The sequence below is a fragment of the Macrosteles quadrilineatus genome, unplaced genomic scaffold (genome assembly GCF_028750875.1).
Source record: "Macrosteles quadrilineatus isolate MER2022 unplaced genomic scaffold, UCM_ALF_1.0 Scaffold_5__1_contigs__length_97177068, whole genome shotgun sequence".
NCBI lineage: Eukaryota > Metazoa > Arthropoda > Insecta > Hemiptera > Cicadellidae > Macrosteles > Macrosteles quadrilineatus.
This window is the reverse complement of record NW_026542598.1, coordinates 52,616,144-52,686,943: the sequence shown is the minus strand read 5'-3', so window position 1 is coordinate 52,686,943 and position 70,800 is coordinate 52,616,144. Positions and strand designations below refer to the sequence as shown.

The 70,800-nt window shown below is 31.3% G+C and overlaps 1 protein-coding gene across 1 annotated transcript; it reads left to right on the top strand.

The window, feature by feature from the left end:
• Nucleotides 1-11,676: 11,676 nt before the first annotated feature.
• Nucleotides 11,677-37,982, top strand: LOC128994368 (frequenin-1). Its single transcript, XM_054418897.1, has 7 exons — nt 11,677-11,759; nt 27,242-27,266; nt 27,672-27,720; nt 28,560-28,649; nt 29,779-29,857; nt 31,265-31,353; nt 34,807-37,982. The coding sequence occupies exons 1-7, from the start codon at nt 11,696-11,698 to the stop codon at nt 35,005-35,007; spliced, it is 597 nt and encodes a 198-aa protein (XP_054274872.1). The 5' UTR covers nt 11,677-11,695; the 3' UTR covers nt 35,008-37,982.
• The last annotated feature ends 32,818 nt before the right edge of the window (nt 37,983-70,800 follow it).

Genomic DNA, 70,800 nt, shown 5'->3' with positions numbered 1-70,800 from the left:
ATAGATCCATTGAACTATTATGTGTTATTGTACTTTGTGCTGATTAATATGTGTTGGTAAATTAGCATGGCACAACACACAATCCCACATCTTGCTAATTGTAGTTGGTAGTTTAGGTGGTCAAAGTAGAAGTAGGGAGCATTGACTTTCTACAATCATGATGAGATAACCAGCCAGAGCCTCAGACTGCAATAAAAAATAGATGAAAATGCAAACTCTAAAGGCCCCGACCGTGTTTCATACTTCCAGGCTGGAACAACCTTTACTCGGAATATTGTATATAAATTGTTTGTATACATAAGACTCTTGTAGTGAATGTACTCTTCGATGAAAAGACAAAATAAAGATGAAAAACTACTTTATGCAAAGAAGAGAAAGTGATTGTGAAGGGTAGCTATAAACAATCGTATTTTAGTGAGCAATGAAAGTTGCTATAATTATTGGGATTGTTTTGGGATAAGTTTATAGATATGCATTGTGTTTACAGGAATTAATCATAGTGGGGATGCCATTTACATCGAGACATATTGATTTTGTTAAAGTGATAAAATGAAGACCATGATAGTGGTGGATAAAGATTTTAATTGTTGAGCAATCGATGTGAGAAGGAGTTTCTTGTTAAACAATAACCTGGAAAACCAATACAACATAATGCATTGTCATCCCTCATTGGTATTGTACCTTACAAGCTCTTTTGTTCTTTACTCATTTTCAAAAACATATAAATTACAAAATAAGCCATTTGTTGTTTATTTTACTGTTATGTATTGTAAGTTTATATATTGAAATAAATGGTTAAATAAATGTAAGTTGAAAAATGAGCCTTATTTTGTCACTAGTTTATTTACATTGATTTGAATCACATTTTTGAACTAACAGATGATTAAATTATTAATTGCATAACATTTGAAACATAGAGATACAACATTTATATTATTAACTGGAAACTATAGATCTATATTATTGTATGAACATAATTTCTGTATTTCATATATGTAAAAGCAATGAGACCATGCTAAATTACAGAATTCAATAACAAAGGAAGTTGATATTGTGCTATATACCTGAGGGTGTAAATATAGAGGTGGGTATTTCCATAGAGACCTAATGATGAATCAGAATGTGAAAGTTCTATGGTAGAAATATCAAGAAAGCAAGAGTGATCATCAGAGGTAACATGGTCATTAGGGAATTCATAGAGAGGGGTCAGTCAGGTTGAACTAGTATATTGCAATGATTCATCCAATATAGAAACAATAGTTACAAATAACCAGAACCAATCACTGAATATTGTAGTTAGTCTTCCTATCCTACTGTTAAAATATGAAACTCATTTTTACATGAGTTAGTGAGTTCATGCCCGGCAACATGAGTGTAATAATGGTTCCAAATGTATTTATCTTATTTTATGGTAGATTTCATTGTGTATGCTTACTTTATGGTAAAACTCTTTGAGATCATTTAATATTTAACACACTTAGAGATTAGTGAATAAATCATCAAAGTGTGATATAAATATGCTGGGTGAAACGTATTAAAACTTGCTATTATGTGTTATTGTACTTTGTGTTGATTAATATGTGTTTGGTAAATTAGCATGGCACAACACACAATCCCACATATTGCTAATCGTAGTTGGTAGTTTAGGTGGTCAAAGTAGAAGTAGGGAGCATTGACTTTCTACAATCATTATCAATTAATTTTATCAATTAAAGGATTGTCAAATGTCTCGGTTTTGCTAACTATGACCTGGTGTCCCGAAAAGGGCTCTTAAGACCATAAGATGACTATACATAAAGTTTGGACTATTGAATGTGATGTGAATTTATGCATACTTCATCATACAAATGTTACACTATAGTATTTTTACAAGTTCTGACTGTGACTGTGATGTGAATTTGTGTGTATTTCATCACATAAATTTCACACTATTTTCACACATTTCACACCACTATTATGATGTGTTGTGCCTGCATGGGTGTGTTGAGCCATGGATATCATAAACCACAAAGCTATAAGGACGTATGCTAGAACTGATCTAACCTCTGCCAAACCCTGAATACGAGCCTGGAGGCACAGACTTCGGACCAAGGATCAATTGTAAATAGACAAACCTGCATGATAGGATATAGAACACTGAAAAATGCAAATGTTAGAAACTTTAGTCTTTTACTTATTTAGTCTTACCATCCTCTGTTTTGGAGGAAACTGCCTTACAACCAACATGATGAAGATTGTATTAATACTCATGATCTTGGTCATTATAAAATTGATCAAACATAAATCTGTATTTGCCATTATTCATAGACCTTTCCTTGTCTATTATGAAAAAGCCATCAAACACTGGTGGTAAAGACTTCTATATTGATTAAAAGTCATTATTAATATGATTGTTAAATATAAGGTTTTAAATTTATATTGCCTTGTTTGGATAATATTAGAAAATGTACGTTATCGCATAAATGTTTGTGTACTTTCTAAGTAAAAGCAGTTAATATTTTTATGTTGACCCATTGAGAGAAATTGTATACTATTTGTACTATAAAAGGTCTATTCATGCATATCAGTCCAGTAAAAGTTCTGTTATAATCCAGTCATAGGTCAGTCTCAATTGCATCCATAGTTTCTCAGTCAACCTGTCAGTCATTTGGTTACAGTCTGTTTTTTAACTCTTCATTAACCGATGTTATATAACATTTTTTATTTGAAACACAATATTCTATAACATTTTCATTGGCCAGTTTTTGTTGATTGTTATAAACTGTACTTGATATACAAACACATACGTTGTCATCAGTCAGGCGTCCAAACAATTAAAAAATATCGTTGAGAAGAAATCGGTTGTTGTATTTAACAACATAAAGGTCGATTCACAAACGGTATGTAATAGTTTAATCACGTCTCAGTGTATACAGCAACTGACTGTGACTGTGATGTGAATTTGATTAGTTGTGTGTAATGTGTGAAAATAGTGTGAAATTTTTTAAATTGCTTCCAGTTTATATGTTGTCATTAAGCAAGCGTTTAAAAATCCAACAATATCGTTGAGAAGAAACCAGCTGTTTTATTTGACGACATAAAAATCAATTCACACATAACACGTCACAGTTCAATCACATCAGTTACGACACAGTGTATACACCAACTGACTGTGACTGTGATGTGAATTTGTGTGTACTTCGTCACACAAATTTTACACAAATTTCACATATATTTTCACACATTTCACACAACTATTATGATATTTGTGTGAAATGTGTGAAAATATATGTGAAATTTGTGTAAAATTTGTGTGACGAAGTACACACAAATTCACATCACAGTCACAGTCAGTTGGTGTATACACTGTGTCGTAACTGATGTGATTGAACTGTGACGTGTTATGTGTGAATTGATTTTTATGTCGTCAAATAAAACAGCTGGTTTCTTCTCAACGATATTGTTGGATTTTTAAACGCTTGCTTAATGACAACATATAAACTGGAAGCAATTTAAAAAATTTCACACTATTTTCACACATTACACACAACTAATCAAATTCACATCACAGTCACAGTCAGTTGCTGTATACACTGAGACGTGATTAAACTATTACATACCGTTTGTGAATCGACCTTTATGTTGTTAAATACAACAACCGATTTCTTCTCAACGATATTTTTTAATTGTTTGGACGCCTGACTGATGACAACGTATGTGTTTGTATATCAAGTACAGTTTATAACCAATCAACAAAAACTGGCCAATGAAAATGTTATAGAATATTGTGTTTCAAATAAAAAATGTTATATAACATCGGTTAATGAAGAGTTAAAAAACAGACTGTAACCAAATGACTGACAGGTTGACTGAGAAACTATGGATGCAATTGAGACTGACCTATGACTGGATTATAACAGAACTTTTACTGGACTGATATGCATGAATAGACCTTTTATAGTACAAATAGTATACAATTTCTCTCAATGGGTCAACATAAAAATATTAACTGCTTTTACTTAGAAAGTACACAAACATTTATGCGATAACGTACATTTTCTAATATTATCCAAACAAGGCAATATAAATTTAAAACCTTATATTTAACAATCATATTAATAATGACTTTTAATCAATATAGAAGTCTTTACCACCAGTGTTTGATGGCTTTTTCATAATAGACAAGGAAAGGTCTATGAATAATGGCAAATACAGATTTATGTTTGATCAATTTTATAATGACCAAGATCATGAGTATTAATACAATCTTCATCATGTTGGTTGTAAGGCAGTTTCCTCCAAAACAGAGGATGGTAAGACTAAATAAGTAAAAGACTAAAGTTTCTAACATTTGCATTTTTCAGTGTTCTATATCCTATCATGCAGGTTTGTCTATTTACAATTGATCCTTGGTCCGAAGTCTGTGCCTCCAGGCTCGTATTCAGGGTTTGGCAGAGGTTAGATCAGTTCTAGCATACGTCCTTATAGCTTTGTGGTTTATGATATCCATGGCTCAACACACCCATGCAGGCACAACACATCATAATAGTGGTGTGAAATGTGTGAAAATAGTGTGAAATTTATGTGATGAAATACACACAAATTCACATCACAGTCACAGTCAGAACTTGTAAAAATACTATAGTGTAACATTTGTATGATGAAGTATGCATAAATTCACATCACATTCAATAGTCCAAACTTTATGTATAGTCATCTTATGGTCTTAAGAGCCCTTTTCGGGACACCAGGTCATAGTTAGCAAAACCGAGACATTTGACAATCCTTTAATTGATAAAATTAATTGATAATGATTGTAGAAAGTCAATGCTCCCTACTTCTACTTTGACCACCTAAACTACCAACTACGATTAGCAATATGTGGGATTGTGTGTTGTGCCATGCTAATTTACCAAACACATATTAATCAACACAAAGTACAATAACACATAATAGCAAGTTTTAATACGTTTCACCCAGCATATTTATATCACACTTTGATGATTTATTCACTAATCTCTAAGTGTGTTAAATATTAAATGATCTCAAAGAGTTTTACCATAAAGTAAGCATACACAATGAAATCTACCATAAAATAAGATAAATACATTTGGAACCATTATTACACTCATGTTGCCGGGCATGAACTCACTAACTCATGTAAAAATGAGTTTCATATTTTAACAGTAGGATAGGAAGACTAACTACAATATTCAGTGATTGGTTCTGGTTATTTGTAACTATTGTTTCTATATTGGATGAATCATTGCAATATACTAGTTCAACCTGACTGACCCCTCTCTATGAATTCCCTAATGACCATGTTACCTCTGATGATCACTCTTGCTTTCTTGATATTTCTACCATAGAACTTTCACATTCTGATTCATCATTAGGTCTCTATGGAAATACCCACCTCTATATTTACACCCTCAGGTATATAGCACAATATCAACTTCCTTTGTTATTGAATTCTGTAATTTAGCATGGTCTCATTGCTTTTACATATATGAAATACAGAAATTATGTTCATACAATAATATAGATCTATAGTTTCCAGTTAATAATATAAATGTTGTATCTCTATGTTTCAAATGTTATGCAATTAATAATTTAATCATCTGTTAGTTCAAAAATGTGATTCAAATCAATGTAAATAAACTAGTGACAAAATAAGGCTCATTTTTCAACTTACATTTATTTAACCATTTATTTCAATATATAAACTTACAATACATAACAGTAAAATAAACAACAAATGGCTTATTTTGTAATTTATATGTTTTTGAAAATGAGTAAAGAACAAAAGAGCTTGTAAGGTACAATACCAATGAGGGATGACAATGCATTATGTTGTATTGGTTTTCCAGGTTATTGTTTAACAAGAAACTCCTTCTCACATCGATTGCTCAACAATTAAAATCTTTATCCACCACTATCATGGTCTTCATTTTATCACTTTAACAAAATCAATATGTCTCGATGTAAATGGCATCCCCACTATGATTAATTCCTGTAAACACAATGCATATCTATAAACTTATCCAAAACAATCCCAATAATTATAGCAACTTTCATTGCTCACTAAAATACGATTGTTTATAGCTACCCTTCACAATCACTTTCTCTTCTTTGCATAAAGTAGTTTTTCATCTTTATTTTGTCTTTTCATCGAAGAGTACATTCACTACAAGAGTCTTATGTATACAAACAATTTATATACAATATTCCGAGTAAAGGTTGTTCCAGCCTGGAAGTATGAAACACGGTCGGGGCCTTTAGAGTTTGCATTTTCATCTATTTTTTATTGCAGTCTGAGGCTCTGGCTGGTTATCTCATCATGATTGTAGAAAGTCAATGCTCCCTACTTCTACTTTGACCACCTAAACTACCAACTACAATTAGCAAGATGTGGGATTGTGTGTTGTGCCATGCTAATTTACCAAACACATATTAATCAGCACAAAGTACAATAACACATAATAGTTCAATGGATCTATGCTGATATTGGTGATAGGGGTTGAGCTAATCACAACCCAAACTTCTGATCAAAGAGGCATCACATCCGACATTAACTTTAAGTCCTAAACTGAAGATTACAATTTACTTATGTTCAGAGGCAAAGTGGATACCATCTAGCATCTTAGGAATGAGCTGGTCACAACTAAAAAGAGAAACCAGTCTTTGCACCACACATAAACTGTACACAATTCACCACTTAGGACGAGAAGCAAGCCTGCAATTATACTGTGGAGCAGGACTGAGTTTAAATAATGATTCCAAGTTCTCACGTAAGGTAAAATATAATTTCGGCACGAAATATTTGCCTGATTCTTCGGTAATACATGTTTCAAGATGCTAAAATAGTTGAGTAAAAAACATATTTTTTTTTCAATTTTCAAAAATATTTAGTCCAAACTAGGAAAACTCCAATATTTTACCAGAGGTCCCAAGACTACATGTTTCTTGCCATTTAAGGCGATTCCAGCAACACGTTATATTTATAAATATTTCAAACCAACTGGTGCAAAACTCACATGATACAAAAATTAATGGGGATTGGAAATATTTTTGGAGATGGACATTTGCATAGAAATGTATAGAGAGTAAGCACGATTTTTAAAAAGTGGCTTAAAATCTCCCCATGTTATTCTCATAGGTAAAACACCAAAAACACCTCTTTGTTCTATTCTATCTATTGGCTTGAGATACATAAAACAGTAAATAAACATTTAGGCACACTACATTGGTTTCAACTTTTGATAAAAAACAATAATACAACATAAAAATCAAATACTATTTTAACATTATTTTAAATGAGTACAAATAAATCAAACAGTTATCATGAAAATGTTATAAGTCTATACTTAATTCCATTATTTTAAAAGTCCATTATAAATGATCTTAATTTGTGATTTAATCACCAGACATCCCTATAACTCAAAAGAATTATATTATTTTATATGAGTACAAATAAATCAAACCGTTTTCATTTGTATGCCAATGCATTGTAATATAATATCAGCATTAGTGAATAAAGGTCTGCTTTATTGTTTAAAAATATTTATATCTCAAAAAGGCTTGATATACAACAAAACGGCTAAAATTCCAGCCTACATACTACATGGCCTTCTACATAATAATACAGCATAAAAAGTTAAACAATTTAAAACCATTTACCAGTTTCTTTTGTATGTAAATGTGTTATAATATAATTTCAACAATAACAATAGTTTCAAACTCTAGGTATTACCAGCACGGCACTGTCGGGGGCATGACGATGTTCAAAGTGATGCGCCTCCTATCACTTACATGTTTGTCTAGCTTCTAAAAAAAATATTTATAGCATAAAATTTATATATTAAAATTCTACATAAACTACTGTTTAATACAATATAAATATAATTTAATTTATGCCACTGTATAATTATTAATTAAGGAAAATATAAAAAGGTTACTCAAAACAAACATGAAAAAGTAAGTAAGCGAGGATTTTTTTTATTTTTCGGTCAGAGAAAAACTTTCAGTGGAAGAAGTATAGATGATTAGATGTTCCTCAATTTTTGTTTCTAACATTTTTTCATAAGACTTTTAGTTTGTCATCGCTGGGGATCAGAAGTAACCTATGGGTCGGGAGCGCGTCCGAGTTCACGTGCCGAGAGCTGGGTTTTAAAAAAAGTGGTCAAAAAAAGCTCTTCATTTCCAGGCTTGTTTTTTCAGTATTAATAACATTTTTTAACCAAAAAATGCCCACATATAGCCTCTAAAACGCCAAAAAAAGGGTAAAACCATCATATTTTACCTATTTTGGGTGTTTTTTCGCCAAAAAATTTAAAAGTCCTGGATCCAAAAACGCCGAAAGTGAGGTCATATTGTGGGTTCACCACTACTGTCGCTGGCTCAATTCCAAGCATTATCGTTTCCAGACCCAGATGCCATTTGTCATAGGGCTATGAAGAGATGATGCCAGGGCTATGATGAAGTAATGATGCTATCTAACAAAAAGGTCGTCGTTAGATAGTAAAAATACCAGGGTTTGGACCGTTCCCTTTAAAAACGTGAAAAATGCCATGGTCGTAGAAATCACACAAAACACACAAATAAATTAATTAATACACAAAATAAAAGTAAAAATACTAAATCGGCTAACTAAACAGCTAAATATAACAATATAATTTATTTTTGTAAAAAAATACAACCGACTTCAAACGCTCTAAAAAGAATGAAATAATTTCAATAAAGTTAACTTTTGTATTAGGCAAGCTCACGTATTTTAAGTCGGCGCAACTCTATGATGATTTTTGATACAAAATTAAAAGAGGGTGTCCATATTGCAGGTGACTATCTATAACTAAAGGCGTTAATCTGCATGTCTTTTTCATAGTTATGCGTTAAGTGTTATTTCATTACCGTAATCAGAGATCGGCATTATAGGCTAGTAGTATTAACGAGTATCTTTAAAAAGATTATAACACATTTAAATGTTTCTAACTTGGACAAGTAACATTTTAATACTAAACTAGCTTCTTTTCCCTATCATAATATCAAACTAAATTATTTTCCTATTCATATAGAACATTTGTGTGTCTTATTTTCATAATGCATTCTCAAGTAAACATAAAATACAAGAAAATATTTCCTTTAATATATAAACAAAACAGTTCAGTATGTTTTTTATATATTTATGTTATCCAGCTACAATTTATTGATTTTCAAAATACACACACAATATTTAATTTCAATCATATTTGCAGTTTGAGCCGCGCCGACTTGAAATACGTGAGCTTGCCTAATACAAAAGTTAACTTTATTGAAATTATTTCATTCTTTTTAGAGCGTTTGAAGTCGGTTGTATTTTTTTACAAAAATAAATTATTTCATGATTTTTAGTGACTGTATAATTTTTTATATATTAATTACTTGAGGATTTTTGATAAGCAAAACTGTTTGAAACAATCAAAAGTTCCACAAAGCAATCATTGTTTTAAAACTGCTTGAGTCACCTGTTCAGGTTAGGCTACATAATCAATGGGTATGAAAATAAACATCTTTAGATATTCCTTAAGAAAGAAAGAGTTGTCCATTACATTAGGCCTAATGAAAAACTAATTGTCTTTTCTAGATACATTTAAATGTCAGACATCATCGTTTCCTGCAATCGGTGTACTTCTACATTATAAAAAGAAACACAGTAACGTCACAAGCCTTTTGGAACAATATGAAAGTTATTCCTCAGCTACCAGCACTAAAAAATCTCTCAAAAGTGGAAAATTGGTCGTTAACACCATAGTATCTTTCGTATAGTACCTTTGGAAAATATTATATGAAAGATTGGTTCAGCTAAAAGTGGTGTAAGTCATGTAGGGGGTTTTGTTTGCTCAAGATATAGCCTAGTCGAAATTGCAAATCATCTTCCTCTAGGACTTTCCGAAGCAGGCATAATAGTATTGATATGATATAGTAACTGGGTAGAGAATATCAATAAACATTCCACATCTGCAAATGCATGTTTAGCCTATTAATTAAAATATTTAATAATTTTAAGACAATTGACGATTATGCACTGTCACATTTAAGGTCGTGTAAGGAATAATTGCATTTGATTTATATTTAGACCTGATTTACGAATGCTTTGGTTTTCACAATACACCTTTATTTGTCAATATCATACTATTAACATCAATATCAAAAATTCACTGAAACATATATGTTTTTGTAAGTCAGAATATTCAATACTAAACACAGAATTACTGTATACACAAAACAGGTCAAACGTTAAAATACATTTTTTATAGTAACCAAAACAAAATGCATGGACAAAATGGCAAGAAATAGTTTATTGATCAATATGAAGCAACTGTTTTATGAAGAATTGTCTGTAGCTTCATTTAAATGGTTTCAACTAACAGCTGTAGTAGGAATGTTATTATTATTTATTGCCTTCTCTGCACAAATGTAAACAATCTGCACAAATGTAAACAAAATAAATGTTGAATATTTAAGGTTTTCAGAACTTTTCACCGAAACAAATATTATACTTAAACATAATATATAAGGTACCAAATAGAAACTCTCCTGGTTATTTTGGTGGTGGAACCACACTGATCGGTAAAAGAATCACAGAGAAATTGGTGAACATACATAGAAAAAAAAACATCGCCACAAACAAATTGAGAACCTCCTCCTTTTGTTGGTAGTGGGGAAGTCGGTTAAAAATCGCTTTTTAACTATATTTCAACAGTTTTACTATGTGTCCGAAAAACGTGTGTGTTTTTAAAATCAGTCGAAAATGCCGACTAATGTAAATTTTCTCTATGAAAGAAGTGTTTTGACAGTGTTTCATTGATTAATAACCAATAAGCGAATGGTGGTTAAAAATTGACAGCTTTTCGAATAGCTTCCTCCTGAATATTTTAAACTCAAGCTAAAGCCTGTAATATATATATTTTTAACTGAAAGAAAGGTTAGCAAGGGAAAACAAAACGTTAAAACAACAATGACAACAACGAGTAGTGACGTAGACAACACATTCGTTACTGGAGTACTTCAACTCGTGTCATTAAAATGTGCTTTTGTATTTATTTTAAGGAACTTGCTTCACAATGTATGAATACAGTTCAGGTTGAACGAGTTTAACCAAAGCAGAATGCTTTTTGATACCGGTTTGTCATGTGATAGTTGTTAAACGAATGTAGTTAAAAAGTTATACTATCTTTCATTGCGTAGTTGGTGCAGAATAAGTGTGTATTTTAACATCCAAGTAATTTTATTTGACAATTAGGTATATCTTACGTATATATAGGTATATCTCTAATAGAGCTAAAGATCTTCTTTCCAATCTGTACTAGTAGTCTATAATTATCACAACTCGGAAGGGAGTGCCCGAACAATTGTGTGGTTGTTTCTTTTAAAGTTGTTCCTAATACAAAGTATCAGTTCAATTTTCACCACACAAACCAACAGTAAATGGGTTATAGTTAATGATTAATTTTAGCCTTAATAGACCTTAAGGTCCAATATTAGGTCAGATTTTAAAATAAATGTATGTTACTTTTTTAATGTTTGCACTTAAAATGTTTAGTTAGGCCACCACGATCTCCCCACTAATTTAAATATGATATTGTAATTCAGTTATGTAATAGAGAAAACTATACTGTATGTGTTGATTGATTTGTATCACTGTTGTCCACAGTGTTATGGACCGGAGGTAGTCATCATGGGGAAGCGGAATTCCAAACTGAAGCAAGAAACCATCGACCGCCTTATGTCAGACACATATTGTGAGTATTGTTTATTATATTTTTCAGTCATACAGTAGTACAAAATTAAGCATAAGAAAGAGGTAAAATCAGGACCTGATATTGATATTTATTTACATTGACGTAAATACCTTTTTTGGTCATTTATACAATACTGTAACGTGGATTTTATACCAACTTGTAAAATAGTTATAAAACATTTAATTACAAAATCTTTCATGTTCAAACAATATATTTTTGTTGTGGCAAAATGTTTTGATTTAAAATGACTTAAAAACGCAGATTACACTTCGTTACCCCAGTTGGACTATTGGAAGAACTTCAATCCAATGGGCCCCGGGTTCAAATCACGTTAGTCACTAATGGCCTTGAACTATGTTATAATGCAGTGCTAAACCGTTGATTCTGAGCCTAATCTAAATCACAGCACATCTAAATCTGTCCATCAAGCAAACCAAAAAATGATGGTTCTCCCAGACGTATACGAGCAGCGAGAACTTCCACACAAAAGCACACATTAAATTATATTGTAGATCAAATTATTACGCTAAATAGCACGCACCACGCATCATACCTATAAAATCCTTAAAGTATAAGTAAATATAGAGCTTTTCCACAGCAAAATTCTAATGGATGAACTCTGTCAATATTTATATCCTGGGCGTAATGAAGGTACAACCTACACGGAGGCTCAGCAATGCAATTACAATGTTCACATAACAGCGTTGCATTACAGACATTGTCATGGACGTATTAGGAGTCGCTGGTGTTACATTATCATAGCACAGGTTATTGAAATAGGATAAGATTTTAAGGACTCGTCTAACTTTTCCTACCACAAAATGTAAACTACTAAGAACGAAACAAGGTGTTATGTTTTCATTGTTTTGACTTTTTAACTTATCGCCACTTTTTCCATCCGAGGTGATTGTTCACTACAATTTTTTTTCTATAAAACAGGTTGAAAATACATGAAAATTTTTTTTACACTTACAGTCTATTCTTAACAAATACAGTATAGCTTTACAGCACAAAAGAGGTGCAGAAACTACTTTCTATATTCAATTCCCTTAAATTATCTTGTTAGTTTTGAGTAGTAGTATACTCCTTCAATTTTTTTAGAATAAAACAATTTAAGTAACGTATATTTAGATTTAAATATTTGACGCTAAAAGATTGTTATTTAATATCATGTTTTTATATTATGTATTAGGATCGACCAGACATAACCTATCGATAAGTTGCTTTAGGCATTCTAAGAATGATAAATCTATATTGGTACATGTTTTATGTACAGGTACTATGTAGTAGAACTACTCAAATCCAAAAGTTTAACCAGAAGCCTAAAATACGCTTTTAAAGGATTATACCAGCCCGAACATTGGCCATAAACATAATAACTCTGTATTCGCGTCAGATATGAAAATTTGTGAGGGCCATAACTACCGCCCTCATGTAAACAACTCAATATCATTGCTTGAACTTTGTTACAGCTTACTTATTCGGGTGGTAACTATTATTAATTTGAAGTAATTTCATTTTAATACCATTTTGAAGTTAGTAAATGAAGTAATTTTTACACTGATGGACTGCTTGGCCCCAATTGCTGAAAGTCACTGATGTTAAGTATTTGAAATCAAATAAATCAAAAACCTTCATTTTTAAAAATCTTAAAACATTTTTAGCCAGTACAGTAAAGTTTAGGTTTATGAAGATAACAAGAAAATTGAAGCCCCAAAGCAGGCTGTTAAGAAAATCATCAAACCACCTTTAAGTTACTTAGAATGAAACACGAACCAAGTTTGTTACATTTTAAATTCAATTCGTCAATTTAAACAGAATAATTATTTTCCTTTTTATTTTTGGGAGAAAACTGTTTTCAGGAGGTTATGACAATCAATAACGCCAGAAGTAGGTTACGCCTTAATTTCCGTTTGGGCACCCATATATACATTTTATTTATATTTCCTGAGATTTGAATATTTTGTATTTGTTATTTGACTGTTACTTCTTAATTTAAAAACCAAATAAAACATTTAAATTTTATAAAAAAAGCTGTAAATCGATCTTGTAAAAAGAGTATTTATAGAATTGAGTCTTTAAAATCTTACAGTTGTATTCAAATTGTATCTTCTCTGTTTATTTTGCTTATTAAAAGAAAATTTGAAAATTAACCGTCCCCTCCAAGTAAACAAGTCAATTCCACACTATGCGTTTATATTTTATGTTTGGTTGTTTGTTTAGTTCACCGGCCTAACTGTCATTGTATATCATTTTAGTCGAAAGATTTCAAGAGTAGTCGTTTTTCGGACGAATTTCATAAGCATAAGTTAAACTATGATGATTGTTACTCTTTCAATCTTTACTTCTTTCTTTTCTTCTTAATACTTCATTGGCATTTACTTAGGGAGTGGTTACAACCATTGCTGACCTTTGCTGTCCAGATTTCCAAAAACTAGTTATTGCATTGTGATATAAATTTAAACACTATTACTTGTTACGTATACAATGTTTCAAGTGATTAATTTTAGTACCTTTTGTGTGATCGCTTCTTGTAATTAAAGTAATTAAACTGTTGGACTGGTATACTGTAAGAAAGGTATCAATATATTATTTTTAAGTTTATATATAGGTGAGTGGTTCTAGCTGAGTGGTTCTAGTGTTGACCTAGCAAACAAACGGTCGCAGGTTCGTCCCTGGAAAATGTTGGACTTAGTCAGCAAAAAACTACACAAGGAATATCATTTCATTATTCACTCATCTTCACTGATATTTGGGTTAATTCTCCTAAGATGCGTTTCTATCTCCATTGGTAATTGTATGGGTAGCCGAATGGATATAGTGCTCACCTTCGAATCTGAAGGTTGCTGGTTCGAATCAAAGCGAGACCGTTTCCAAACCCAGATGCCATGTGTCATTGGGCTATGAATTAATGATGCTATCTAACAAAAAAGTCGACGTTAGATAGTAACAAGACCAGGATAAGGACAGTTCCCTTTCAAAACTTAAAAAATGGCACTGGCGTTAAAACACAACGAAAAAAATAATAATTTGTTTCATTCACTTTAACTCGTGTTTACTTGAATATAATATTATCAACGTAAAGTGAAAATGAACGATAGTCATTTGTTTTCTGTTGTTAAATTATGATAAATATCGATATGTAATGTTTATGGTAACGTAAGAATGTGTAATCTTTGAAGGAACAGACACGCTATGTTTCGTGCATTGTCGTCCGATGGATCATTGATCATATTTGTGTTTCCTATGATTTGTAATTTATGAAATTTTGTATCCATAACATAACTCACATAGAATAACATTTTTGTTTGATAACTTGGTCTTATAGTAGTATTATCCCTTTACTTTACCATCGTATATAACTGAACGGTATATTTTATACTACTATCAACTATCACCTACAAAGCCAAAAGAATAAATAGAGCTGTCAACGATTATGTAGTACATACTCAATAAGATAACCGTGTCACTTTTGACTATAAAACTGGCTGCAACAGGTTCATGTATATTCGATGACTACTCTAATATTCAAAGTTAAGGGTTTAACCATTTAACCCTGGGAAGCCAGTTCATCATAAACGACATGTTTTGTTGTTCAATATGCAATACTTTGCGTAGGAACATTTTATAATGCTTTTGAGTTTGCTTTCTTATAATTTTAATACAGATTGTGTTAAAGTTTGGACCGTTAGCAATGTAATGTAATTGTAAAAATTTTAAAATACCTCACTAGGTAATACATCTATGATAGGTAGATTGTTTTATAATTGTTATAAACAAAATAGCCGTAAATACATCTTAATCTCTTTCAAATCAAATCAAATCAAACATCATTTATTCCATGATAAACAAAAAATTACAAAACAGTATTCTTAATATTAATGGAATTTCCCCACATAGGCGAAGCCTGTGCGTGGGGAACGAGTTATTATCAGACTATCCATATTATAATCTAACATTGTTTTAATAATAATTGTTACTCTAACTACTAATTACACATTTACCAAAAAGGAAAAAAAACATTTTTACCAGGAAGCCACAGCAGATAACGAAAGTATTATGGAAATATCTGAAAAAAGTAAAGATGGAGACAAATCTAATAATAATAAATAAATGATAAAAAACTAGAAAAAAGGGTATTTAAGGGTACTGTATTTAATAATACTGTGAAAAGCACTGGGACTTGGAAACCATTCATACAACTTCTACCCACACTCACGCACAAACAACACACACTCACATACACACAAAACGCATGCAACGACTCACTAAAATAGTTTTACAATAGCTGAAACCTTTACAAAACTAAAATAAGGGACTTTTACCTTTGAGCATAAATTTTGGCTTTTAGAAAATTATATGATTCCTTCAAGCTTTATCAAATTACCTAAAATGTGAAGTGACATACACGCCAAAGCTGTAACTCGCATTAAACATTGCATACCAACTTTACACTGCAGACACAGTCGACCTGTTATTAGGTTGGTGCAGGTGGCTTTACATTGCGACGTATCAGCAAATTGTGTCCAATAGATACAAGACGAATATAAATAAATGTTATTCCTATACATCCTTATATTTTTTAAATTTTTGTTTCCACAAGAAAATATCATAGGCCCATGATGTAATTCACCAACATATCTCATAATTAATTGCTTATATTTCACAGTCACTTGATGGTAAAAATACAAGTTAACAGTAAATTATGAATTAGTTTAGGTTAAGTATATACACAAAATTAAAACAAAAATACTATCATCCTTAATTTATTATCTTAATCACGAATCTAAAAATGACCAACAAATAAAAAGTATAATCTAAGCTATATCAGTCACGCAATCTATCGTGCTGAGTTTTACGATTGAACATTGATCATGTTTATCTTTGGATCGTACTATTGCATGTATGTTTTCATAACAAACCTACTAACATCTCATATGCAATCAATTTAAATTTCCTGTATATCTTAATTTTAATAAACTACAATAATGCAGAAACAATCCCCAAATTATATGTCGTCAAAATATACCCAGTATCCAATAATACTAAAGATTTGGTAATGGGTATCAAAATATACCCTATAGGATTTGTATTAGACTAGTCATATCCTGGAGACAAAGCATATTTCATCCGAGGCCCCAAATGGGGTATGATGTTAATTGATCGTATTCTTTTACAAGGTTCTTTAAATAGGATGACTGTCAAATTTGTGGGCTTTAACAGGAAATTAATTTAGAGCTGCACTCTGTTTCCACGAGTGTTTAAAGTTGGTTTTACAATATTTCGCTTACATTTCTTTTTAGTTTTTATTGGTGCTTTGTCAATTTTAAATAGTTAAATATATTTCTTAGTGCTAAGGTAATCATAGTGTTTGTTTAGATGACTGGTATGTTATTTTTCTTTTGTTTCGAAATGTGAGAATTCGCTCTTGACCAAACCGACGCGAAATAAACAGCTCAGCTCGTAATGCTTGGTTATAAATAAATTTTATTGCACGAAGTTTTATAATTTTGAAGGACTTTTTAATTCTAGTAAAATATCAACATAGTTTAAACAAATCTTTTGTCAGCGTTAAGAACACGACTGGTTCATTGGTTAGAGCGCTAAATTTAATTCCTGGAGGCCTAGTGCTAACCTACTCCAAGCACATCTCTACATACAACACAAACATAATGGGTTTTCCAGGTGAAAGAACTTGTATTAGAGAAACCCCTTACTAAAGCAATACGAAAATTAAATTTCTATTGCAGAGAAAATCATTACGCTAAATAACTCGTGGCACAGACCTTTCCTATGTAATGCTTACGTATAAGTAATAGAACTTTTTAACAAAGGTAGTAGAATTCTAAAGGATAAACTCTGTCAATAATTATTCGGGTCTAATGTAGGTACAACCTACACAAGGGAGGAATAGCCTAATATACCGTGGCCCAGCAATGCAATTACAACGTTCAAATAGCTGCGTTGCATTGCAGACATTGCCGTGGACAGATTAGGTGTTGTATTACCATAGTAAAGATTATTAATATATATTTTAGGGATTGTTGACATCAAATTGCATCAATTAAAACCAAGCCAAATAATATTATGTTTGTTTGACTTTTAGCTAGGAGTCACTTGTTGCCAAACGTTTCACTTTTACTGTGAAATATTTATTGAGTACGCGTTAGTTACTTTCCTAGAACATTAGATTAATACTTTAATAAATTTCAATCAAATGGCGTCATTCAAAGTAGGTACTTTAAGCCAAATGGTATGAATGGAGATGAGTGTAGGATGAGTGGCGCGATCTTGTAGTCTTGTTAGTGACTAGGCCGACTTATTCCTTAGGCACAACTGTTAATTAATAGTACATTAAACTATTAGCAACTAAGGGACCTACAGTTTATAATGGAATCCGAATCACATTTTTGCTTTGGTATATACAAATTGGTCTAAATACCCCCGCCACAGAATAAAACCTGCAGACTAAGCGAATTTCCATTTGCCTGAATGGGTGTATAATTAAATCTATTTAAATAACATTAGGTTGAACGATTAACTAAGTTTGCTGCTACAGGGAGGCTAATAAAGTGTATAACATATTAATAGCTTAGTATAAAGAAATACTTTTGCCAAGTTTAATCAAAATATATCTATAAACAAGCAAACTACACCATTTTACAAAATTCTCTATGAATAACATGGGAATTTTGAATTGCAGTTTCTTTTATTTTCTCCATAACCAATAACTGCACAAAACACTTCATATACCGCAGAATGTACTTAATTATTTGTTTCTTTAAGCTCTTTAAACTGGTTTGGAGAAAAATTGGGAATTTTTGTGTTTCGATGGTCAAAAATGAGATAACCCAAATTTTACCCCATAACAACCCCCGTTCCCATCTCCTGGATCATACTGGTACACCAACTCATTCAAGTTTATCCCGCCTTACACCTTCAAACCAAATTTCATCAAAATCGAACAAAAGATTTACTCAAGTCATTGACTCAAGTCATTCACTCTCAAGTTCACGGACACATATATATTTATTTGTATACAAATATATAATTTTTTAACGTTTAGGGTTTTTGGCATCTGGGAACATCAAAATGAAAAAGTAAATCGGTCCCAGGGTCACTTCTTGCCATGAGACCTGCGGTAATAGCTACTTCCATATTTAGAAATTCGCTTAAACCAATTTTCATATTCAGTTAGTATAGGTTTACGATTATCAAAGTTAAACTGATATCAAACAATAAAAACAAGAACCTTTTATTTTGTATAACTATTGGTAAATAGCTGATCCATAAGAAATTAAAATTTTAATTATTAATAACTTGTATATAAAACTATAATATAAAATACGCATATTCAGGATTATACTAGTCTACATTGGCTGTAAACATAATAACTCTTTGTCCGTGTCAGATATGAAAATTTGTGATGGCCATAACAACCGCCCTCATGTAAACAACTTAATAATGCCTTGAACTTTACAACTTGCTTCTTCGGGTGGCAACAGTTATTATTTTGAATGGTTATTTCCCAGGGTATAATTTTAAAATATAATGGATTAGCCCCAATTGTTAAATGATAATGGTGTTCAATATTTGATATTTAAAAAAATATTAAAGCTTCATATTATCTTAAATATTTTAATGTCAATACCGACCCGTTTATGCATAAAACTTATTGTATGTTTTTTTTGAGACATTAAAATTCATTTTTGTGACTTATTGTTTGGAAGTTCTAATAAGAAACCACTAATTTCCTATAAGAAAATACGGTGCAAACCACTAATTCTGTCAAAAAATTGGTTAAGAAAACGTTTGCTTATATGTATAGTATACTGAATATATGTATACATGTATCTTATGGATGGACTCGTCTCACTCACACCGATCTCCGAGACACTATACAAGCTAGCAACACCCTTAAAGCTAGAATAAAAGGCTGGGTTACGATATGCAGTATACATGAAACAAAAGTGTTCTTAAACTATTTTTGACAGAATTTAATTCTATTTACAATGGTGTTACTTTTGCAACATGTAGTAGATATAAATATGATCACATGTTAGATAAAACCGGAATGGTAGAAGTTTCCATAAATAGTTAGCAAAAATGAAAGGTATGACTTTCAAAATAACAGCCATGCAACATGTCGTGATCTTCTTGTATATTGATCAAGAATCCCGAGTTAATATCATGCGATTTAGATTTGTGAATGTTCATCGTTTTTAACAAACAACCTTTTAACAAAAAAAATATAGTTTTTTTATTAGTTATCCTAATTCAAATTTTGAGAATACAAATAATTTATGTAGATATATTATTATAAATAGTTATAAATATTTAACACAATTTTTTAATACAAAATCAGGCTAGTAAAACAATTGTCAAAGGTAAGCATCCAAGTCAAATAACATAAAATTATGCACCCATATAACTTTACAAATTACAACATGTTACTGTCAAATAAATATAATCTAATGATGATTTTACATCTTATATGAAGGAGGCAGATTGAAACCCACAGGAGATAAGGGCAATCAATAGTGCTACAAGGAGATAAGGTGCTTATTTCGGTTGAAAAGGCATAAATATATTATTTATATCTCACGGATATTTTAATACTTTATATTTATTCATTAACTATTTGCTTCTTCTTTATTTGAAAACTAAATTAAACATTGCCATTTTATGTTTAAAGGGGTTTTATTATATTTTTTGGAAAGGGGGTTTTACAGAGTTGTTCCAGTTATATATACTGTAGGCAATAAAACGTATAATATTCTGTGTTTTGTTTGTTTCTTACAAGACCATTTGAATGTAAACTGGCCCCTACCGTGTAAACAAGTCAATTCCACATAATGCGTTTTTATTTTATGTGTTATTGTTTGTTTTGCTTGTCAGCCACACTATAATTAACCTTCTATTTTAGTCGAGGTATTTCAATACTAATAATTTATTAGACTTATTAGCGTATTAGAGTTATTCCATTATCATAAAATACACTTCTTTGCTTGACATACCAACATTCTTTGTGTATTTTCACGCCATTGGAATTTTTTAACGTCGTTATGTATGATATAAATGAGACTACTATAACCACAGGCTACTTATACAATGTTTTGAAGACAAATGGCCTCACCACTTTGTCGTTCACCATGAAAATTAACTTATATATTTTGTTTTAAACCAGAGATCATCTAGGAGAATACAGGATAGCGTGGCATGTACTTTCACATTTTATTCTACAAACGGAATATTTTTTATCACTCCAGGGGCTAAAAATATTGGATTAACCACGTAGATATAAGATAAAGTAAGATTTGATTTGGGGTTTAATACGAGGTTTAATACGAGGGTTTAAAACTCGTACCATTGAGTTTTAAGACTTGAGTTGATTTCGAGACTGAACTATAAAATTATGAGGTACAAGCTTAATGTGGTATTGCTCTCTCTTACCAACAATATGAATTTGCATCAATACTGCTTATCGATTCTGAATATATTTTCAATTATAATTGGATTCTCGTAAGTAAGGGAATGTAAAGAAATGTTTGAGTATTAGTGAAAACCAAGTTAAACGTAAATACAGAATTGACTAAGGAAAGCCACCAGCCTAGAGGTAAACATTATTTCTGTTGGTTTTACAAACAAATCTTTTTCTTCAATAAAAGTAAGATTTGTGCAGTAAAGAGGAGTTATACATCAAATATAATTTACTTTCCTATAAATCCACTGTTTAAAGTTAAATAAGTGACTATAAATGAGATTATACAAATTTTAATTACTATTCATTTTAATACTATTTAACTCTATGGTACTGGATATGGTTTACTGTTTTTATAAGAAATGAAATATTACCTTATACATGCAAGAGGAGTACAAGTGTGTATTTTTTCTTGCACAATCTTATGTATAATTTTGGTTTCCATAAGAAGTATTGCATTAGTCTATAGTTTTTAAGTAGGTAACTCTTCAAACATTTCTCATTGTTGAATTGCATTCATTTCACAGTCACTTTTCTACAGTTTGTAGTGAATTGCATCTTTTACCCAAAAATGATTGTTGGCTTCAAAATTACATGTTGACTTAACAGTGCACATGAAAGTTAACATTAGATTAATAATTAAGTTAACACAATATAGAAACGAAAAGCTATAATCCTGTTAATACATTATGCCAATCACGTACCCAGATGTAACCAACTAATAAAAAGTTTAATCTAAGCTTTTACACGCGACCTATCGTGCTGAGATTCACGATTTAACATTGATCATGTTTATATTTCCTTTGGAACGTATAAGTGCATGCTTGTTTTCATAACAAACCTATAAATATCAAATATTCAATCTATTTAACATTTGTTGGGGATGTTTATCCTCACTAAAGCTCCAATGGTGCAGAAACGATCACTAAGTAATATTTGGTTATGATTTACCCAGGTGTCATGTGTGTTGTGTTTCCCTAAGTAATATTAAGTAAAATTAGTAATATTTTTATTAGACCATTAATTTTATTAAAGCACTTGCTTTATTTAACGGTAAAACCGTTACAATAATGTACAACAAGAGTTTTAATGCAGAATTCATAAGGTAAAACTAGCATATTATTAAATATATAGTCCCCGTTACAATCCATTGATTAAAACAGAGCGGACAAGTAGCCTACGTTTAATCCCTTACGTAAGTTTATACGCGAAACAGTTGAAACTCGGGTCAGGCTTAGCAAGTTGTAATGAAGCTATCAGTCAAGTGGCTTACTAAACTGTGCTTTACTGCGGGAAATTAGCTTAGTGAGTCGCCATTAAAGCAAATGTGATGTGATTCCTTTTATAGTTTGGTAATTGACGGGTTATACATATCTCTATGGTTGTACCACTTTGATGAAACTTGAAAAATATCAGATTTCAGTTCGAAGTACTTATACACTATACAGGTTTGATAATAAGCCTCTAATACATACTTTGCTAACCTTTAAATCCACACAGGTTCTTGTGTCTCGACTAATCACCAAAGATCTGCGAGAAATTAATACAATTAGTAAAGTGTAGTGAGATGTAGCCATACATCTGATTCATCAGCCTTACTGGACAATAATTTTACGAAAGGGTTCCTGTTTTTAACGAACCGTTGTTTTCAAACGAGTAATGGGATGAAATAAGACAACAGAGTGAAATAATTATGCCCTTGCTCATTAGTGAGTAAGCTGCAGGCCTGGAGGATATCCTTAGGTTATTTTACTGGTAACGTTATCTCTGACAAAGCTTATTTTTATAATTGTCTGTTATGCCAACTTACCTGATTGGTTTAATAACTAGTTTTAGCTTTTTTAGCTTTTTTTGGTAACTGATATAAGATCAAAGGAGTTTATTTTATTCTGTAGATAAAACATGTTTCACAAGTTTTGCGCAAACTATGTTTTGTTATTATTACATGCACAAATATGTTAATGAAACTGTAAAAGATGTATTATTGTTGCTTGAATTTCTCCACCTATATTGTTGTAGCTAGCAACCAGAGTTAAATTATAATTTGGTTTCCCGAGTGTAAACACAATTATGTGTGATTCATGAAGTTATTATGTTTGCTGAACCCGTATTACAGTTGTAATTGTGCTAGAAAGCGCTGCTACATGATTGAATTATTTCTGCAAATAATTTTCCAGAACATAGCCTATCAGCCTTCTAAAGGTTCAAGAAAATATTTTATCCGTGGGGTTTTGTACACAAACATTACAATAATTAAAAAAAAAGTTATATTTAAGTATAAGTTATACTATTTGACATAGTAGACCACAAGGTTTTGGGGTTAATCATGTATAATTTCTGACAAACGAAATACTGGTCGACGAAGTACTAATACTAGCCTTTATTAACATTACCCAACGTTATATTTTTATGTAGACAATTGGCGTAGGTATTTTTTTGGATATGTTTTTTTCGATGAAATTTGGTATGTAGGTTCTAATCCATGGTATCTCCAGGCGTTTTTTTTTCATTTTTTTGAAATTTTGATTTTTAATAGGGATTTTCCCATAAAACCCCATAAAAACCGGAAAAATCGGATTTTCTCGATAATGGCCAAAACGATTTTGATAAAAATTTAGTATGTTGTAGCCCTTTAAAGTCTGAACAAAATGGTACAAATTCCATTTCTGTAAAAATTGCTGTTCAAAAGTTATGTTATTTTCCCTTAAAACCCCATAAAATAACGGAAAAATAGTATTTTCTCAAAAACGACCCGAACGATTTTGATAAAAATTTTTTATGTTTATAGTCCTTTATATTCTGAACAAAATTGTACAAATCCCATTTCTGTAAAAATTATAGTTCAAAAGTTATTGTAAATTATGTTATTTTCCCATAAAAACCCTATAAAATAACGGAAAAATCAGATTTTCACAAAAGTGGCCCGAACGATTTTGATAAAAATTTAGTATGTAGTCCTTTAAATTCTGAACAAAATTGTACAAATCCCATTTCCGTATATTTACTCTCACCGCTTACACATGATAAAGGTTGTTGGCAAACTTATGGGAGAAAGAATGTGTCAGAATACTGATACCCTTTATTTGGATATGTTTTTAGTGCTAACCTTCAAGTCTGTAAGTTACTCATGTATAATTTCTGACAAACGAAATACTGGTCGACGAAGTACTAGCCTTTATTAACATTACCCAACGTTATACAGGGTGATTTTTAAATGAGTTCCCCCCCTACTTTTTTCTACATTTCTTAAAATATCAACTCCGGACCACGTCAGATCATTGTAGAGTAGTAAGTACTTCATTTTGACTGGGTATACATTTTTGGCCGCCATCTTGGATCCGCCATATTGGATACAAAGTTTTTTTTTCAAATGTATAGGTAGGGTTGGGACCCATCGTTTTAAACTACTTTTTTATGCTGAATACGATGCTGCAATTCGATTTAAAAAATCTTGACCCATTCTAAAGTTATAAGAACTTTTTATAACATTATTTTTAGCCCATTTTAACATTGTGCATTTATAAACTAAGAACATAATCGCAAGATAGTGCTAGATAAAGATAAGTATACACCACATAATATACATAAATCTTTATCTAGCACTATTTTGCGATTATGTTCTTAGTTTCTAAATGCACAATGTTAAAATGGGCTAAAAATTATCTTGTAAAAAGTTCTCATAACTTTAGAATGGGTAAAGATTTTTTAAAACGGATTGCAGCATCGTATTAAAAAAATAGTTTAAAAAGATGGGTCACAACCCTATCTTTACATTTGAAAAAAAAAAACTTTGTATCCAATATGGCTGATCCAAGATGGCGGCCAAAAACTTATACCCAGTCAAAATGAAGTACTTACTACTCTACAATGATCTGACGTGGTCCGGAGTTGATATCTTAAGAAATGTAGAAAAAAGTAGGGGGGAAACTAATTTAAAAATCACCCTGTATGTTTATGTAGACAATTGGTTTGGGTATTTTTTTGGATATGTTTTTTAGTGCTAACCTTCAAGTCTGTATGTTAATGGTTTGTTCTGAAGCTGTCCATGCTGGACCCAGAGGCCGTTTGTCATTGGGCTATCATAATGCTTCTATTAATAAAAAATCTAAAAAAAATTAGAAAAAACCAAATTTTCTCGAAACAAAATTCAATAACACAGAAGAACACCAAGGGGGATACAGAGATAAATACAAAATGTTTAGTTATCCACAAATAATCTTAAAATGCCCATCAATGAGAGAGTAAATCAAGCTATGGTGTGGAAATGACTAGGCTTGCTGTGGGGTTTCTACAAATTCACTTTTATTTCAGAGACTAACTTAACAAGCAATTTAATAGTGCACGTTTCTATTACCCGTATTCAATTGTATTTATAAAATTCCATTTACGTAATACGGATGCAAAATATAACATTACATTTTCTAAATATGACATCTTGTCGTGCAAAGACTAGTTTCCAACTAAGTATTTAGGCAATGGTTCTTTAGATAAGTTGTATAAGAGACTTTGGCCGAGAAAGAGTGACGGTTGCCTCTTGGAAGCCAATTTCCCGCGCACGCGATATTATCTGCGACAGATAACCGTAGAAGGGGAAAATATAAACGAGGGAAAATATCTGACAAGGAAAAGTCCACTAATAGTTAAAATACATCATCTGTTATGCATTCTGAATGTACTCACTTTTTGTAAATATAGCTGCATTATTTTGAAGCGTGCTATAAAGTTTTTAGTAATGTTTTTAAACACAAAACAAGTAATATTGGAAAAAATATATATTTGACATGTGTAACGAAATAGAAGTGAAAGGAGAAGATATATTTTGGAAATACTGTGGAAAATTAATAATTAACCGTAAGCCTATATTGTTATAAATATACGTAGAATTTTGCAAATATCTTTGATTGTAACATCGGGATCAGGTACATACAGTAGAAGACTGTATACAAAGATGTTCTCCTTAAATATGAATACAAATGCATCCGGGGAATATAGGTTATTAAATTTAAAAAAATTATAAATTTAAAAAGGTAAAAAAGGTTATATACGTATCCTAAAAGACTGCTATGCGACTAAAATAGTCTTCATGACTTAAGTGTAAAAGGATTTAAAAGTATAACCAATTTGACAGTTAAAAATACAATATTGTCATTAGGTCGTTAGGTTTACAATGATTCGTGTAAAAACTGTAATATTATCCATTAAATGTTATTAATCTTTATAAATTGGTTCCATATACTGTATAAATAACATTATTAGCTAACTTACAACTTAATAAACTAACAGTTTTATTTTTATCTAGTAAGGTAAAACTAGAAAGCTTATCTAAGTTCCTTTGGTTTTACCTAGACAATGAAATTCCCAAGTTCCGTTCCTTCGTCGTAATACGTTACGTGTTCTGTATTCTTATTTGACTCTTTAAAACCTCTGGCAGTTTTTCAGCTATTTTACTAAGAAATAAGTATGACTAACATTGAATAAAAATGTAATCACTTAAGTTTTTTTTTTGCATTTCCGAAAAATGATCTAAGGATAAAAGCATTTTTGGTACGGCGAAAAACATCTGAAGATCTTGACTTAAGCAAAATCTTTGTATTATTTACTTTTTTTAAACTACCAACTGAAATCCTAGTGACTTGGGATGCAAAATGACGGAACATTCACACATTACAAACTGAGCCCTCTATAATACCTAGGGATTGAATGTGTATGAATTTGATAATTAACGTTTAAGCCGGGTTTTCCTAGGCGCGGAAGTGGAGACCGGAGAGAGGAACGCGAAGAGCGGACTCCACTACTTGTCTTAGGTAATTTAATGTAACTGTTTTCCTAGAAGCGGAGCGGAACACCATGTTATTCGTTTTTACGCTCTCCGCCCTTCGCACTCCGCCCTCCGCACTCCTCGTTCCTCTTCCGCGCCTAGGAAACCCCATCTTAAACTATTCCCAGACAAGTTTGATATTAACAAATATATTAATATTTTACTTATAATTGCACGCTGCAGTCTCAGAAAAGGAAATAAGACAGTGGTAAGTAAATTGAAATAATTCCTTTTGGTTACAATTTTGTATTTCCACAAACAAACTAAAAATACAATAATTTAAGATGACATAACTAGGAATCGCGTTATCCATTTATGGTATAATGTCTTCAAACACATTTTTGTGGGATTCCATTAGTCGGCTATTTTGTTGGGATGTCAAAACTATTTACGCATGCAAATCTGGTATCCTTCATTATTTTTTCTTTTCAATATATTGTTTAGGTATCTATTTCAGTTCGGCTAAAGTTCATTAAATTCAATAAATAAGATGGGATACAAACACGTTGTTTGAAATCCATATAAATATTTGGGAAAATAAATAATTAGGTAGTCAATTTTGTAAAGAATGAAAATTAATGCTTTTTAAACCATTCTTGTCCATTTTTTTCAGGCACAAAGGATTTCTAAAAGACTGTCCCAACGGGCTTCTAACGGAGCAGGTATTTTCATGCAATTCTTATTCTATATACTTTTTGATTTAATATAAAATTTGTATTACACAATACATACTCAACTGTTAAAGAACTTTCCATCTATTAGGTAACTCGTTACAATTGTTTTATGGTTATGTTAAACAGCGTCACTTTAGGTTACTAGGTATTAATAAATTCAGGGTTTCATAAAAATATATAAACAGTTTTTTCCAAAAGGGGATCCTACGAATTTTGCCTCACTAGTGTTTAGGGTCTTCGATGAAAATAATGTGAGTATGCAAATGACGTCATAATTAATTTTAAAAATAGTAAGTATTTACTTCTAACGGGCTTCTAACGGAGCAGGTATTTGTATGCGATTCATATTCAATATACTTTTTGATTAAATATAACATTTTTATTACTCAATTGTTAAAGAACTTTCCATCTATTAGGTAAATAGTTACAATTATTTTATGGTTATGTTAAGCAGCGTCACTTTAGGTTACTAGGTATTAATAGTGCTAAACGTCCATGTTGACTTGTTGACCATGTTATTTTAAGTAAAATAGAGTTACTGAAGTTGACTGCTTGTTTAAAGGCATACAACTTTATTTTTCGACTATAAAAAGTTAATAAACCAAACGGTTTTGGAGTTTCTCAAAGCTTTAATATTCTTTGAGTAAATTTAATTTAAGCCGGGAAAAGCTCCAAAAGTAAATTTCGTTTCAAAGTGAACCCTTTTGAATGAAAATAATCTGGAACTTATTAAAATGTGTTCAGTTTATTTTTTGATTAGTAGACAAAACCTTCTACAGGGAAATAAATAGTATGGTGACATATTTATATTTGTTTCTTTGTTTCAGGGTTTCATAAAAATATATAGACAGTTTTTTCCACAAGGGGATCCTACGAAGTTTGCCTCACTAGTGTTTAGGGTCTTCGATGAAAATAATGTGAGTATGTAAATGACGTCATTATTATTTTTTAAGTAAGTATTAAAAGGGTATAATACTTGTTATAAGAGTGTTGATCAATATATTTTGTAATTTTGTACTTAAAATAAATTTATTAAAATTGTGTTGGTTGTGGTTAAGGATGCATAAAACAGAGATTCGGTTAACTTATGGTTTTTAATATTTTGTTTACACATAGATCATCTTGAAATTTTTTTCACTGAAACTATTTATAATAAAGTCTATTTAGGACTCAAGCGTTTTAGACAGTACTAATAAAATACGTTGCTTTAATATTTTAACATAAAAAAGCATTCTGAATATCTAATGTTGGCTGGTTAAGAAAACTCGTATGTGGTCTTTGGATACCTTAACAGCATGGATGTAATTATTCATTTTAGTAATGAATAAAACGATAAAAACTAAAGTTAACTAGGTTTTAAACTTCTGCACTCTTTGATAAGATATACTTGAAGTATAAATTAAATCTCGCATAGAAAACATTCTAAAGATAGTTAACTGCAGGGTGTTTATATAATTGTGTTATGCTATACTTTTAAAATAAAAAGAAACTATAAAAGTTCTAACTTCTAGACATAATAAAATGCTTATACAATTTCCAAGTCAATGCACTTTAAACTCACGCACACCCACAATTGGATACATTTTTAATGAGTGGTTGCATTTGTTACTCACCAGATATAAAATCGGCAGCCTATTTCGCGCTACACTACATATCCCTTTATGAATGTAGTGAATACTGCATATATGAGGTTTACTCACAAATTAGCTGAATTCTTAGAGACAATATCTATCCGCATCTATCAGTAGGTTAATTTCAAATAGTAAAAAGCTATGAGTTAAAACATTCAACGCATACGTTTTAACGTATGTAAGCAAAACTATTTGAGCTACAGTATTCATGGATATGAAATTCTGCTTATTTTAATACACGAAACCTCATCATTATTTTATAAAAACGTTGGATCAATAATTTACAATAATGATATCACATTGACCGTACAAAGACGAATAAAGAATTTTGGATCTCGTTAAATGTGATCATTAGTAGTCGCATTTTGTTCAGCATTGATCCAGTTTATGCATGGAGATTACTTTTATTGTTCAGGATGGTTCAATTGAATTCGAGGAGTTTATTCGAGCACTTTCTGTGACGTCGAGGGGGAATCTGGACGAAAAACTTCATTGTAAGTAAACCCGTTAACTTGTTTTGTGTTTTCTTATCTTGTTTTTACTATTATAACTGTCTTAAGTTACGTTAATAATATTAACACAGTACTTCATATTTTCCCGCACTAAATAAAAAAAAAATAATATTCAGAATTTTTTTTATTTTTATAGTAAAAAATGTGTATATGTCTCTGAAGTAACCAAAATTAAATGTTTTGAGCTAATCTAATATGTCTTGTTAAACTTAACAACAACTTAACAAAGCAAAACTATCTTTTTCCCAATTGTATTGTGGAAAAAAATTGGGAAAACCCTGAGTTTGAACAAGCCAGTGACATTTCTTGAACACTGTTTTATTAATCGGGTTTCTTAGTAGTAGTGCAAATGTCATGCTTTTTTTCAGATGGCACTACAGATGGCAGATGGTAAAAATTGAAAAAAATAGTGACTAAGTCAAGACTTCGTAAATGATCAATTTAGCAATCTTTGAATATGTCAAGATATCTGTTATCAACATTCTATCCATCCAAAAACTGTATATAGGCCATTCTGAAATTAAGTGGAATTTTTGTCCCTAAATGTTTTCTACCCCAATGTTATTTTATTTAAATACTTTTACGTTTAAGAGATAAAATCTGCAAAGAACCTGAAATGTAACCACGATGGAATGTCCCCACCCATTTATTAGAACACTGACAAGTGATTTATGAAAAAATTCATTGAATTATATAACAAATTCTCGATATCAGTAATAAAATAATAGAACCTAGACTTAACGTCATCTTAACAATTTTTACAAAAATATCTAATTAGCTTAATATAAGGGCAAATTTTGTCCACGGGGTTAGATGTAACTTCCATGGACCATATATAAAAGTTCAAAAAGTGCTTACTGGATAGCAATAGCAGCACTGTCCATTGGTGGAGTTTTGAGGGAGAAGGGGGCAGTCATATTGAGGTTTCTGTTGATTGTTTTCTGTTCATGTGCCCTACTTATAAACAGAATTTCTTTGATTTCCTTTCTCGCAAGTCGAGTACCTTTTATACTTGTAAACATGTGTGCTACAAACAATGCATATCATATGCTAAAATTTTAACTTATTTCAGAAAAACATAAGCTCTGTACATATGAATATATAGGTTAGGATCTACAAGTGACAGAAAAATGTAACTCCCATGGATAATTACTATGTATAATACAGCATATTATATTATATTATTCATTCTTGACCTTTAAGAAGGGTGTATTGCATTTAGTTTGTTATTAAACTTTTAAAAATATATTAAACATAAATATTCTTTCTAACAAAATTTCAAAAAATCTTGGTGGAACTTCTACTTAATTTCAGAATGGCCCATATTCTTGTTTTACATACTTCATAATCTGCCATGCAGTATATTATTTAAATATTTGCTCGTTACAGGGGCGTTCAGGTTGTACGACGTTGACAACGATGGCTTCATCACGAGAGATGAAATGTACAACATCGTCGATGCAATATACCAGATGGTTGTAAGTACTGTATGAGTTGAATTAAATGTTTAGTAACATAACTCTCAATCTTCGCTCAGCAAAATTTCTTATTTGGACAAAAACTTAAAAGTGACACAACATTATTATATTTTTGCGTTAAATCATGGTTAGCAAAACCTTTTCTTTAAAGAATTTAATTTCTTCTAATACTAGGTTCTCTACGTAGTTGAACCGATGCGGTTTTCGTCCATTCAATTTAAGCTAGATCCATTAATTTTATCAAACATTGTGTGATTCCAAAGAAAAATGTTTGTTCATTTAAAAACTTGTAGTTGCTATACTAGGAGAGCAAATTATTTGATAACGTAATAAAATTTTGTAACGTTTGAAAATTACTTTTTGTGATATCGACCTGTGGTTTCAACCAGAAGATAAAAAAGGTGGAAAACGTTTCAGGTGGAAAATGTTTCATAATATATTACAATATGGATATGTTCCACAAACATAGAACACAAAGGAAAATACATTCAAAATGTATGTCATGCAACGCATCAAAACACAATAAAACAGACATTCAGCTTTATTTATTGGAGCATACGTTTTTCACTCCATTAAAGATTGTGTACAATTCAACAAAATATCGCATACATCGGTTCAACGATCTGATATTTCTCTTGGCTTTTCTTCTCCTCAAGCTTCAAAAACTCTTAGAAATTTAAATTCAAATCTAGGCATTATATTTCAAGTTTGTATAGTAATTTACTATTGAAAATGTTTCAGTTATGTTTTAAAATATCGCATTGACCTTTACCTAATTATCTAAATTTATGTTGCCAAGCTGTTCACGCATCGGAAGAGCTAGTTCTTATAATGTGATAAGGCCTATATGGTAATTTTATATTACAACAAACCATATCACTTATTGTATAGTCTTGTTGAGTAGTCTTGAGTAGTCTTGAGAAAGTTCATAATTTCAAATTTATATTATCCATTAGTAAAATTGTCGTTTACTGTTAATAATATACTTTCATTACTGTATTTATCATCATTACTATGTTACTGCTATCTTTTTTTCCAGTAAGGTGTATGATATCGAGTTTGCTATTAGTGTCTTTTTATAATCTTTCCAAAATGTTATTTCCCTCCTTGTTGTCAAAATACTGTACCTACTATAATTGTCTGGGTAGCCGAGTGGTTATAGTGCTCGCATTCAAATTTGAAGATTGTTGGTTCGAATCCATGCGAGATAGTTTCCAGACCCTGATACCATTTGCCATTGGGCTATTAATTAATGACGCTATCTAACAAAACAATCTACGTTAGGTAGTAACAAGACCAGGGGTTAGACCGTTTTCTTTCAAAGCGTAAAAAATGTATCTGGCCTAAAAACACACAAAATAAAAAAACATCTTTTTAGGGTGTATTACATTTTAATATGTCCCAATTTAGCATCACGATCAGTATAAAAAAAATTTTCGTTGAGGACCTGGAACCTGATCCTGTCCTAAAACTACCTAAAATATAGCGAGATTATTACCTCACAAACCCAGCGAAAGCTGACATCAAATCCCAGAGAACTGAATTCTAGTCAAAAAAGAAAATAAAAACCCTCAAATAATACATAAATGTGTACAAATATAAAATGGTAGGTGTACGCAACGAACATGTCTGCAAAAGATAGTGGCTGGTCAGATTTAAGATCCCAAACGTCGTTAAAATTAGTTTTTACTAGCTGTTGTACCCGTGCTTTGCAACGGGAAGAGGACACAAAATAGAAACATGTTAATCTTTACATCTGTTGTTTATAATAGTTACACATCCGCCAACGCTTTTAGAAACAAAATTCAACTTTTATGGCCTTAATAGAAACGTTTAAGTTATGACTTTAAAATCTGGTAAGTAGTGAATACCACCACCATTTTGGTTTTGATTAATTTTAAATCCTGTGTAGGCTGATATATGAGAAATGCTGACCAAATCTTCAAATAAAACATTGACATACATGATTTACCTTAATTTCCCTTAATTACATATCTTAATTTCACTCTTCTTTATATTAAATCACAAATCCTTCCATCTTCAGTTTCTTCACTCACAATAAATCATTAGCAAAACTAAGTCAGCTGGTATAAACTTTAGAATATTGCTGAGCCTTATCAATACAGTCTTTTGAATTATTAAATAAATATCTAGGTACTATAAAAAATGTTAAACAAATCATTTAGCATTAAAGACATCAGACAAAACTAATATGATTTAAAAATTTTATAGCAAATACAGTGGGGCATATGTTTCATTGCATCTCTGATTCTACTCTACAAAAATATCAAGAAACAACTTAATATACAAACCAGTTCTTTTAATCAGTTCAATCCATTGCCTTTAAATTTTCACACTTACCATTAAGTAAACATAGTAACAGATATTTCATTGATATTAGAAACAAAAGAACAATGTGTACTGCTTAGTTTTATGATATTTTCTTTGGTTTAATTTAATCAGTGGTGTGGCAAAACACAAATAATAAATGTATCAAATAAAGTAAATGTGAACTGAAAGCTATGTTAAGATAAAATAAGAGTATTTTGTATTACCATTTGATAATTAAATATAGTTAAACATGTACAACAGATTTTAGAAAACAAAAATCAACGACGTACAATTTAGTTATTGATGATATTCTTTAGTTTAATTTAAGCATAGGTTTAGCAAAACACAATAACTTAATTTACCTAAATATACATATAAAAACAATGGGATGTGCAAGTTAAGTTAAGTTAATCCAACCCATGTTAAGCAGTTAGAATTTATTTAAAGTATCCTCCAAATTCATACAAAACATCTATACATTGTAATTTTCATAATTTCCATGAAAACATATTAATAACATTATTTTCATAACTTATACACTTTAAAAAATCCAAAGCAGAGCCGGAGTTGATACAGCAACGGTTATAGAATCTTTTTTTCTATAATCATTGACATAGTTTTAGGATAAATAATCCACGATAAAAGGTTAGATTAAAATAAACCTACCTCATAGTTATGGAAAATATTTTATTTAATTTCTTTGTATCAGCTGTCTGAAATTGTGAAATATGCAGTTTAGCAGTTCTTCTTGTTTACCTTTAAATGTCAAATCAAATGTAAACAAACATTGTTAGTGTTCTCATCGCAGCCATGGAGACCAATCAATATTTGCTTTTAAAATGTTTACCTTAGAACTTTTAAAGCCAAAGGGGCAAAGCCTAAGGTCAGTATCGAAATGTGAATAGTCCTATAATGGTCCTTGGTATGGTAGCTATATTTTTGTAAAATTTAAGCCCAGTTTGTTCAGTAGTTTTTGTACCTATTAGTAACACACATACAGACAGACACCATTAGATTTTTATATAATAGTATAGATTACCTTACTCCTCAACGTTAACTACGTACATCCCCAATGTAGACTACCACTTCATACAATTTCCAGACCTATTTTGTGTGTTGCAGGGCCAACAGCCACAAGCGGAGGATGAGAACACGCCACAGAAGCGAGTGGACAAGATCTTCGACCAGATGGACAAGAACCACGACGACCGACTGACCCTGGAGGAGTTCCGGGAAGGCAGCAAGGCAGATCCTCGCATAGTCCAGGCCTTGTCCCTAGGCACTGACCGCCCGGAGAGAGACAGTTCCACCTCGACCGCGTAAGACCAGGAGCAGTAGGGAGTGTTCAACTGACGGAACTTATAATCAGTAATGGAGTGAGCTCAGGATGGACTTCAATAAGCACTGTTAAGTTCCAAGATTCCAGGATTTTCCAAATGTTTCAATAGCTTGTCATTTCGTGATTTTGAATATTAATAGTTTTTTTTAATTAAAGCGGTTCAAATCTAAAAAGAATCTGTGAGGTCGTGTTGGGAATTACCCATCCCTCTTTTACTGTACTTCGAAACGTTATCCTGGCTAACAACATACCCAGGCTAAGCTATTTTGGTTCTTAATTTTGATATTAAACATTCTTTACTATAAAAGGAATCGCAGATTTAATTTTTCTGGGGAATAAACAGAACTGTAATTATGGAGCGATAGAAATCTAGGCTTATTATTGGATCAAAATCAGGAATTAAAAAGTATTTTAGGTTTTTTTTATGACATTTAAAGTTTACACGTAGGAGCGGAATCAAATGCAATATTCTTACTCGTAATTTGAATTAAATCCAATAACAAAAGGGGAAAATGTTTTTGATTAATATGTAAAATATAACCTACAACTGTTAAATTAATTTTGTGAAAAGGGATATTTAACACACATATACTGTATAATAAAGTGACATGTAAAGGATAGTGATTCAAAAAGGTTTTATAGCTCGAATTCCAGACAAACCAGTTTCTTCTTTGCTATCTTAAGGCGTATACATTGAGATTGTATAGATTTTTTGTTTTAACTGGGTTGAATAATAAAATTGTAAAATAATTTAAAATGTTACACGTAATGATAGATGAGATTAGCTCGAAGAAATTCGTAAAGATTAAATGAGTCGTCTATATCAGTCAAAATTAACAAAAAAAAATGTTTTTATTGTATGGTATTAATCAAGAAACTACTTTCGAACTAATAAATACGTTTTCCTTGTTTCAAGGGATAGTTAACACGTGCTTAATAAAGTCCCAACTGACCCTAGTTGAGATCCCATGTTTCTTCATGATAGTACTCAAATGTGTTCATCTGATCTTGATAAAGAATGTTGGAGGTCGAAACATAAGTACTGTCCAAGGTTTCTGGGAACCTTTGCCTAGAAAAGTTAGAGCGTCGATGGGATTTCAACGTGAATTCTAAAATCTGTGTGCAAAGTTTTCTTCAAAGTGTTGGAAAGTGTTGGTGAGTTGTGAAGACATTGACAATCTACAGTTTTATCTGAAGCTTTTTTGAATTCGTACAGTTCCATTAGTGTTGCATATTTAAATTGCCCGTTTTAGAGCGAAAACCAAATTTGTCTTAGGTCATACTAATTTATTTTGATCACTATTTATTTAAATGTAATCTTGCTCAGTAGTACTATTTAGTTAGAAAAATAGGCTAGATGTCTCCAAGTACGACCTAAATATAGCTATGGCCTTATTCATTGCGCTTTGATTTGTTAAGTTTGCTTTTAAACTGGGTGGAATATAAGAGATGGCTTTTTACTATGGATTGATTGTAAAATACTGTGCTTACTTTCCAATAAAAGAGTGTATGTTCTGTGATATTTTTAAACCCTAGATAACATTTATAGCATTATTATTTCCATTTCATGCAGAACTTTAAGAAACTTGTGTTAAGGGTAAGAATTAATTCGTGTAATATAAATTTCCCTTCAAAAATCACAGTTAATACATAAATGACGTTAGCTTAACATTTAGGTAAACTTATAATGTAATGGTGAAAGTGATCCAAAACTATGGCAAAAGGAAAAATAAGTAATTCATGTTTTCCTTACATAAGTTTATCTACAAAATGTAAACAAATCATTATTCAATGTTAAATTATTTTACCTACGACCGTTTTTTAAAGTAGCCATTTCAGTCCAGTTCTTAGAATTGAAAAGTTTCACTTTACAGCTGTTTACTTTCATATCCGCATAGTTTCATTTCATATCCGCATAGTTTTCTCATATCCACACAGGTAACGGACCAATGAGGTTCAAGTATTGAGAGAAAAGAATTAAAATTGTAATGCTTCGAACGTAAACTAATCAGCTGATCAGCTGATCAGTTGACCAATTTAATTGTTGATCCGACTTGTTCATGTTGATACTCGCGTATTCTTAATTAAGTTGGTGGAAGTCCAAAAATAAATGAAATATTTGCCGAATTGTACCTGATACAATATTATTTATAGTAAGAATGCTGCTAGCAATGTAATATTTAACGAAGTTTAACAAACACGTAATTACAGGAAATCAGCTGATTATACAACAAGTCGTTGCATCACTTTCAGTGGCAATGACAATACACGAAAACATAACCTCTCTAAAAAGTTATCATTAGTGATTGTTAGTAATTAAATCCAGATTGATAGTAATTAAAAAACGGTCGTAGGTAAAGTAGTGTACGCAACTCGCGTTAATAGTCTTTACGCAATCGTTGCGTAAACTACTATTTCTACACATACTATATGCAGTTTTTGTTACATTCTTCCACGGTTGAAAATCATATTCACATATATATCAACAGTTTAATATCGTAGTAAGCACAATATTTTACGTAAAAGCATGACGGCTCTGACACTTCCTTCAGAAATCGAATAAATAATTTGGTGTTCGCTCGTATTATACTGTTTTATATCGCGATGTCATCATTTGTGTAATATATTAAGAGTGTTGTTCATTTGAATATTTTTGTATAAATATAACGATATTATTGTATTTGTAAAGTACCTATTTGAATCTGAATTGTTAAGAGTGTACATATTATAACATAATATAGCTTTATGAATTGTTAAGAGTATGCACACAAATCACATCTCTATTATCATTTATCCAGCCAACATAGTTATATAGCTTCCGTCCGTGCGCGGAGTCACTCGCAGTGCAATGCTGCCAAAGAATATATTTAGTTAAATATTTTAAATATGTGTAAATTTGTTAATGTGTATAAATTAAGTTCATTGCAAAAGTTCTTGACAAAATGTTGTTTTGTCGATGTTTTTTTAGATGTTATCATCTTTATTTTACCATTAATATTGGTTATTTTCTTATTTTAAGACAACACATTTGTCTTTCATTTGTTTCTTTTAATATTATGCAATTTTAAAATGTTGCATTGATTTATAATTTACTAGGTAAGCTAGTTTTTGGTTTTAAGAACAAAATTTCAATAAGAATTTCAACTTAAAATTTGATCTAGTATTGAATTTAGTATAACATTATTTAAAAAAGTATGATTCAAAATAATTGAAATAGTAGTAATTTTTTTATCTAAAATTATTATCAAGAAAATAGTGTGAAGTCTTTTTTAAATATTTATTACATCATCTTTATAATATCATCATACGGGTACGGCATTCTAAATTAGCTACATCACCCGATTTTCTAAATACAGTTACGTTTCTTACTAACATTTTATTACGGAAAGAGAATAAATAAATGATTACAATATGATGGAATGGATTTTTACAACAAGTTTTTTTAGCAATTTCTTAAATGTCTTTGTCTAAGCAATAGTTTAATGATTTATCAAACTATGTAATGATGGGATTTATCAGTACTAAATCCCGCTATTACAATATTGTACCGTACTAACGCTCCCATTACATGGTCAAATGCTTACTAATTTAGTAGCTTCACAGTTTAACAATACTTACTAGTATTACAGTAGTCATTACTACAATTGACTTGGATACTGCTAGTAGACTTTTCATCCTATAGATTTTACTGAAGATTGCTACAGCGTGTGTTTCTTATCCAACACTTAAGTGCGTTTGTCGAATATTTTTTCTCTTATTTTAAAGAAGATTTTTCAGCGAAGCTTTTAACACTGGTTATAGGCCTAATAATAAATTACATCCTTGTTAATAACCAGATTGACCTGAAAATATAAAGAAGACTAGTGCACTAACATGCCAACTAGCAAAGATATTGTTAAAACCTGTTGTCAGGTTATTCAAAGGATGATGAATTTACCATGGAGTAAGTTCCCTATATGCTGCTACAGTACCGTGTATCCGTGCAATATGCTTATGCTGTACATAGTTTATTTATAGTGTTTTTACCAAACATCGTTTAATATCTTAGTATAGTGGTATTGTTCTATAAACAATATAATCCATACTTATTTATTATGTTAAACACAACTCAAAGCAAGAACTTAAATCAGTTTTATCATTTTTGACTCTATTAAAATTATAATTAAAATGTAGTTAAATTCATAAATCACTTCCTACGTTTATTTTTAATGATACAATGTGTCAGTCTTAGATATCGAATTACAAATGTGAATGTTTCAAGCTAAACCGCAAAAATGCAAATCACTTAACTGTGTTTATTTTTCTAACTAATTTGGTGAGCCTAGCTTGTCAATGTTGTGTATACAATTCCAATGAAAGTAATAATTAATTTGTGGCTTGTTTTGGAATCTAAAAGTGCATACACTTCTGCATGCTAACATTTACTATTTCGCTTTAAATATTTTTAGATAAACGAATCAACTCATAAATGTAATAAAATAACTAAACATCTAAATAGAATCATTGTTGTTGTTGATGTTGTTATTGTTAACGTTAAGTTATTTTCTACTTATCAGTTTGATGTTAACAAATTTGGACTGTTAAATGTGTGAATACCAGTGATGAATGCCTCATTCTTTGCAATATTTTGTTATATTTAAGGCAATAAAACTAATTATATTAAAACGTTGATTTAATTACCTTCCACTTTTTACATGGACGTGTGGTTTCTATTATTTTCCACAATGACTTGAAGGAAATCGATTAAAGCAATTCAAAGACTCATGAACAGGGATCAGTATTAATAAACAAAAATTTTTATTTTTATTTTATATGTATATGTGTAAACTTCATAATAGTCCTTTTTATTTAGACTTTGATGGACAGTGTGGTAAACCTTACTAGAGAAAAAAACCACCAGTTAAAAATCATTAATGTTTACGTAATAAATTTCATAAAATTCAAAATCATTCTAAGAATCAGCAATTTTGTCCAACTTTTCGTTTTTATAATATTAATTCGAAGACGCTGTCTTCAAATGTTGAAGTAAGACGATTGGCAATCATCTTTAGCTACTTGAGGTATTCTTAAATTATTCGAATATTTGGTAGTACGTTTAAGAAGACGTGAAATCAATTTCAGTCTGAACAAGTTTAACATTAAATGTGCCATAACACATTTAATTTTTAGTTGTACAGTATACTGCTTTTTTGAACTTATAACATTTCCTACTTTTAAATCCATTGTATTGTTAAAAGAAAATTATGTTGAAGTAAAATACCGAAAAGTACTTGTTTGTACTGCCTCGAATTATTATTCTATTCTTTTGATTCTTAAAGACAGTATTTATCAGATGTGCCTTTTTTATTCTGAAAATTTCTAGATTTAAATGTAACTCAAAATTTGGAATAAGACTATTTTGACAACTGGTTTAGGGGGGGAAATCATTATGTTCCCCCATAGGGGAGAATTTCTATGTTTTTTTTTTTTACTTTTGAAATTCAAACGAAAAGAATTGCTGTTTCACTTGTAGCATACAAACTATCTACAATGGGTGGTGTTTTATAATCATACCGTAGAGGAATTACCTTGTGATCATATTTCTTTTGACAACTGGTTTAGGGGGGGAAATCATTATGTTTCCCCCATAGGGGAGAATTTCTATGTTTTTTTTTTTACTTTTGAAATTCAAACGAAAAGAATTGCTGTTTCACTTGTAGCATACAAACTATCTACAATGGGTGGTGTTTTATAATCATACCGTAGAGGAATTACCTTGTGATCATATTTCAGCATAAACTCATTAAAGCATCACTGAATCCACTTGGTAAGCAGGTTTGTTGTATCAAAGGAACAATTCTTGAATTCTAATGCTAGTGGTTTAAGTACTTTATTATGGCAATCCGATTGTTGTATTCCACAACTAGTTTCAACCTGCTATAGTTCGGCCGCTTAGAAAGCGACCTCCTCCAGCATTGGCTTAGCATTAGCGCGCAGGTCGTTTTCTAAGCGGCCGAACTATAGTAGGTCATCATCAGGTGCGTGCAAGGATGATATTACTTCATATGAAGGTCGTCAGTAACAGTTTTTCACACTTACACAAACACACGACGAATAGCGCACATAGCGCGCACACACATACGGTCGATAAAATAAAACATTGAACTCGACAAGGACCCGTGATGATAATGCGGAAGCTGCGTCTAGACTGTAGGATACACAGCTGGTCAGGTATCACCATCGATGTATAATAACTCGATGTATAATAAAATTTAGATTATTATACATCGATGGGTATCACGCACATTTTCTTATCGCTCGCAGTCCGAAGGCTACTCACATCACAATGAAATTCTTGAATAGTCTTGAGTAGCTTGACGATTTTCTGAAAGTCATGCTTTACTTCCACAAAAATGATCGAATACTTTAGAAAAGTTTTGCTCATTGTTCTTCCAGACAGATACATCTTCCTATAAAAATATTGGTTTACGCTGTATGAAATTATTATGACTACTAGCCTTTCCGAGGCTGTAGATTGCAGATTTTGTAGATTTCAACTATGTGTGGAATAATCTTAGTCTATATTTGTCTCATCCGATAACTAATAATATTTAAGTAAGGAGTACATGATCATATGTACATGAATATATATTCATTACATTGGTGGAACATAGTCTGAGTATAATATGTTTTGTACATTAAATATTAATTAAAATAAAAATAATAATTAGGCCTATTTTAATAATAATAATAATAAATATAATATATATTTTATGTTATGATGCAATTGGATTTTTGCATTTTATGAAGTAACTGCTTAAATTTGTCTTTTTACTGTCACGACAGTAGTAGTAGATAGGGAAATCAAATCAAGATCGTCTAGGTGGAAACATTAATTGAAAGTCAAACGACAAATGACATTCATCTAGTCCATCATCAATCTACACGCCTCAGAATTACATTTCATTTTATAATAATCTATTTTCAAATTATTGTAAGTAAACAATTATTGCAGATTCTTTCATAGATGTTATGCTCACTTTTTACAATCTTATGTAAAGAGGCAGTAATAATGTAGGAAATCTTGTACCAGCTATAACAACTTACAGCCATTTATTCCATACAGGTACATTAGGTTCCATACATGAATGTTATGGCATGTTATAACTCTCGCACATACTTTAAACTGGAAATCTACAAATTAGATATAAGATATTATAGATATAATAGATAACATATCTAGAAATTGGACGGTCAAAATTCTTACAGAAACCTCAAGAGAGAAAATACAAAGGATTTAGTCCTACAGATAGGGTTCATCAAACAGCTGATGGTTGACAGGCAGTGAGGAAGAATATTAAAACAACTTTGCTCAGCCATCAGACAAATACAGATTATGTGCAACAATGGGCTATTAATTAACAGCTGTGTCTAAGGAATATGTCGGCCTTAGTCACTAACAAGACTACAAGATCGTGCCACTCATCCTACACTCATTTCCATTCATACTTGGCTTAAAATACCTACTTTGTATGGTCGCCATTTCATCGAAAAGTATTAAAGTATAAAAAAACGGTAGAATTCAAACCTTGTGGCTAAACTGTCCAACACTAGTCCAGAGAAGGTTGATATTCTTAGATTTAAGGTGAGTATGAGTCCAAATAAAATAAGGGAAGTGTCCAACAGCTGTTAAGATTTGCCAAGAACCTAAGGATGATGGGCTGAGTATAGTGGTTGACGTAAATACAAAATTTAGACGATATATACTCGTAGATAGCAAGTTGTACATTAATTAACAAGGACATTAACTTTCCACACAATAAATGATTGTGTACGACCATTTTTTAAAGTAGCCGTTTCAGTTCAGTTCTTAGAATTGAAAAGCTTCACATAACAACATTGTTTACTTTCATGACAGCATAATTTATCCATAACAACACGGGTAACGGACCAATGAGGTTCAAGGATTGAGAGAGAAGAAGTACAATTTTGTAATATTCGAACTTCAACTAATCAGCTGCTCAGGCCAATTTAATCGTTGGTGCAATTAGTGTTTGGTACAATTTTTCGTTGCATCACTGTCAGTGGCAATGAGAGGTTATAAACGAAAACATAACCTCTCAGAAGTTATGAGTGGTGATTTTTAGTAATTAATACAGTACACTGGTGTAGGTAAAGTAGTGTAGGTCTACGCAATTCGCGTAAATAGTGATAACGACACTCGTAGAAGTTTTTTAAGGCACTCGTAATTTAAATTTTCTACTCGTGTCATTAACACTATCTTTACGCAATCGTTGCGTAAACTATTACACATCATAACGTAGGTCAACGTTTTATAATATTAGTAGGATAAAACTATTTTAATTAGGAACATTCGTACTAAGTTAATGGCGCGCCAGCTGAACACTGGAACCTGTGAGATACGGGTCGAGAGGTTTGACTAGAATCATTATTCATCCTCCCACACCCCCTCACTACCTCAGTCCAGCCTTTATCTTGTATTTCCTCTCAAATTTTCACAAAACATGAACAATTTTTCATATGATAACTTATCATTAATTAGAAATAAAAAATTTAATTCGTATATCGTTCTTGATTCTGCAAAACTATATGAATGACGTAGTATTTATATTTTTAAAGTAATCGAATTACATTTTATTCCAACAAACACTAAGTTGTGTATCATATAATAATAATGGAAATGGAAATTATTCTAAGTATGAAGCGCTGAAAAAACAAAATTAAATTGATAAACAGGAAAAATTTATTATAGGTAAAATCCAACCTTCGAATGAAATGGGGAACGCTGCACCAGTGATCGCAGTTGTAGTATAGTAAAAAAAGTGCTGCCAACTTATTCTCAAGCGTACACGTATTAAATGACACTAAAGGTACACTGTTTTATGATGTTTGGTTGGAATACTTTAGTGCGGCAAAAGTAAGTAAATGTAGCAATTAGCTACTTTGCGGGCTATAATCAGTGAAAGACCCACTTTGTCGGGTAATATTTAGCGTCTCTTTATCAACCTACTTATGAAATATTTAAAAATGCTTAGGTCAATATTAAATATATCTTAGATTCAAGTTTTCATACGATTTGTTTATACAGTTAAGGAAATAACTTGTTCATTTGTAAATCATATTTATTTTACATAGGCTATATATTATATATATAAACAAATTAGTAACATAATTCACGAAACATTGGTATAAAATCGCTGATTTAAATGTGAAAGCATGCGCTTAGAGGAGGGCGGTAATTAGTTGGATATCATTGACATTCGATGATAAATGAACGAGCCTGAGGCAGTGTGATAATGCTTTTCTAAAATGTAATTTGCGAGAAGAGCAAACTCGATTTGCACCACGCTGTTATGAATCATTTGATAATTTTACTGTAACCTACTCTTTATCACGGACATTCTTTGAACGTTGTAAGCATTAAACAAACTGTACGGTTAGTTATAAAATTGAGAAGTAAAATAGGATTTAAAAAATAGTCAACTTAAACTTAAATAATTGGTGTCAGACTGTAAAACATTGTTGGACAAGGATGTGATCTTAAGATAAATAAGAACAAATAAACATATGTAGTGCATGTTAAATGTATCTAACAGTTGCAATACAGTGTACAAGGCCGCGGCAACACTAAACAAAAGTGGTAGCACTGCAATCCCGGCCTACAGAAACTGGTTTTACACTAATTCATAGGGAGCATGAGTGCAATGTTTATGTTTACACGTTTGTTTTACTGTTATCTGTAAATGATGCTGTTATTACAAGTCAATAGACCGGCCAGTGCGACGTTGCCACACACCAACGCCAAGGCATTTGAGGAAGCACTATAAGCTCCCACTCACAATTGCATACATAACCCACTAGGCCTTCTGTTAATGCAACATATGAAACAGATTTAGATTAGTTAGAAAGTTAAAGTTTTTATTTCTTTACGCAGCGAGTACCAAGAAATACATTTACAAAGAGGTTTTGAAATATTTGATTATTTACTTGATTAACTTTATAACTTGAAAATAATTTGCATACACGTTGACGAAGTTCGGAATCACTAAATGTGTACAGCGGTAAAATAAATGTTGGAGTGTTTTACACACTTAAACACACACAGGCACACGACTGCAAGCTTTGTTCTCATTGTGTTGTGATTTACGAGTATTTTCACCCCACAATTCACTTTCAAACAACACCACTATCAGGACTGTTTGAGCGTCTACAAATCAAATACAAATCTCATTATTTAAGAGGTATTTTGTTGTATATTGAATGAGGCCATACAACGCTTGTATCTTTAAAAAATAGTTAAATATCATAGATGGATTCACACTAGGATTCAAACTAATTATGAGAAAGGTAGTAAAAAGCTTCACTCTAAGAAATAATATTACACAACTTATTGTTACAAAAAACTGTTTGCTGATTGGTATTGCTGGTGTCTTTACTTCTAATATACTACAGTTGTCGGGTCTAGTAGGGTCTAGTTTACTATATTTAGGTAGTTATTAAATCAATTTAAATCTCAAGATAGATTAAATGTTTCATAATATATATTTTTTAAACATAATTAGGTAATTTTTAAGTGTGTGTCTAATATATATAGATATTTTGAAAGATGATAAGACAATTTTACTCATGAGATATTTGTCAATATACTGTATAGTATTATTGTCCATACACTGTTAATGTTGGTAGTTCTGTGAATTAACCTCTGTTTCATCACTATTCGTATGGCTATAACCAACCAGCAATTCAACAAGTACCATTTTAATATCCAAGTTTAAGTACCCAAGTTAAAATGTTATCCCAAAAGGTTGAAATGTATGGAAATTATATAAAACCTAAAGTTTTAACATTTTGATTTCAAACCGCGAACAACCATTCTTCTGCAAAATATTACAACTCATAAAATATTGTCGTTTAAAATTGTATATTACTTTGTCAATGTCAGTTAACTAAATCTTAGTTTTGAATACTTTATGGCTGAAATTTCCAAATTACCATTTAAACACCATCGAAATCTATCAAAGTCTGTTACGTTAGAACCATAAATAGTTTGATAACATGAATCGTATTTAATAAGTTGCCATATTCTTTTAAAGCATTTTTAGGCCTAATTAAGCATTGATAATGTCATTTCGGTTTTACCCATTTAAAATTTTCATTTAGGGCTTAATAGCTTTACGATATTTTTAATGTATTTATTTTCGTTCGTTCAATTCTACTGATTCAGCTTGAGAGCAAATCTAAATTATGTATAATACAAAGAAAAGTACACTCTTAGACCAGTACTTCTCATAAACGTCTGTTCTATCTATAATAAATTAACAACTATATAAATTAATAATTGTGTCCATGCATAGGCCCTACTTATGTTATACGTTAAGGGGTATCCATGACAATTAAAGGCAAAATTTCAAAGGTAAGATAAAAATGTCATTATAATCACGGTTACCAAGGAACTGTCTTAAATCTTTTTATAACAAGATTGAAAAATTTTAATAAGCTTTACTTGGAAATCACGTGCTTTAAAATCCTATTTATTGTCATAATTCAGCAAAAATGCCTATTTTCATTACAGTCTTTGTGGATCTAAGTAGTAAAAGAAGTCTAAAAGTAGCTTTTCTCACTAGGAAGTAAAAATCAATTAATTGGAGTCATTAGACGCTAGGAGTAAATGCTTCTAACTCGTTTACTTTGATTGTGAATAATATGTTATATCTGAAGTATCTGTTGTATGGATTTTTTTCAAAAAGTAGAAGTTCCTTGCTAGATTGTTGTAGACTGGATTCAAATTTTGGATGATTTAGAGATACGGTTTATTGCACTAAAATCTTGAGAAGTATATTGTTATTAATAGTTTCACATATCATACCACCTATAGATTACAATAGATTTGTATCGACAAGTTTTGTGTAATGTTGTGTTAATTGACTCATGATCAGTTACGTTGGGAGCTTACCTAAACTTGAAAATCACAAGAAATTCCTTACGGAATTAGTATAATAGATATTCGTTTCAATACTTGGTTTTCTTAATGGTACATTATGGCGAAATAGTAGTTTACGCAACGATTGCGTAAAGATAGTGTTAACGACACGAGTAGAAAATTTAAGGTACGAGCCTTGGCGAGTGCCTTAAAAACTTCTACGAGTGTCGTTAACATTATTTACGCGAGTTGCGTACACTACTTTACCTACAAAATTGTTTTAATTACCAAAAATCACTACTCATAACTTCTAAAAGAGGTTATGTTTTCGTTTATAACCTCTCATTGCCACTGACAGTGATGCAACGAAACATTGTATCAAACAGTAATTGCACGAATCAACAATTAAATTAGCCTGAACAGCTGGTTAGTTGAATTTCAAATCATTACAATATTACTTCTCCTCTCTCAATCCTTGAACCTCATTGGTCCGTTACCCGTGTTGTTATGAGTAAAACTATGCTGTTATGAAAGTAAACAATGCTGTTATGAGATACTTTTCAATAATTCTAAGAACTGTACTGAAACGGCTACTTTAAAAAACGGTCGTAGGTAAAATATAGTTAATCTCACGGGCATAAGTAATCTTTTCAATTGAAAAAGCCAATTTACGCCCTAGTAATGAATGCATCTGTTATCTGAGTGTTATAAAATCCGGGATATTTGAAGCAAGAAAGTTCTATTAACGCTAACTTGCCACTGAGACTAGAGGTGAATAAACAATGTTGAACTTTTAGTTTGCTTTCTTAACTTCTTTATAATTAAATTGTGCAAAAAGCTGTATCAGGATTCAGGAAGTTTTAATTTTACTTTTAACACTGTTTCTGTTGTATTTACAAAAACAGTCGTTTTACACTACATTAAATAAGGGTTAGTTTTATACTTAGTTTATCAATGTATAATAAACTGGTGGGAACATTAAAGTTAATATTACCGTAGGCAGGAGTTTTATTAGCTTGTTAAAAGATTTGCTAATGTAAAACGCAAAATGTATTAAAATCATTAAAAAAAATTTTAGATTACAATTTTATTGGGATTCTTTGTTTTAAAGAAATACAAAAGAATCTTAAATCCAATACGGGGGTAATAGTGTGGTTTTCGGGGTTTGGGTTGAAAAAAGCCGTTTGAGAACAACATGACAATTAAATTAATAATAAGTTAATATTACCATTTACTCACAACAACCACATACATTTTACTACTTCAAATATTATCAGGATTACAATATTTCTTATTTAAAGAATGAACACATTGATTACTTTCCCTAAACCCAACTCTAAAAAAGTACAATTCTCTGACATTTTTAAATTCTTTGAGTGTGCCATTATTATTTCACCAATACTTTATCCCAAATATTGGCCCATCCAATGTAAAAGCATAAGCCTTATTCGCAAGTCAATAAAAAATAAACGATATTCTACGTCTATATGTGGGCACTGCTTTACTACCACTATATATGGTAATATGAACTTTATTGTGTCTTAGTAACTTGATTTGATCTTTTATGAGTACTTTTGTCACAACTGTAAATATGAAAGTTATCACAGATATGTTTATCCTCCACCGGGTATGTTGTGATTCCCTGTATTTTTGCTAATAGATTTTATGTGGTAAAATTTTTTGTTTTCACGTAGTTTTAAACATTTACAAATAGGCCTTATTAATTTGACACTTAAAAAATAACCCCACCACAACAAACCTGTCGACTAAGCGAATTTCTATTTCTCTGAATCGATTTCCAACTATATCTATTTAAATAACATTAGGTTTAGCTAGTGATGGATCCGCGGATATCAGGCTACCAGATCCGCCGGATCCGAGCTAGAGCCGACGAACGATAAATATACATAGACTCATATACAAGACTGCCTGTGTCTATGTAAAAGACTATCTGTGTCCATTAATATATGTTAAATTGTGTGGGTATGGAACAAAATATAAAATGTATTAAGGCATTGCCATCCCTTTTATTGTTCATAATACTTTGTTAAGGTTTTTACTTTTTATATTCACATCTATATATAAAGCCAAAAGTACCCATGAACTTTTGAGAAAACTACAAGTCACACCCCCATAAACCATATACTTAAAATGTTCGTCATGACGAGAAACCTTGCGCAAAATTATCCATTTTTTCATGAATTGCCCTTTAAGGTCATAATTGTTTTCCAAAGGGAACTTTCCATATACTTAATGTTAAAAATACCTCAGCTGTTCTTATTTGTATGTTATTCTTTCAATTTATTACCTTATTAAAATCTATTGTGATTATTTGTTTGTAATGCTGTATTCTGTTATGTTTATTTCAGCTTAATTTAACCAATCAATAGTTTTTTTATAATACTTATGAAGTCAAACGGGTTGAAGCCCGTGGGTAACACCTAGTATTTAATAGTGGAGAATTTAAACGTTGTTAGTGCTGCGGTTGGGGTTCAATATGTTTGGTAATCCAAAAGTAAAATATTTTTCTGTGCTGCATTCTGTGGAATGAGTGTGGAACTATTTGAAATCATGACTAAGTGAATAATAATAGTGCGTGTTATCTCAGGTATTCAAATAACTCAAAATTTGTCACTAATCCACCACATTACTGTAATTAAAAGAAGGAACTCCAATAATACTAATGCGAAACTTAGATCCACCCAAGCTGTGCAACTGAACCAGACTGATGATTATAAGTATGACACCAAACTTGATCAAAGCAACACTAGTAAAGTTTAAAGGAGAAATAGTCTTACTACCAAGAATTCCGATGACGTCATCCGAATTACCCTCTGAATTCAAGCGAATACAATATACATAGTTAAATATCCTTTGCGTATTGCTTTCGTAATCACTATTATAAGGCCAAGGGCAATCCCTGGCTATCGCCGGTTTAAATTTAGGAAATGCATGCTTTTCACACGGATAGCTGAATGTTGCGTGCTCACGAGGTGGTAGTCACTTCTAAAAACTCATATGTTTGTACACCTAATGAAAAACAAAAAACATTCTTTGTCCACCGGCAATTAAGTAATATAAATATTCTATTTTTGTTTTTTGTAAACATTTTTATTTTTTTATCGTAAAGAACAAATTGCCTTTTATAGTTGTTAGCGCAGCAACACGCGCCGGGTAACTGCTAGCTTAAAATATATTATATCTTAAAACCTTACATGTATCACACCTATTACAAAACCAACCCAACATATAGCATATTGTTTCCTTTATGAAATAGAGGGGAAATAGTTTCAATATGTTACGAAGACAAATTCCATGTGGTGAAGCGGTAATTGGTGTAACAAATGTTCTGCTATCTCAGGGTAGATTACACCCAACATTGTCACTATAAACTTGATTGCCGTGACGTTTGTGGATTACACTTTTCAGTTAACTGAATCAAGTTTGTTTTATTAACTAATCAGATTGACTTAACACTTAGTTTATGAATTAACTAGCTGAACACGGCAGACGTTGTCTTGCCTTTGACTATTTATAATTTAAGTACCGTAACGTTTAATTGTCTTATTGTATATGAAGTGCTTATAACTAAATTAAAATACGTACGACAACTAATGAAACACATATAGTACAAAGGATAACCGATTCTTTATTATTGCTCTTATATTAATGCTAGTGGGTAGACAATATTTTTGGTCTTTCTATTCGGCTCAATCACGTCCTGGTTGAAGTTCGTTCGCTACGCTCACTCACCTTTGGGTTGGAGCTCGTTCGCTGCGATCACTTGCCTTCAGGTTAGCTCGTTCGCTACGCTCACTTGCCTTCAGGTTTTGTTTGTATCCCCTATGTCCTAACTTACAAGATAATTCTTTTAAGTAATGTATTTCATATGTAAGGACTATAATTCCACTAAAAATGTATATTTGTAATCATTAAGTATCTTATTAGGAATAAAACGACGTGAAAATGAATTTTTAAGTAGTGTTTTTTGATTTATAAACTATTCCTATGAAACGCTCTATTTGACCGGGCCTTGTACATCGATCGTTTACAATGTCAAGGACAGAAGCTTAGCCGAGGGTTGAAAGAGCCCTTAGACCGATACACCCTGTAACGTTTCAACAATTTCCTCCGTTTCCTCCGACCTCTTTCATCCTTTACTTCCTAAATTTCTCATGACTCCTTCAATTTACAGTATTTATTGTTTAGCATGATTCTTATCCTTCGTATTTAGCATGATGATAAGTCCATTTATATATTCAGCAGTAATTCGTATATTCAGCAGTATATCGTTCCATTAATATATTCATTTGTATATTGATTAACAATGTATTGAAAACTACTGTATACTTATCAGGATTCTTTTTTCAACAAACCTATTTAATGATTAAGCTTCATACAACCATGTTGTCTGTTTTAGATGCACATTGAACTTTTCAAGATCTTTCAGCCTCTCAAATAAAAACTTAGATATAACAGAGATACGAACAGGTTTTGGACCCTTGGCAAATTAGGAGCACAGTCAAATGCAGTTTTGGATATTAAAGAAGTGTATACCCATTCAACGCGTCATATAAGCAGTAAAAGAATCTGAGTAACAAAATGTACTCTTTTAGAGGAACAGGAAGAATAATCCTTTTTCATGAACCTTTTTTGTTTCCTGCAAAAAAAAAAAAAACTTGTTCTTGTAGTTGGCCTTCCATGGGTTTGAACACTTTATGCCTCAATTGTCAAGTCTCCGTGGACATTAAGCGTCATTAATCCTTTTCCACCTGGAAGGTGTGAAGATTTGTAGTACGACCCACGCAACAAGAACCCACAAAACATTTATAGGATAGCGTGGCTACGACAAAGAACAAGTCGGACAGTTTTTCTGTACTTAAAAACATTCAAATAAATCTAAAGAGCAAATGCTATGCATCCCTGGCTTGATATCATAGTGAGCATTCAGACTAAACATCAATTCGAAATCACAAACAGAATGTTCTATACCTGGTACTTGTGTTTAAGCTAATTTTACACAAGTGTGTAACTCATACAACATATCCTTATTTTCTATCACACCATATCTATAAAATGAAACATGCTATAAGTGTATCGATCAAATAAACGTCTACTATAATTCTTTATCTTCAGACAAATAACGTGCCAACTGCTCCATTTACTTCTCAAGGTAGACTAAGAAAAGTTATTTACCCAGGTCACACATTTATTATTTCACAGTGACAACTATCAGCAAGCCTCTTAAACACACTTTTTTGTAGGCTCTACCTTGGGGGTTTCACATTACTCCTAGAGGTTGTGGCATTATCACTTGGATAAAGTCCACCCTAAAACATACTAATAGGGTCCTAATTGGTCCTATACTTTCTCTTTCTATTGCATACTTCTCTCTTGTAATTTTATAATTGTTTTATATTTAATAGGAAGAGGAAATGTTGGAACGTTTGCAACAATTAGTGTCAATGTAATGCAGAAGGAAAACAATTAACTAGCATCAACTTTTCAAAACTATACTATAAGTCTTTAATAACCGAGTGGTTACTTGACTACAAATCTGAAGTTATCTCGTTCGATCCTATGTGAGTTTTATTCTGAAATCAGATCCTGCATGTTATTGGGCTTCCAACTAATGATGACAACTAACTAAAGGTTGACATTAAAGACAGAAGTATATAACATTTTTACACAAAAAATAAAAAAAAACCAAGATCGTTGAAAATAGTTTAAGTACAATAAAAGTGGCCCAATTAAGGATGGCGGAGATATTAAAGTAACTATACAAACAATTTTTTTACACTCATCAATATTTAAATTGTAATCGTTTTAAGGGACAGTTTAAGTTCATAGCAAATGTAAACAAATCAGTTGTTTTCATAATAGAGCAACAAAAAAAGGAACAACCCTCCCAGTTTTTTTCTAAAGATATTTTATGTAGATGGTCTAATGTAAGCCTGCCCCACGTCCAGATTATGTTAATCATTGACAACTTTTGGCAATATGAATGAAAATGTTATTACAATAGTAGTAAAAATGTAGGCAACAATAAACTTCAAATAAATCACACTCATAATTTATACAAGGTTATAATTAACAACAATATCACTTATATTCATTTGTTCTGACACAATTAAGCCCATGACACAGATGTTTCATTTTTATATTATAAACTGGTTGCGATAAAAAAATGTTTAACTCACTCAAATAAATTAACATGTTCAAAGTTTGTAAGCAGCATTTACATTAATGTTGGAGACTCAAGAACAAAGTTTTCATCACATGGTAATTCTGTAAACAAGCGCCAGCATAATTCACCACAAATACAGGATTTCACAGTAAACAGCTGATGTTTACGTAATCACATCTGGTTGTGTGGTTTGGTCCAGTATGTTAAATTTGAGCAGCCTTAAACCGGGTTGACGTTATTTCGCGGTTTGCTTTTATTTCTGTTGGTAGAAGGTGTCCTTATTTGATTATGAGATGAACCTTATTGAAAAGCGTTCTGTATTTTAAATCTGTAATGCAATATAACCATTTTAATTTCGTTGAACACACACTCATTTATGCATATTGATATTCACGGGCTTCTCCTAGTTTCAATTTAATTCTCATGGAAGCAGTTTTTGACTCATAACAACTTATTATATCAGTACTTCTGGAAACAACCGAGAGAGAGACTTGCAGTAACGGTTAATCTTGTTGTTACTCTGTTAATCGTGTTATGTATATAATTTTAATGCGTGTATTATTCTTGTTCTCAGTTTGAACATAATTTATCTTGCGTATATTTGTAGCAGCGTCCCATAATTTTTTTCTTACAAACTAAACATTTTTTTTGCTGGAGGAAAGTAATTTGCCTCACGAGTCATGTTATAAGAATACAATACAATTTTGAACAACACTGACCCAGATTTACTGCATTTTGAAAACGCTAATTTGAGTTTAACTGAACATACTACGTTCAAACAATTGAGACGGTTTTAAGGAAAGAAATATGTCCCCTTTACTTTTTCAAAACTTTAAAACAATATCTCAACAGGTAGGTTTACCAAAACGTCAATCAGCTACAACATATAATAAGCAAAAGGCAGTGGGGGAACTTGTCCTTAAACCACCTAAATATTGTGAACGGAGTATTATAGTGATGATTTAATTATCTGCGTAGTCGCTGATGGTTGGCAGCCATTGCCCCAAAACATGACCATCTTAGCATAAAGAAGTCTTACAATTTATAAAACACTATCAGATAATAGATTAGGAAAGTTAATAAAATTGAAATTAGCATACTTATTCAACAAGAGAAGTCAAAGTTGCATAGTAAAAGTAGAATATCCATAGTAAGTCACTCAATAGAAGTCATTTTGTAAATTTTGAATTTGGACGTATTCAACAAACTGCGTATAAAACAAACGCTAACAGGATTAAAACAAGAAGCTCAATCGTTGCTGGCCTAATGAATGTCAAGCTTCGGACAGCTCGTTGACCTTCCATTGTGCTTTGTATCTCTTTGTTGAGATAATTAAATAAAACCAAAACGGACTGTTTCAAACATCTTTGTTTTTAGTTATTTAAAATTACTCTCGTACCTGTGGGAAATTAATCAATCTTGCGGATATGTTAACAAGGTAAAAAGAAAATTTCAAAGCAAGAAGCACAAATATATCCTTGGTCCAACTGCAAGTCTAAGACATCATCAAGCTCAAGTGATAATATTATTACAAATTATGCCACGTAATTTTTATTGAAAATTTTCACTTAATACACATTTTGTCTGAATGTGACTGGATTTGTTGTATAGAAAAATTAAGTCTGTGGTCCATTTTCATTTGAAACACGCAACATTTTTCTATGTACAAGTCAGTGTACATGGAAACATGGTGGCAAAAACTAGTTATTAGTACAATGTTGTTGTTCATTAATAAAGTACATCGAACGTAAGAGAATTACATACATTCTCGTAAGAGTTTTACATACGTTTAATTGGTTGCTGAAAGTTACGTTCGTTTTTCTGGCCATTCCAGCTGTCATCATCATTTGGGAACCGAACAGGTTTTTACATCCCTAGGGAAGCAAAATCAGCTGCCCGCTTACTTTCTTAAAACATGAATGCATATTAAATACACAATCAGCATAGCATAGCATTGCAATAGAATTGTTTTATTGTCACCGTTGCCTAGCAACTATTTATTATTTTTTTGCCGATTCCACAAATTATTTCTTCACATAACCTTATAGTTAATGAGTTCTTGTGTTGACAATGTGCATTATTATTGTGGTGAATAGTGGTAATAGGGTATAGTGTGGTGAAAAATAGTGTTCGTACCACGGACTGAAATGGTTTTGCAGCTATAAATCTATCTCGAGCACGCAAAACCTCATTTTCGGCCCTAGGTACGAAGTATACCTACCATAATAACTACGACCATTTTATTTTTAAAGTAGTCGTTTCAGTCCAGTTCTTAGAATTGAAAATCTTCACATAACAACATCGTTTACTTTTATGACAGCCTAATTTTACTCATAACAACACGGCTAACGGACCAATGAGGTTCAAGGATTGAGAGAGAAGAAGTAAAGTTATGTAATGATTCGAACTTCAACGAATCAGCTGTTCAGGCCAATTAATTGTTAAGTGGTGCAATTAGTGTTGGGTACAATTTTTCGTTCCTTCACTGTCAGTGGCAATGAGAGGTTATAAACGAAAACATAACCTCTCGAAGTTATGAGTGGTTATTTTTAGTAATTTTACAGTACACTGGTGTAGGTAAAGTAGTTTAGGTCTACGCAATTCGCGTAAATAGTGTTAACGACACTCGTAGAAGTTTTTAAGGCACTCGTAACTTAAATTTTCTACTCGTGTCGTTAACACTATCTACGTAATCGTTGCGTAAACTATTACACATCTTAACGTAGGTCAATGTTTTATAATATTAGTAGGATAAAACTATTTTAATTAGGAACATTCGTACTCAGTCAAGTAATGGTGCGCCAGCTGAACACTGGAACCTGTGAGATACGGGTCGAGAGGTTTGACTAGAATCATTATTCATCCTCCCACACCCCCTCACTACCTCAGTTTAGCCTTTATCTTGTATTTCCTCTCAAATTTTCACGAAACATGACCAATTTTTCGTATAGTAGCTTATCATTAATGATTGGAAACAATAATGTAATTCGTAAATCGTTCTTGATTGTAATAAACTATATGAACGACGTCGTATGTTTATTTTTTTAAGTAATCGACTTACATTTCATTCCAACAAACACTAAGTTGCGTTTGTATAATAATAATGGAAAAGGTCGCCATAATAATAAGTAAGTTATACAAAGTGTAGATGGATATAAATGATTCTAAGTATGAAGCGCTAAAAAAGCAAAAGTAAATTTATAAACATGAAAAAGTTATTTTAATTAACAGAAAAAAGCATATAAATAATTAGTCTTCCAAACACTGTACAACACGTTTTTAGGCTAGGTTAAATCCATGCTATGAATGAAATAGGGAACGCTGCGCCAGCTGATGGCAGTTGTAGTATCTTTAAGTGCTGCCAACTTATTTTCAAGCGTACACGTAATACATGCCATTAAAGGTGCACTGTTTTGTGTTGGACTACTGGAGTGCGGCAAAAAATAGGTGTGGCAAAAGTAAGTAAATGCAGCAATTAGCTACTTTGCGGGCCATAATCAGTGAAAGAAAACCCACTTTTTAGAGTAATATTTTAGCGTCCCGATATCAACCTACTTATGAAATATTTAAAAATACTTAGGTCGATATTAAATATTACTTGGATTTAAGTTTTCATACGATTTGTTTATACAGTTAAGGAAATAACTTGTTCATTTGTACATCAAATGTATTTTACATAGGTTATATATTATATATATATATATATGTATATGTATAAACAAATTAGTAACATAATTCACGAAACATTGCTATAAAATAGCTGGTTTAAATGTGAAAGCATGCGCTTAGAGGAGGGTGGTAATTAGTTGGATATCATTGACATTCGATGATAAATGAACGAGCCTGAGGCAGTGTGATAATGCTTTTCTAAAATGTAATTTGCGAGAAGAGCAAACTCGATTTGCACCACGCTGTTATGAATCATTTGATAATTTTACTGTGACCTACTCTTTATCACGGAATTTTTTGAACGTTGCATGAAACAAATTGTACTGTTATAAAATTGAGAACTAAATTAGGATTTAAAAAATAGCCAAATACTTAAGTAATTTGTATCAGACTGTAAAACATTTTGGACAAGGATGTGATCTTCAGATCAATAAGAACAAATAAACATATATAGTGCATTTTAATGTATCTAACAATTAATGCAGTGTACAAGGCCGCGGCAAAATGCATTGCACGCCATTGCATACATAGCCCAATAGGCCTTCTGTTAATGCAACATATAAAACACATTTAGAATAATTTGAAAAAGTTTTCATTTCTTTACTCAGTGAGTACCAAGAAACACATGTACAAAAGGGTTGTGAAATATTTAATGATTTACTTGATTTACTTTATAACTTGAAAATAATTTGCATACACGTTGACAAAGTTCAGAATCACTTACTGTGTACAGCGGTAAAATAAATGTTGGAGTGTTTTACACACTTAAACACACACAGGCACACGACTGGAAGCTTTGTTCTCATTGTGTTGTGATTTACGAGTATTTTCACCCCACAATTCACTTTCGCAAACAACACCACTATCAGTACTGTTTGAGCCACGGGTGGCGTCTACGAATCAAATGCAAATTTCATTATTTAACAGGTGTTTTGTTGTATATTGAATAAGACCGAACAACGCTTGTATCTTTAAAAAATATTTAAATATCATAGATGGATTATTCACACTAGAATTCAAACTAATTATGAGAAAGGTATAAAAAAAGTTCACTCTAAGAAATACACAGCTTATTGTAAAAAAAAAAAAAAAAAAAAACTGTTAGCTGATTGCTATTGTTGCCGTCTTTACTTCTAATATACTACAGTAGTCGGGTCTAGTTTACTATATTTAGGTAGTTACTAAATCATTTTAAATCCTATGATAAATTAAATTTACATAGTATATACATTTTAAACATAATTAGGGCGTTTTTAGGTGTGTGTCTAATATCGATAGTACATTTAAACGATAATAAGACAATTTTACTCATGAGATATTTGTCAATATACTGTATATTAAAACGTTTTTATTAGCTTGCTTTTTATTATTGTCCATACACTTTTAATGTTGGTAGTTCTGTGAATTAACCTCTGTTTCATAATTTTTTATGGCTATAACTAACCAACAATTCAATAAGTACCATTTTAATATCCAAGTTTAAGTACACAAGTTAAATTTTTTTTCCAAAAGCTTGGAATGTATGGAAATTACATAAAACCTAAAGTTTTAACATTTTGATTTTAAACCACGAACAACCATTCTTCTGCAAAATATTACAACGCATAAAATATTGTCATTGAACATTTTATGTTATTTTGTAAATGTCAGTTAACTAAATCTCAGTTTTGAATTCTTTATGGCTGAAATTTTCAAATTACCAATTTAACTCCATCGAAATCTATCAAAGTCTATTACGTTAGAACCATCAATAATTTGTTAACACGAATCGTACCTATTTAATAGGTTTCTATATTCTTTTAAAGCAAATTTAGGCCTAATTAAGCACTAATTATATCAATTCGGTAAAACCATTTTAAAATTTTGTTTAGTACTATTTAGGAACCTTTACGATATTTTAAATATATTCATTTTCTACTGATTCAGCTTCAGAGAAAATTTAAATTATGCATAATACAAAGAAAAGTACACTTTTAGACCAGTACTTCTCATAAACTTCTGTTATATCTATAATAAATTAATAACTACTGTGTCCATGCATACTTATGTTATAGGTTACTTAGGTTATAGGTATATGTCATGGGTATCCATAACCATTAAAGGTAAAATTTCAAAGGTAAGATACAAATTTCATTATAATCGCAGTTACCAAGGAACGGTTCTAAATCTGTTTATAACAAGATTGAGAAATTGTAAAAAGCTTTACTTGGAAATCACGTGCTTTAAAATCCTATTTGTTGTCATAATGCAGCAAAAACACCTATTTTCATTACAGTCCTTGTGGATCTAAGTAGTAAAAGAAGTCTAAAAGTAGCTTTTCTCACTAGGAAGTAAAAATCAATCGGAGTCATTAGACGCTAGGAGTAAATGCTTCTAACTCGTTTACTTTGATTGTGAATAATCTGTTATATCTAAAGTATCTGTTGTATGGATTTTTTTCTAAAAGTAAAAGTTCCTTGCTGGATTGTTGTAGACTGGATTCAAATTTGTGGATGATTTAGAAATACGGTTTATTCAACTAAAAGCTTGAGAAGTATATTGTTATTAATAGTTTCACATATCATACCACCTATGGATTACAATCGATTTGTATCGACAAGTAGTGTGTAATGTGGTAAGGTCGTGTTAATTGACTCAGTCGTAATTGACGAAATGATCAGTTACGTTGGGAGATTATCTAAACTTGAAAATTATATTTGTTTCAATTCTTGGTTTTCTTAATGGTACATTATAGCGAAATATACAGTTAATCACACGGGCATATGTAATGTTTTCAACCGAAAAGAGTCAATTTACGCCCTAGTGATGAAATATACTGTTATCTGAGTTTTATACAAATCCGGGATATTTGAGCAAGAAAGTTCTATTAACGCTAACTTGCCACTGAGACTAGAGGTGAATAAACAATGTTGAACTTTTAGTTTGCTTTCTTAACTTCTTTATAATTAAATTGTGCAAAAAGCTGTATCAGGATTCAGGAAGTTTTAATTTTACTTTTAACACTGTTTCTATTGTATTTACAAAACAGTCGTTTTACACCACATTAAATAAGGGTTAGTTTTAAACTTAGTTTATCAATGTATCATAAACTGGTGGGGAAAAGTGGTAATATTACCTTAGGCGAGTTTTTATTAGCTTGTTATAAGATTTGCTAATGTAAAACGCAAAATGTATTTAAAACATAAAAAACTCTAGATTCCTATTTTATTGGGATTCTTTGTTTTAAAGTTATACAAAAAAATCTTAAATCTAATACGGAGGTAATATAGCAGTTTTCGGAATTTATTTAAAGTTTTTTAAATTCTCTGACATTTTTAAATTCTTTGAGTGTGCCATTATTATTTCACCAATATTTTATCCCAAATATTGGCCCATCCAATGTAAAAGCATAAGCCTTATTCGCAAGTCAATAAAAAATAAACGATATTCTACGTCTATATGTGGGCACTGCTTTACTACCACTATATATGGTAATATGAACTTTATTGTGTCTTAGTAACTTGATTTGATCTTTTATGAGTACTTTTGTCACAACTGTAAATATGAAAGTTATCACAGATATGTTTATCCTCCACCCGGTATGTTGTGATTCCCTGTATTTTTGCTAATAGATTTTATGTGGTAAAATTATTTGTTTGCACGTAGTTTTAAACATTTACAAATAGGGCTTATTAATTTGACACTAAAATGACACCAAACTTGATCAAAGCAACACTCATAAGGGGTAAGTTTAAAGGAGAAATAGTCTTACTACCAAGAATACCGATGATTTTATCCGAATTATCATTTGAATTCAAGCGACTACAATTTCCTTTGCGTATTGCTTTCGTAATCACCATTATAAGGCCAAAGGCAATCCTTGGCTATTGCCGGTTTAAATTTAGAAAATGCATGCTTTTGACACGGACAGCTGTATTTTGCGTACTCACGTGGTGGTAGGCACACCTAAAAACTTAGTTGTTTATACACCTAATGAAAAAACAAAAAAACATTGTTTATTCACTGACAATTATTATAAATATTTTATTTTTGTTTTTGGTATAAATTTTTATTATGTATCGTAAAGAACAAATTGCCATTTAAAATCATAGTTGTTAGCACAGCAACGCGCGCCGGGTAACTGCTAGTTTTAAATATATTATATCTTAAAACTTTACATGTATCACACCCAGGTACAAAACCAACCCAACATGTTGCATATTGTTTCCCTCATAAAATTGTGGGGAAATAGTTTCAATAAATGACGAAGACAAATCCATGTGGTGAAGCGGTAATTGGTGTAACAAATGTTCTGCTATCTCTGGGTAGATTACACACAACATTGTCACTATAAACTTGATTGCCGTGACGTTTGTGGATTACACTTTTCAGTTAACTGAATCAAGTTTGTTTTATTAACTAATCAGATTAACTAAACACTTAGTTTATGAATTTATAAAAATTCTGTGAATAAGAAAATGCAAACTGCATCCAATTAGCTTTTGAGTTCAACTTCTAATCTCAGGCTGCTATTTCGATTGAAAGCTAGTTCGACTATGGACTCGAATAACATTTTCTTTAGCTATTAATATTAGTGATGTTAAGCAGGAGGTAGACATTTGATTTTAAAATGACTTGGGTTTGGACAGTTTCTTAACATCTTAAAAGTAGCAAAGGCGTAGATAAATACAAAAAAGTGTAACAAATTGTTTGATAATTTTCTATTATCAATGGCAAGGCTTTGGATAAAATTACTGAATACTGCTTATTTTTTGACAGGTAAAAATACAAAAAAACATATCTGTCAATTTTTTGTGTCAGTGTAATTCTTTACGTGGTATTAACAAATTATTGTACTTTAGTATGTTTTCTAACTGTAGTCTTATATAGTGATCAATCAGGATAGTAGTTCAATAAAATGTGTATTGAAAATGAAATAACTGAAATAACAATCAATCCGATGCAATCTACATAGTAACAAGTAAAGGAAACTCTGGGATTAATTAACTTGTAAACCAATCCTTGGACACAATTGGTTGAATTCCATTGGAAGTAGCAGTTAAACTGAAAAAGTATGTAGGCCAACTTTATTAAATTAACACTGTTAGAAAAAAGGCATACTTTGGCGAGAAAAAGCTCCAAGTTAACAAACATGAAACTCCAGCACATTTAAAATATGTAGCTCAGATACAAGTTCTCGTAACAAGGTGATTTAAAAAAAATAATGATGACAGAGTAGTCTTTTCCTTTTTAACTATGCGGTTTTTTTAGAATATTCCTATTTTAGTACTTCCTCGGTTTGATAAATTGTATATTTTAATCTGTTTAATAACACATAAACACAAACAGGAAAGAAAAGAGATATGAAATCTAGCTGCAACTTTAGCAAAGGGAAGTGCCTTATTAACAAACTTCCTGTTCTTTAGTGTTGAATATTTTAGATGACTCTCGCAACTTATTCACCATCTTTGAAATTTGACATTTGGGTGGTTTTCTAAAAATTAGAAAATTCTCGTTTTTCCATCTTGGTGGTTTACAGGAATTTATGTTTTTTTTTTTCAAGATTATTGTGGAGTATTACAACTTTTGCAAAAACGTTGACTAGGTCTAGTTAGCGGGAATTTGGTGTGTAATGGTAGAATCGATGTTTTTTTTTAATATTTGATCACCTAACGTACTGTCGATATAAGTAATGCATTACTATTTATCTCCTCTTTACATTTATATAGTCATACAATGGTATAATTTAATAATTGTTGTTTGTATTAGGTGGAAAATAACTAAATAAAATTACGAGATTTGTTAGATTGTGTAAAGATTGTGTCAAACAACTTTAACTCTCCAAATGAACAACAAACCGAACAATATTCTGAGTTTTGTACTTTTGAAGCGTCAAGTCAACCAATAACCTTCGGATGAATAATTTATTATATTATTTTAATTTTTAAGTTAGTTAAGTTGTAAAAGGTAATGCGAATTTCGAAGGGATGATAACAAATGTTGGTCAATAGTAAGTGATTCCTTTCTTCAAGAATATCCCTCCCATCTTATGACAAAAGCCTTTAGGTCTTCCATTGTCAGAATGTGTTAGTGTATGTAACCATTTCAATATATGTTGGTTTAAAATTGAACGGTCATACCACCCATTTAAGTTGCAAAACAAACTAGAAGGGTTACATAAGTAAAATTTAAAATAGTTATTTGTGTAACTAGTGGGTAAAGTGGCACTTTGCTGCACACGAGAGCAATGTTTACGCACGAGCCGCAGGCGAGTGCGTAATGATCTCGAGTGCAGCAAAGGCCTTTTTCACTCGTGTAACACATTATATTTTTCCTACAGTCACTATAAAGCATATAAATAATTAGTCTTTCAAACACTATACAACACGTTTTTAGGTTCAGCTGGCAACACAAATAGGCGCCCTAGAGAAAGTAGTACCCGGTCCGTATCACTCCGCTATTTTTCCTGGGCAAGAAATGTGCTCCGCGTTTTGAGAATATAGTTCCGTATGTTTTTGTAATTTGAAGTGGTTTCCGCGCCTAAAAAAAATGCTTCAAAGGTATTTTCTTGTTTATTAAGATCGTATGAATGTTTTAAAAACGTTTAAAAGAAAAGTCCAGAAAGTTCAGAAATACCGAAACTATAAACACGAAATGACAGGTTAAATCGTAGTTATAATAGTCAATCAGCTGCTCATAGTATTATTATCTTTATGGGTTGCCAACCTATTTCCAAGCGTACACGGATTACGTGCATAATAGAACCACGCTTTTTTGTGTTGTTTCGTTGGAATCCTGATGTGCGGCAAAGTATAAAACGTACGACAAAGTATAAACCGTACGGTAAAGTATAAATATGCAGCAATTAGCAGCTTTCTGTACTATAAACAGTACAAGAAAGCCAACTTTGTCGGGTGGCTGTAGGAAAAAATCATTTATTTATTTATGAAACGGTAAACGTTGTAACATGATGTCGATGTCACCTAGAATATGGTTTCTTTCTATTTAGTTTAGACAGCTTATTTTGTACATATGTATAAACATCAAGTGGCATGTATCCACGTTAACTTACATACACAATATGTCTATATTTCGTTACACCCTATACCACAGCAATGAGAAATGTTTCTTCTGGGTGTAATAACTTCTCTTGGCTAAAGTCTTTAATGATATAAGTTACGCCATGAATAACCAACTTAAGTGTTGAGTTAATCTTATGATAAATGGGTCTAGTTTAAAACATAATTGGGGGCATACACGTTTGATGCAGATATTTGTTTAAACTAAGTATGAAAATTCTTAGATGCGTACTTAAGTTTTGTTTTTTTCTCAGGAGAAATCAATTAACAATCATTGTTTTATTTGGATCGTGTGACAAAACTGTAACACTTTTAATATAATATTTAATGTCGAAGAAATTGGTAAATAGACTAGTAACATTTTACCATCGTTATATAGTTACCAACTGGGTTTCACGATGGTTCAGGTCAAATATAAAACGAAGAACACGATAGTATTTGCCTCAACAGTTTCATATAGGCCAAATTGATTTGATAAATAAACTTTGTGACTCTCTTATTTTGTAAGAATATCTTAAACAGCCATTTTTATATTTGCCGAAATGGAGAATTGAGTCTCTGAGAAATACGATAACACTAGAAATAATTTAATGCTATTAACACATACCAGCTCCGAAATAAAAATGTCCTATAAAATATCCGTATATACGGTAGTTCTCTGACGTTCGATGTGCTTTTTTCAATGAACAACAGTATAACAATAACTAGTTTTTGCCACCATGTTTTCATGCACACTGGCTTGTACATAGAATATTGGGCATGTCTCAAATGAAAATGGACCGAAGACTTTATTTTTCCATACAACAAATCCACATTCAGACAAAATGTGTATTAAGTGAACATTTTCAATAAGAATGACGTCATCCCATCTGTGGCATTAATATTATCGCTTAAGCTTGATGATATCTTAGTTAAAATTGCAGTTGACCCAAGGATATATTTGTAGATGGCTTTGCGATTTTCTTTTTACCTTGTTAACATATCCGCAAGATTAATTCATTCTCCCACAGGTACGAGAGTAATTTTAAATAACTAAAAACAACAATGTTTGAAACAGTCCGTTTGGGTTTTTATTTAATTATCTCAACAAAGAGATACAAAGCACAATGGAAGGTCAACGAGCTGTCCGAAGCTTGACATTCATTAGGCCAGCAACGATTGAGCTTCTTGTTTTAATCCTGTTAGCGTTTGTTTTATACGCAGTTTGTTGAATATGTCCAAATTCTAAATTCACAAAATGACTTTTATTGAGTGACTTACTATGGATATTCTACTTTTACTATGTAACTTTGACTTCTCTTGTTGAATAAGTATGCTAATTTAAATTTTATTAATTTTTCTAATCTATTATATGATAGTGTTATAAATTGTAAGACTTCTTTATGCTAAGATAGTCATGTTTTAAGACAATAGCTGCCAATCGTCAGCAACTACGCAGACAAATACACGTAAGAGTTCACTTGTTTAGTAGGAGATAGAAACCATGTTTAAACTGAGAACAAGAATAATACATGCATTAAAATTATATACATAACACCATTAACTGATTAACAACAAGATAAACAGTTACGGCAAGTCTCTCAGTTGTTTCCAGAAGTACTGATATCAAAGTTGTTATGTGTCAAAAACTACTTCCATGAGAATTACATTGAAACTATGAGAACCCCGTGAATATCAATATGCACAAATGAGTGTGTGTTGTACGAAATTAAAATTGTCATATTGCATTACAGATTAAAAAATACAGAACGCTTTTCAATATGGTTCATCTCATAATCAAATAAGGACACCTTCTACCAACAGAAATAAAAGCAAACCGCAAAATAACGTCAACCCGGTTTAAGGCTTTGGTCAGTATTTAACATACTGGACCAAACCACACAACCAGATGTGATGACGTAAACATCAGCTGTTTACTGTGAAATCAGTGAAATCCTGCATCTGTGGTGAATTATGCTGGAGTTTGTTTACAGAATTACCATGTGATGAAAACTTTGTTCTTGAGTCTCCAACATTAATGTAAATGCTGCTTACAAACTTTGAACATGTTAATTTATTTGTGTCAGTTAAAAATGTTGTAAAATCGCAACCAGTTTATGATACGAAAATGTGTCATGGGTTTAATTGTGTCAGAACAAATGAAAAATGTGTCATGGGTTTAATTGTGTCAGAACAAATGAATATACTGTAATTGATTTTTGTTAACTGTAACCTTGTTTAGCTTATGAGTGTGATTTATTTTAAGTTTATTGTTGCCTACATTATTACTACTATTGTAATAATTGATAATTGTGAATTGTTTCATTCATATTGCCAAAAGTTCTCAAAGATTGACATAATTTAGACGTGGGGCAGGCTTACTCTAGACCATCTACATAAAATATCTTTAGAAAAAAACTCGGAGGGTTCTTCCTTTATTCGTTGCTCTATTATAAAAACTACTGATTTGTTATGCATTTGCTATGCTATTACATTTGCTATGCACTTAAACTGTCCCTTAAAACTATTACACTTTAAATATTGATGAGTGTAAATAAAATTGTTTGAGTGGTTATTTTAATATCTCTGCCATCCTTAATTGGGCCACTTTTATTGTACTGTACTTGAACTATTTTCAATGCTCTTGGTTTTGTTTTTTGTGTAAAAATGTTTTATACTTCTGTCTTTAATGTCAACCTTTAGTTAGTTGTCATCTTTAGTTGGAAGCCCAATAACATGCAGCATCTGATTTTAGCATAAAACACACTAAGGATCGAACGAGATAACTTCAGAATTGTAGCCAAGTAACCATTCGGCTACCTTGACTAATATTGAAGACTTATGGTATAGTTTTGAATAGTTGATACTAGTTAATTGTTTTCCTGCTGCATTACAATGAGACTAATTGTTGCAGTTAGGTTCCAACATTTCCTCTTCCTATTAAATATAAAACAATTATAAAATTACAAGAGATAAGTATGCAATAGAAAGAGAAAGTATAGGACCAATTAGGACACTAAGAGTATTTTTGAGGGTGGACTTTATCCAAGTGATAATGCCACAACCTCTAGGAGTAATGTGAAACCCCCAAGGTAGAGCCTACAAAAAAGTGTGTTTAAGAGGCTTGCTGATATCTGTCACTGTGAAATAATAAATGTGAGACCGGGGTAAATAACTTTTCTTAGTCTATCTTGAGAAGTAAATGGAGCAGTTGGCACGTTATTTGTCTGAAGATAAAGAACTATACGTTTATTTTTTATACGTTTATTTTTATATACGTTTATTTGATAGATACACTTATAGTATGTTTCATTTTGTAGATGTAGTGTGATAGAAAATAAGGATATGTTGTATGAGTTATACACTTGTGTAAAATTAGGTTGAACACAAGTACCAGGTATAGAATATTCTGTTTGTGATTTCGAATTGATGTTTAGTTTGAATGCTCACTATAATATCAAGCCAGGGATGCATAGCATTTGTAGCAAACCTGATTACTATTTAGATGTATTTGAATGTTTTTAGGTACAGATAAACTGTCCGACTTGTTCTTTATCGTGGCCACGCTATCTTATAAATGTTTTGTGGGTTCTTTTGCGTGGATCGTACGACAAATCTTCACACCTTCCAGGTGGAAAAGGATTAATGACGCTTAATGTCCACGGAGACTTGACAATTAAGGCATTAAGTTTTTTTTTAATAGGAAACAAAAAAGCTTCACGAAAAAAGGATTACCCTCCCTGTTCCTCTAAAAGAGTACATTTCGTTACTCAGATTCTTTTACTACTTATATGACGCAATGAAAGGGTATACACTTCTTTAATACCTAAAACTGCATTTAACTGTGCTCCTAATTTGCCAAGGGTTCGAAACCTGTTCGTATCTCTGTTATATCTAAGTTTTTATTTCAGAGGCTAAAAAATCTTTAAAAATTCAATGTGCAAAACAGACAACATATTGTATGAGGCTTGTATTGAGGTTGTATGAGGCTTGTATTGAGGTTGTATGAGGCTTATTCATTAAATAGGTTTATCGGAAAAAGAATCCTGAAAAACCATACAGTAGTTTTCAATACATTGTTAATCGTATACAAATAAATATATTAATGAAACGATATACTGCTGAATATACGAATTACTGCTCAATATATTAATGGACTTATCATCTTGCTAAATACGAAGGATAAGAATCATGCTAAACATGAAATACTGTAAACTGAAGAAGTCGTGAGAAATTTAGGAAGTTAAAGGATGAAAGAGGTCGGAGGAAACGGAGGAAATTGTTGAAACGTTACAGGGTGTATCGGTCTAAGGGCTCTTTCAACCCTCGGCTAAGCTTCTGTCCTTGACATTGTAAACGGTCGATGTACAAGGCCCGGTCAAATAGAGCGTTTCATAGTAATAGTTTATCAACCACAAAAACATTATTTAAAAATTCATTTTCACGTCGTTTTATTTCTAATATAGTCCAGTCAAGGAATGAGGTGTAGAGTGCGTGAGCAGGTAACTAAGCGATTCCTTCAGAAACTCGTTCAGGGGGCTTAGGGTGTTAACATACCAAAAGTCCTGACTCCTAGGTGGTGAGCCAGGGGGTGGAGGGGGGAAAAAGGGGGGGAAAAAGGTACGCATTTTGGGTTTTTTGATTATATCTCGAAAACTATCAACTTTTTGTATACTATAGTAAATTATAAAATTGAAGAAGATTAAATCTTCTACAAGAAAAGTATATAATGTGTTTATTTTGGTTCAACAGATTACGAGTTATAACTTATTTAATTGATATCTTATTAAAATACTCCTTCCATAAGAAATGCATGTAAATTAGTATGCGAAATGGGGCGAATCCTATCCGCCCAAAGGAAATATAAATGATATTCTGGAAATCTTGACAAAATTTCCAGTAATTTGACACTTTAATCATTAAAATTGATCCAAAATTAAGGCGAGGGCAAGGTAACAAAATGTCAAGTTTTGGTGTTTTTTTATTGGAAATATAAAAAAAAAACCTTAAATCATCCCATTTTTAAACGCTCACCCTCGCTTTAATTTTTGACAAAATTTCATTATTAAAGTGTCAAATTACTGGAAATTTTGTCAAGATTTCCAGAATATCAATTATATTTCCTTTGGGCGGATAGGATTCGCCCCATTTCGCATACTAATTTACATGCATTTCTTATGGAAGGAGTATTTTAATAAGATATCAATTAAATAAGTTATAACTCGTAATCTGTTGAACCAAAATAAACACATTATATGTTTTTCTTGTAGAAAATTTAATCTTCTTCAATTTTATAATTTACTATAGTATACAAAAAGTTGATAGTTTTCGAGATATAATAAAAAAACCCAAAATGCGTACCTTTTCCCCCCCCTTTTTCCCCCCTCCACCCCCTGGCTCACCACCTAGGAGTCAGGACTTTTGGTATGTTAACACCCTAAGCCCCCTGAACAAGTTTCTGAAGGAATCGCTTAGTTACCTGCTCATGCACTCTACACCTACTTTTGGATCATTCATTGACTGGACTAATAAGATACTTAATGATTACAAATATAAATTTCTGGTGGAATTATAGTCCTTACATATGAAAGACATTACTTAAAAGAATTATCTTGTGGGTTAGGACATAGGGGATGCAAACAAAACAATTAGACAGTCTAGAAAATTTTTATAGTTATTTATATAGAATTTACACAGTCCTTGTTGTCAAAAATAATTCCTTTGTAAGACTGTGTATTCAACCACACGTTTGGAGATTTCTCAAGCCACTTTTAAACTTACTTTCTATCTTTGAAAATTTATAATTACTATGTAATTTGAGATGGTTAAAATAAAGTAATGATGCATTAAACCGATTAAATTAAATACAAATATAGTCATATAATAAGCTTTAATGTAAATTAAAATATGATGCAAATTATTTATTTTTTTAAACTAATCTTATTTTTTGAAACCATTATTTTGATAAATAAATTGCATTAAACTACGTTTGAAACTATAGTATTAGTAATTTAGTTTTGTTTTTTCAAAGACTTAATTTCGATAAGTGATTTTCCTCTAAAATCCCTGAATAATATTTACCTTTTCGAAGCATCTTCTTAAAGATAAAAGTTATTTTACAGGATTTGTTTCCAAATTGATAAACGTAATCTACGAGAAGTTATCACAAGATGTTTACACTACAGAGGTTTTATTCTAAAATAGATCATCAGTAAGATGTAAAGGTGTAAGGGGATATCTGCACATTTTCCCCCTATTCTGTCTGGCCCTGATTCGTCTTTTATCATCCGTAGCAAATTTACCTTAAAAGATTAGGATTATCAGGTATTAAAATGATAAAATGATATTAAAGTGGCCATGTAATGATTTATTAACAGGTTCACTACCATGCGTATGTTTAGTCCAATTTCATCCGGTATTGAATGAGTTAAAAGTGCATGAGGAGTAAAAAATAATTTATAAATAAAAAACTTTTTTAAAACAAAACGTTTTTAAACGCACTAAAAAGTAGAAAATAATTTATAAATATGTGGAGAGTATAAATACTTGTAAGATTCAAAACGAAAAACGTGGGGTGCATGCAATAGATAATTTACAATTACCTTCACCTATTGAACTACTGTATTATTATCAATATTGCATGCACCCCACGTTTTTCGTTTTAAATCTTACAAGTATTTATACTCTCCACATATTTATAAATTATTTTGTACTTTTTAGTGCGTTTAAAAACGTTTTGTTTCAAAAAGGTTTTTTATTTATAAATTATTTTCTAATTTTTAGTCTTTAATATGTAAATATGTTAAATCTATTTTATATGGCCTGTTAATACATAACCAAAACCTTATTATCTGTTATCAGTGTTTTATCTTTACATTTAAATGCTTGTTTTATATTTTTAGAATATCTCAGGAGCAGAACCTGTACCTCTTAACCTCTGCTCTTCTTAACTGTCAAATTTAAA

Coding starts and splice junctions, on each gene's coding strand:
- LOC128994368 (XM_054418897.1), top strand. CDS start 11,696: ATGGGGAAGCGGAATTCCAAACTGAAGCAAGAAACCATCGACCGCCTT. Junction 11,760..27,241: donor CCTTATGTCAGACACATATT/GTGAGTATTGTT, acceptor TGCACGCTGCAG/TCTCAGAAAAGGAAATAAGA. Junction 27,267..27,671: donor GAAAAGGAAATAAGACAGTG/GTAAGTAAATTG, acceptor CATTTTTTTCAG/GCACAAAGGATTTCTAAAAG.